This window comes from Ranitomeya variabilis, chromosome 3, assembly GCF_051348905.1.
Source record: "Ranitomeya variabilis isolate aRanVar5 chromosome 3, aRanVar5.hap1, whole genome shotgun sequence".
Taxonomy (NCBI): Eukaryota; Metazoa; Chordata; class Amphibia; order Anura; family Dendrobatidae; genus Ranitomeya; species Ranitomeya variabilis.
The window spans coordinates 398,767,700-398,839,788 of NC_135234.1; the positions used below are offsets into that span (position 1 = coordinate 398,767,700).

Below are 72,089 nucleotides of genomic sequence, written 5' to 3' on the forward strand. Positions count from 1 at the left end.
GAATGCAAATGGATAGTGACTTTAGATTCCATGTCTCCTGTGGGACTAAATGAGAAAATAAGTTTCGCCTCTTTTCTGTGAGGGGCCTTGTTCTTCTGTGTCCTCTTCTGAGCAGAATGTGATGACAAAATTCTTGTGATAATTCATTTTCCAAATTTTCTTAACAATTTTTATCATTTTTTATAGGTAGTATTTTTTCTGTCATTTATGTTTTTATTCATCTTTTGCATCCCTAGATTGGGTTTCCCATATTTGGCGTTTGTGGGCTATTATTGTACTATGAAATTGAGCAATCAAGGAAGAACACATTATTCAAGTATACCAGGGAGCTCTCCGTGAAGATGGTGTAGAATTTATTGGAAGGAGGAATGGATGGATCTATTTCCTCTTTTTCGTTTTTGTTGTTTCACATTTATATATATATTTACATTTGTTGCACGTGATATTTTGTAAATTTTCTGTGTGCCGCATATTATATCACACGGTTGTTAATTATGTTCAACACTTAGCACTTTCATATGTCACTTTCTTGTATTAGTCTTTATATATATAATGTACTACGTATACAGTGCCTAAAAGTAGTATTCAACCCCCTGCAGATTTAGCAGGTTTAATAAGATGCAAATAAGTTAGAGCCTTCAAACTTCAAACAAGAGCAGGATTTATTAACAGATGCATAAATCTTACAAACCAAAAAGTTTTGTTGCTCAGTTAAATTGTTATAAATTTTAAACATAAAAGTGTGGGTCAATTATTATTCAACCCCTAGGTTTAATATTTTGTGGAATAACCTTTGTTTGCAATTCCAGCTAATAATCGTCTTTTATAAGACCTGATCAGGCCGGCACAGGTCTCTGGAGTTATCTTGGCCCACTCCTCCATGCAGATCTTCTCCAAGTTATCTAGGTTCTTTGGGTGTCTCATGTGGACTTTAATCTTGAGCTCCTTCCACAAGTTTTCAATTGGGTTAAGGTCAGGAGACTGACTAGGCCACTGCAACACCTTGATTTTTTGCCTCTTGAACCAGGCCTTGGTTTTCTTGGCTGTGTGCTTTGGGTCGTTGTCTTGTTGGAAGATGAAATGACGACCCATCTTAAGATCCTTGATGGAGGAGCGGAGGTTCTTGGCCAAAATCTCCAGGTAGGCCGTGCTATCCATCTTCCCATGGATGCGGACCAGATGGCCAGGCCCCTTGGCTGAGAAACAGCCCCACAGCATGATGCTGCCACCACCATGCTTGACTGTAGGGATGGTATTCTTGGGGTCGTATGCAGTGCCATCCAGTCTCCAAACGTCACGTGTGTGGTTGGCACCAAAGATCTCGATCTTGGTCTCATCAGACCAGAGAACCTTGAACCAGTCAGTCTCAGAGTCCTCCAAGTGATCATGAGCAAACTGTAGACGAGCCTTGACATGACGCTTTGAAAGTAAAGGTACCTTACGGGCTCGTCTGGAACGGAGACCATTGCGGTGGAGTACGTTACTTATGGTATTGACTGAAACCAATGTCCCCACTGCCATGAGATCTTCCCGGAGCTCCTTCCTTGTTGTCCTTGGGTTAGCCTTGACTCTTCGGACAAGCCTGGCCTCGGCACGGGAGGAAACTTTCAAAGGCTGTCCAGGCCGTGGAAGGCTAACAGTAGTTCCATAAGCCTTCCACTTCCGGATGATGCCCCCAACAGTGGAGACAGGTAGGCCCAACTCCTTGGAAAGGGTTTTGTACCCCTTGCCAGCCTTGTGACCCTCCACGATCTTGTCTCTGATGGCCTTGGAATGCTCCTTTGTCTTTCCCATGTTGACCATGTTTGAGTGCTGTTCACAAGTTTGGGGAGGGTCTTAAATAGTCAGAAAAGACTGGAAAAAGAGATAATTAATCCAAACATGTGAAGCTCATTGTTCTTTGTGCCTGAACTACTTCTTAATACTTTAGGGGAACCAAACAGAATTCTGGGGGATTGAGGGGTTGAATAATAAATGACCCTCTGAAAAAACTTTTCACAATTTAAAAAAAAAATAAACAAAGAAATAACATTCTTTTTTGCTGCAGTGCATTTCACACTTCCAGGCTGATCTACAGTCCAAATGTCACAATGCCAAGTTAATTCCAAATGTGTAAACCTGCTAAATCTGCAGGGGGTTGAATACTACTTGTAGGCACTGTATATACATTTATATGGCACATTTTTATGGATTGTAATTGTGTTTGGATTTTATTGCATCATTTGCACTTTCGCACTCCTGCACTTTATTGTATAATGTCATAGTATAGTATGACATTAATTAATTACTTGCTAAATACCTTATGCACCACCTCTATGGTTCTCCTGGTTGGTACCGTGTTCAGCGCTTAGAAGGCTCTCAAGCGCATGCGCCCTACACCTGTCTGGGAGTCCTCACGTCCTCGGCTTCAGCATTCCAGGTGCGGTGCGCATGTCCTTGACGTCAGTAGGGGATTTCCCCTTGACGTGCGCTCCTGGTGAATGTCGGGGAGCGAGAATCTACTTCCGACGGGGATTGTGGTGCGCCTGCGTAGTATGGAGATGCCGGTAAATAGGCGCCACTATAAAACGCCGAGTTTGGGAGACTTTTGTATTCCCTCTTTGAGAAAGCCTACGCGAAACGTGCATTAGGGGGTTCATCCAGGGTTCCAAGCAGTCGGTCACTTCTCACCATGGGTAAGGAACTTTGCTAATCTTTGCACCTTATGCACTTCATCTGTTCTGTTTCCTTCCCGTACGGGTGACACTTTGTCAGTATGGAAAACATTGTCAGTAATTATATTGTATGGTGGCTTGCATCACATGATTATACGAATTAAGGCAGTGGTTGACACATGGGCTCACACCATACTTTGTTATATTAGGATTGGTGCTATTTAATAACCCATGGTGATATTATGAACATTCATTTCCATGCTTGGAATTTAGGTGTGTTTTACTAGGGTCTCCTTTTTCCTTGTACGCTTTTTTTTTGCATTAACTGTAAATTATTTGTGTAATTAATAAAATTCATTGGTAATTTTTACTATTTTGTATGGAACTCCATTTTTTTGTTTTCTAAATTGTGTTGGGAGTATACTTTACCGTCCTATTATTTACATGGGTGATATCAGATATTCACTGGAATTCAAATACCTGTCATATGGGACTCATGTTGTCTTTGTGAGTTTCTTTGTATTGCCAAGATGGGCATTTGTAGCTCCGCCTCGTTACCACTCTGGCACTGCCACTGTAAGGCCATGTTCACACGATCCTTTTTTTGCTGCGGATCCGCAGCTGTTTTTAGGCTGCAGATCCGCAGCCGTTTTCCATGCAGGGTACAGTACAATGTTACCCTATGGAAAACAAAAAACGCTGTGCCCACTATCCTTTTTTTCGCAGGCAAATCCGCGCGGATTTGCCTGCAGAAAAAAAGAAGGACCATGTCTATTCTTTCTGCGGATTCCGCTTCTGTTTTCAACATGCACCAATAGGAAAGTGCTGTTGAAAACCCGCAGAGGAATCCGCAGAAGAAAAAGCAGGAAAATCAGCACTGCAAAAGCACCGCGGTTTTGCACTGCGGATTTTCAAAAACAGGACCTGAAAAATCCGCAGCAAAAAAAGGATCGTGTGAACATGGCCTAAGTCTGCGACCACCAACTTCTTCTCTTGCAGAAGACCTCCTAATGCTTCTCAGAGCCCTCCATATTGTCCAATATTGCTTTATTCACAGTTTGACATGTTGACAGATGACCTCTGAGCTCAGAGACTTCCTTCTCCAGCTCATCCACTCTGCTTTCAGCCACTTGTCTCAGGACCCTTTCTCGTTCGACATGCTCTTTCACTGTCTCTTTAAGCATCTCTATTGCGTAATCCTGTTCTCTTTTGGCCCCCAATTGACGCACCATAACTTCTTTAACTATATTTTCAGATGGGCCATCTTGCCCACCCACACTCTGCCTCTTCAGAGCTCCACCTGTTCCTGCATCCGCAGGTTCAACTCTCTCTAGGTTCTTCTGTCCATCACCTTTGACCACGTCTAGGGTCTCTGCTGGGCTCTTGGCCTGGTCACCCTTAGGTACCTCTTGACTCTCTGTAACTTCAGAGAACTCCACACTCTCCAGCTCTTCAGCATCAGGCACTCTGGAGCCTTCATCATACTCAGCCATAGCGGTTGCTACTGGCAATGACAATGACACATCACCTTCCTTCCCGACCGCTTCAGTGTCTGAAAGAGTACTCACGTCTTGAATACAAGTACAAGTCACTGCTTTCTCTTTAAAAAAAATCTTAGAGAAAAAAGCAGAGATGATTACCTGCTGAAGCCTCCAAACAAATGCACTAGCAGGGCACATCGGACCCGATTAATGATGGCAAAAACACAGGTGCAAAAAATACCGATGAAACAACCACTTTCAATACAGTGTTGGCTGTTTGGCATTAGTGCACAAAAAGATAAGAGATAATAGTCTGTATGTGGCATTGTCACACAGGCAATGCAGAGCATCTGGTTTACAGCCTATTAGTAACGCACTTGCAGGCGGGCCGCCCAGTGCTACAAAATGCATGCTGTGTGAATAGAGGCCTACAGTTTACAGAGCCATCTTGGTCCGACTGCGCCCTGCAAGATAAAGTGCAAAAAAAACCACATATCAATGTATGTAAGGTATTAGTTTATATTGGAGCCTCAATACGTAAGCTGGCAACCCGCGTCAAGGGTCCTTACATTTTGCCAGTCCTAACGCTAAACATTGAGTAAAAGCTCACAGACACAAAAAGAGGACTTAAAAATCCTCCAAAAATTGAATAAATGCGCCCTGCTAGTGCATTTGTTTGGAGGCTTCAGCAGGTAATCATCTCTGCTTTTTTCTCTGTGATTTTTTTGCTTTCTCTTTAACTACATCCGCAAAGGGTGCATCTTGTTCAGCCTCTTTGCGCCCTTTATATATCCAGCTATGGGAGAACTTGCCCTCCTTGTGGGGCTTTTCTTTACTGTACTCCCTTTCTTTCGTAGAGTCACAGTAACCCCAAGAGTCTGTGTCACACCCCACAATTTGATGAACCCTCAACCCACTCTCTATCTGGGTGTCAGCTCCACTCTTTTTAACTACCAGACCACTACCAGTCATATTGTGGTACACTTCTGGTGACGTCATGTCAGTAAGTTGGGCAGACGCATCCTTTCCTAGGGTCATGCCTAACTTAGGACTGTCAACTCTAGGGGGCGCATTCTCCACATTTTTTCCTCCTAGACACATTATCTCTGCAGACACTTCCTTTTATCCACCAGACCCACAGGGCTTCCAAGTCCCGCCCTATTACCATAGTGTACAGTAAGTCCGGGACTACCCTATTTCGTGGTATGTGGACCCCTCAGTTGCGTCAATGTAGAGATAGGCTGTCAAACTTCCTTTAATGTCCCCACTGGAGCCATTCACTCTCGACCCCTTTCCAGGTGACACAGAAGTTCAGGAGGTATCCTCAACAAAGACACTCAACTCCCCAGGTCTATCAGTCCCATCACACTTTCCCCATCTAGCCAGAAGGGACACTGTCGTGACGCCTTATTGGCCGAGCAATCCACAGCATAGCATGGACCCACATAGCATGAACTACGTTGTTCCCGGCTACAGTCCGGTGGTGCATTCGCCGCTGCCTTTTTTTGACACCCCCTATTTGGGTTACCGCCCCCTTTTGAGACTCTGCCCCCTTTAGGGTCACCCCTTTTGGGACTCCACCTCGTTTTGAGCAACTACTCCCTTTTGAGATACCACCCCTTTTGGGACTCCACCCCTTTCTGGGCAACCATCCCTGTTCGGGTTACCGCGCCTTTTAGGACTCCACCCCTTTTTGGACAATCATCCCTATTTGGGCTACCACCCCCTTTTTGGGACTCCACCCCTTTTTGGGCAACCATCCCTGTTTGTGTCACCGCCCCCCTTTTGGGACTCCACCCCACTCTGGGGTACCGTGGACTCCACCACGGTACTCTTAGGCCCCAGTTCGCATAGTACACTTATGTCTCTCTGGTCTTGTACTGGCCCTTTAAGAGTTTGAACGACCTGAACCTCCAATGTCCTCTTATGACACCTCACCAACTCCTGCTGGCACTGCCACAGCTCCTGCTGCAGCCACAAACCGCCGGCATCTCCGGCTGCCGATTTGAAGCCGCTGCAGCTCCTGCTGCTGCAGAACCTCTTGCTGCAACTGCAGATCCTGCTACTGCAGAACATTTTGCTGCAACTGCAGCTCCTGCTGCTGCAGAACCTCTTGCTGCAACTGCAGCTCCTCTCCGCAAGACTCTGCACGGCTCCACACCGCAGACTTCGTGGACCCGCCGATCCACAGCAAATCTTCGTAACCCCGCCGACTTACAGCCAGAAGCTTTCAATCTTCGCAATCACTACCACACGTGCTTCCTGGACCATTGCCCGCAATCTAGCACCATATGTGAGATAGCGCTTACTGCATATGTTGGGGGACACTCGCTTAGCAATGGGATTAAGGCACATGGGCACTTTCACAAAACAGTCTATTTGGTTTATTTACACGTCATAAACCGCATAACGTAAAGTCCAGTACATTACATCCACGGAACATCATAAGTACCAACAGTCTGTTCCAATAGCAGATACTTCATAGCATACGGCGTACAGGCACCCCCCGGGAACTAGTCAGAGGAGGACTGGCGGGTGTAGTGTCTGAAAATTGAGTAAAGCCATATGCTACGAAGTATCTGCTATTAGAACAGATTGTTGGTGCTTATGATGTTCTGTGGATGTAATGTACTGGACTTTACGTTATGACGTGTAAATAAACCAAATAGACAGTTTTGTGAGAAAAAATTGCCCATGTGCCTTAATCCCGTTGCTAAGGGAGTGTCCCCCAACACATGCAGTAAGCGCCATCTCACACAACCCAGAGTCTCCTTCAGTCGAATGAGACACACATCTGGGTTTCTACTGGTTAGCTGGGTTAGAAGCCTCAACATAATTATGAGGGGTAGGGGTACTGGTCTTAGCAAGGAGATATTACCTTCCAACAGTTGTGTTAACTGAACACCTCCAACCCTTCACCCCATCTAACCAGAACTCTGCTGTGCTGAAGAGGTGAAAGGACCTCAAAACACCAGTCTAGAGTAGTGGCCAAAAGTTTTGAGACTGGATACAAATTTTATTTTCATGAAGGTTGCTGCTTCAGTGTTTTTGATCTTTTATCAGTTGTTTCTGCAGTTACTGGTGTACCGTTATAAGCATTTCATACATTTTTACACTTTTATTGACAAATACATCAAGTTTATGCCAAGACTCAATATCTAAAGTGTTCCCACTTATTTTTCAAGGCTTCTGTAGTTCACTCTGTCTGGATATCAGCTACTGGGCCAAATCTAGACTGATGCCAACCAATTCTTGCCTAATCACAGGAGCCAGGGTTGCTGCCTCAGGAGATTGGCGGTAGGAGTGGGGCAATGCTTCCGGACCCGTCCTCTCAGAAGGGTTGCTAATTTAGGAGGTTGGTGGCGGCGGCGGCAGGAGGAGTGGGGCAATGCTGTGGCCTGCGTCCTCTCTAAAGATGTCGGAGGTTTCCTCTCCTGTACATATCTCTGTGGTAGGCTTTGGGAAAAATGGTCTTCTCCTGTGTTCTCAATCTGTTCATGCACCACCTCCAGTGGCCATTTTCCCAAAGCAGAGATATGCATGGAAGAGGGGGCCACAGCTGACCAGCGTCGACATCTGCTGAGAGGATGAAGCAGCGTCGCACACTCCTCCTGACGCACCTCCCTTACCTCCCACATTTTTTGGGAAAAAAGTGTGACTTATAATTTGAAAAATACGGTACTTAACTCTCTCCATAGAGAACACAAATACTTGACCAATCCCAACTATTATGTTTATGGGGGACTCGAGAGATAGCCATAAATGTCTGAGATGCGTGTCTCACCTCTGGATCCAACATCATTCTTGATAACAGGGGCTCCATAACGTCCCATCCTGCCTGGTACTGTTGTCACTGAGTGCAAAAGGTAGGTGAACTAGTATATCCTTCATCAATGTGAGCTAGGCAATGTTAACACTGATTATGTAGTGAGTTTCATGGGTTCCATCCGAATCCCCAAAAAATGGGATTTAGTCAAACCCTGACAGTCACAGACTGACAGGATATGAGAAGAGTTGAAATTAACTTTCTTCATTCTTAAAAGTATCTGTCTCCAGCCAGGCACAAAAATATGGTTTGCTGCATTCTTATGCCCCTTTGAAAAGATGGACGCTTTCAGAAAAAAAAGCACTTGAAATATTTTCAGGTCATAATAGTATATAGCTCTGGTGCTTATCTGCCCTGGCACCCAGCAAACACCATTGACATCACCCTAGGCCTTTTTAGTACTTCTTGGGTAGTTGGATACAGCACTTTGAACAGCCAGCTTCTTTAGAAATTACCTTTTGTGACTTTCCCTCCTTGTGGAGTGTGTCAATGACTGCCTTCTGGACATCTGTCAAGTCGGCAGTCTTCTCCATGATTGTGGAGCCTACTGCAACAGACTAAGGGTACTGTCACACAGTGCCATTTTCATCGCTACGACGGCACGATCCGTGACGTCGCAGCGTCGTATGATTATCGCTCCAGCGTCGTAGACTGCGGTCACACTTTGCAATCACGGCGCTGGAGCGATGCCGAAGTCCCCGGGTAACCAGGGTAAACATCGGGTTACTAAGCGCAGGGCCGTGCTTAGTAACCCGATGTTTACCCTGGTTACCAGCGTAAACGTAAAAAAAACAAACAGTACATACTTACATTCCGGTGTCTGTCCCCCGGCGTTCTGCTTCTCTCCACTGTGTAAGCGCCATAGCCGGAAAGCACAGCGGTGACGTCAGACGTCACCGCTGTGCTCGCTTTCCGGCCGGCAGGCGCTCACAGTGCAGAGAAGCTGAGACGCCGGAGGACAGACACCGGAATGTGAGTATGTACTGTTTGGTTTTTTTACGTTTACGCTGGTAACCAGGGTAAACATCGGGTTACTAAGCGCGGCCCTGCGCTTAGTTACCCGATGTTTACCCTGGTTACAAGCTAACACATCGCTGGATCGGTGTCACACACAACGATCCAGCGATGTCAGCGGGTGATCAAGCGACGAAAGAAAGTTCCAAACGATCTGCTACGACGTACGATTCTCAGCAGGGTCCCTGATCGCTGCTGCGTGTCAGACACTGCGATATCGTAACGATATCGCTAGAACGTCACGAATCGTACCGTCGTAGCGATGAAAATGGCACTGTGTGACAGTACCCTAAGGGAACCTTTGTAAATGCTTATGAAGCCTTTGCAGATGTTTTTTGTTAATTATTCTAATTTACTGAGATAATGGCTTTTGGGTTTTCATTGGCTGTAAGCCAGAATCCTCATTAACAGAAATAAAACACTTGAAATAGATCACTCTGTTTGTAATACAGTTGTGCTCAAAAGTTTACTTACCCCAGCAGAATTTTTGCTTTCTTGGCCTTTTTTCATAAAATATGAATGATAACACCAAAACTTTTTCTCCACTCAAGGTTAGGGATTGGGTGAAGCCATTTATTGTCAAACTACTGTGTTTTCTCTTTTTAAATCATGACAACCCAAAACATCCAAATGACCCCATTTCTTATAACCGTGTATTGCCCCCTCTAACATCAATGACAGCTTGAAGTCTTTTGTGGTAGTTGTGGATGAGGTTTATTTTCTCAGATGGTAAAGCTACCCACTCTTCTTGGCAAAAAGCCTCCAGTTCCTGTAAATTCCTGGGCTATCTAGCATGAACTGCGCGCTTGAGATCTCCCCAGAGTGGCTCAATGATAATGAGGTCAGGAGACTGAGATGGCCACTCCAGAACCTTCACCTTGTTCTGCTCTAGCCAATGACAGGTCGACTTGGCCTTGTGTTTTGGATTGTTGTCATGTTGGAACGTCCAAGTACGTCCCATGTGCAGCTTCCGAGCTAATGAGTGCAAATTTGCTGATAACTTCAACTTTCCTTCAACTTTGACCAAGCGATCCACCTCCATGCTTTATAGTAGGAATAGTGTTCCTTTCATCATATGCCTTGTTGACCTCTCTCCAACTGTAGAATTTATGGTTGTGGCCAAAAAGTTCAATTTTGGTCTCATCACTCCAAATTTCCTTGTTCCAAAAGTTTTGAGGCTTGTCTCTGTGCGGTTTTCCGTATTGTAGGTGAAATACTTTGTGGCATTTGCGCAGTAATGGCTTTCTTCTGGTGACTCAACCATGCAGCCCATTTTTCTTCAAGTGTGTCCTTATTGTGCATCTTGAAACGGCCACACCACTAGTTTTCAGAGAGTCCTGTATTTCAGCTGATCCGGAACAATTTTACTGGCAGTTGTGGATGACATTTTTGTTGGTCTCCCTGACCGTGGTTTTAATGTTACAGAGACCCTGATTTTCCCTTTGTTAATCAGAGTTTGAACGCTGCTGACTGGCATTATCAATTCCTTGGATATCTTTTTGCATCCCTTTTCTGTTTTATACAGTTCAACTACCTTTTCCCATAGATCCATTGACAATTCTTTTGCTTTCCTCATGACTCACAATCCAGAAACGTCAGTGGTTGGATGCAAGACTCTGTCTGGATCCCAGAAACTCACTCAGCTTTTATGCACACACACTAATTACAAGCAAACAGGTCACAGGTGAGCATGTTACCTTTAGTAGCCAATCAAACCCATTTGTGTCAACTTCCGTGCATGTAATCAGGCCAAAATCACCAGGGTATGTGAACTTCTGATCAGGGTAATTTGGATGTTTTGGGTTGTCATTATGATTTAAAAAGAGAAAACACAGTAGCTTGACAATAAATGGCTTCACCCAACCACAAGTGGAGAAAAAGTTTGTGTTATTCATATTCACTGAAAAAAAGGCCAAAAAAGCAAAAATTCTGTCATGTTATGTAAACTTTTGAACACAACTGTAAAATATGAGTTTCACTTTTTGTATTGAAGAACTGAAAAATTAACTTTTTGGTGATCTTCTAATTTTGTGAGAAGCGCTTGTACATCTACTATTCTTGAGTGTAACTGAATTTCTGCAAGCAACTTACCAAATTGCCTATCCATCTTCCTACCATTCTTGAAAGTCCTGCTCCTCACTGATTCATGTGATAGTCGATAACCAGCTACATCATTGCCTCTAGTCTGTGCTGCTCACTTTGACCTACCGTATTTTTCGGACTATAAGACGCACCGGATTATAAGGCGCACCCAGGTTTTAGAGGTGGAAAAAAGGGAAAAAAATATTTGAAGCAAAAAAATATGGTAAAATATTTAATAACATACTATTATATGTGGTGTTATTATATATAATAGTATGTTATTATGTTGGAAGCTGCGGGACCAGTGTGGTGTCTGTGAAGTACTATATGAAGATGCTGGAGGGTGAGTATAAGAATAGGGGCACAGGGCTTATATTGAAAGCACCACTCCAGCACTGCAAAATAAAAGTGGAGTGCTGCTTAAAAATCCCATGGGAGAACTATAACTCCCAGCATGTCCTGCAGATCCTATGACATGCTGGGAGTTATAGTTCACTAAAGGAGTGGCAGAGTGCTTTATTGTGTTTTGGAAAGACTAACCTCTTAATTGTGGCAGCCAGCCTGTGGTGAGGTAAAAGCATCCCATGACTGCACACACAGAGCCCTCCCTCTTGTTGCCTTTCCACAGCACAGGTAATGGAAGCCTGCAGATTCTAGTGTTGGAGTCTGAAGGACCTGTGATGATGTCAAGAAGAGGGAGGGGTCTGTGCTGCCATGTGATGCTCCAGCCCGCCCACTTCTGACATCATCACAGGTCCTCCTTGTGCACACTGCACAGCACTCAGCTACAGCCCAGGAAGGTACCAGCGATCTCCTCTCCCCCGGACCCTGCTGCTACTGCCTCCTCCTCCCCCGGACACACGGATCTCCCCAGATGCTGCAGGAATCAGCGCTGAGGAAACCTAGTGTGCCCCTGCTTAAGTGCAGCTCACCGCTCAGCTGATAGGTGGGCGGGGAGTAGCTAATGAATATTCACTGCACTTAATCATCGGGACCACTGGTTTCCCCAGCGCTGATTCCCAGCAGTGGGGACATTTTTCTGCCTCCTGAAGTGGGATAACAGTGCGATCCCACTCACTGCTGCCCCTCCCCACATGCTACATCCCTACCATAAGACGCACCCACACTTTCCTCCCAAATTTGGAGGAAAAAAAGTGCGTCTTATGGTCAGAAAAATACGGTATATCTTAGAGATGATCTAATAGGCTCATCTGAGTCCCATTTTTAAAGATATTTAGACAAACCACATATGCACTAAATAAAATGCGGCATGAACAAGGCTTTACAAATGCAATTAAGCAGACTTGCATGCAGTAGAATTTTATTCCAGTCTCTTGTTACCCCTAAAAAAAATATATAATGGTTCATAAGTAGACATGAGTGTCAAATATGGGGATCAATTCAAGGAAAATTCTCAAATCAATGGCACAATATCACCAAATGCTTTGGGAATGTGCACAATTAAAGCAGATCTTTACTGAAAACTGCAGATAGCTCTTCCTTCTGCTTGTGTGTGATCATCTTGACCACTTCTGGTAGCAGCCAAGTCCAGGAAGTGGCAAACTGTTTTTAGGAACTCTGTAGCTATAATTATGTTACAAAATCCTCATAAGCACTTACACCCTACTCATTATATGAAGTCCCCCCATTAAGTGTCCCAATGCTAAAATACCCAGCGATCGGCTATAACACGGTTTTACAGACAAATTGGTTCAGAGGTGAAAACAGTTGAACTGAACTAATTTTGTGTTGCTGAAAATGAATGTGATTCTTAAATTTACTGATTGGCTCTAATTTTCAAGATCGAGAGGAAGTTGTAATTACTTATGACACCTTTCATGCAGGTTTTTAGAAAAATTGAATCTTCATTATTTCATCATCATTATTGCATTGTTTGTCGTTCGTCTATTACATCATCTATTCAGTCTACTGAGCCTTCAGTATTTTGTCATCTTAGCACGCTAAGATGACCAATCAAAAAATGTTAACTCCACGCTGGAGACATAATCCTAATTGCAGTTGCATCAGCTACTTTTATACAGTGCCTTGCGACAGTATTCGGCTCCCTGGAACTTTTCAACCTTTTCCCACATATCATGCTTCAAACAAAGATACCAAATGTAAATTTTTGGTGAAGAATCAACAACAAGTGGAACACAATTGTGAAGTTGAATGAAGTTTATTGGTTATTTTAAATTTTTGTGGAAATTCAAACACTGAAAGTGGGGCGTGCAATATTATTCGGCCCCTTTACTTTCAGTGCAGCAAACACTCCAGAAGTTCTAGTGTATCTAAGGGCCAAATATACATCACGTGAGGAATTATTGTGCCCTAGGAATAGCCATAACAAAAGGAAGGCTGAACAAGAAGATTTAGTAAGGTTCATTTCTACGTACAATAGTGAATGGACCACGATGAGGAATTGCCTCCAAAAACATTGGGGCGTCCTCAGAAGTGATCCATCACTTTTCAAATGCCTCAAAAGAGTATCCTTCAATGACTGCCTAATGGAGCAAAAATCTGAAGGATTTATTAGTATCCAGTCACTATGTCCCCAAGCTGTATGAGTACAATTTTGGATCTGGTGGCCCATTGAAGGGCTGTTTTCCATGCGGTAATTGCATTTCATGCCCTAATATCGGCCGTATTGCCTCTTTTGATTCAACTAACGGTGGGAGGACCTTTACTATTAACTACCACATAACCTGCAATACTACACAGGTTGTGTATTATGCTGTGTGTAGTTGCCCAAAAGTGTACATCGGGCTGACCTCCCGCCGCCTTGGTACACGTATACGTGAACATGTGCGTGATATAGTGGCTGCAATAAAGGAGACTGATATGGCAAAACTTAAGGCCATACCGCGCCATTTCAGACAATCTCATGGCTGTGATCCCAAGTCCTTTATGGCACGTGGGATTGATCATGTACAATGTGGTGTGAGAGGCGGGGATATTAAGCGTATCCTGGCACAACGAGAATGTCGTTGAATTTTGACTTTGGGAACCATGGCACCTAAAGGCCTCAATGAGGCGCATGGCTTCTCCTCATTCCTCTAACCTTTGCCTGATGGATAGATTTGTTGTTGTCCCTGCCATTGACCATGTTTTAATTTTGTGTCTCCATTCTTTTATTAATTTTTAGTGCGTTTATACTTATGTCTGCATTCATATGACATTTGACGTTGATGTGCGTTTGGGAGAAAATAGAAGATGGAAGGATCCTGTTTACCTGATAGTGATGGACGAAGAGCAGTGTCCTTTTGTGGATCACTCTACCCATAAGAAATGGATGAACAGTAATGGACTACGATCAGGACAGTTATTCTGATACATCTACAGATTTATGTGATGGGTGTTGTAACCTTGATGGGCTGTGTAATCTATATAACACTGTATTTGATAGTAATGAGTATTGTGGTTACTATATAATCCCATCGCCCCATCATGTTCTCAATGTCTTTATGTCTGTTGGGTGCGACATTGGTATATTTTAGATTAGATTGTAGCTTTTATAGTGGAATAAAGTTATTGTAATTGTCAGTACAAAGGTTAATTCACTTTGTCTATTTTGCACTTTTTGCACCAGTCACCTTACGTTCAGTTCACTGGCACATTTACATTTATATTCCGAGTGCCTGCATACACAAAGTGTATGTCGTATATACTTAGTATTTTTTTAGCATTTACACCTTATTTCATTATATTAGTATTACTAGCACTGGCACAGCATTGGTACATGTTACCTGCTGCCTTTTGTCCACTCTCTCGTCGGCGGTCCGGTGTCATGTGATGTGGGCGTGGCGCCGACCCGATCATGTGACCCGGACCTGCCTGCCGAGATTGAGGTCTGAGTCGCAATATGGACATTTACCTGCGGTTCACTGCAGCGCACTTTTTTTCACCTATACACGTGATCAGAAATAAACCCTATTTAAACCGGATGGAGATCCGGATTTTAGCCACGCCCCCTGAGGAAGCGGCAACACAGGAACGCGAAACACGCGTTGGGGTACGGTACCAGGATACAGATCGGACACTCCGTTAGATATGGGTAATTAATTCGTTCACCCTTTTTACTTAGTTTACATGCCATGATCGGCACAGATATGGTACATGGTGGTACTGTTGGTTTAGTTTGCATAGCCACATTATACTGCTATTTATTCCATGTGCCATATACCGGGCTCACTACTATTTATGGGTACGTACTGGATACCCTTTGCTATGATTGAAGGTATTAGTGTCCTTTTCTGTATACCTGGAACATTGGTTGCACCTATGGATTAGTCACTTTACACAATCTTGTGAATTACTACTTATTGTACATTATGTGTACGTTTTAGTGGTTATTGTTAAATTTTCAATAAATAATATATATATTTTTTTTATTTATTTGGGCTAATTTTGACTCGTGTTTCTCCGATCTAAATCACTCCAGAAGTTCATTGTGGATCTCTGAATGATCCAATGTTGTCCTAAATGCCTAATGATGATAAATATAATCCACCTGTGTGTAATCAAGTCTCCATATAAATGCACCTGCTCTGATAGCCTGAGACTATGTGCACACGTTGCGGATTTTGCTGCTGATCCACAGCGGATTTGACGCCGCGGATCTGCAGCTGTTTTCCATGAGTTGTATAGTACCATGTAAACGTATGGAAAACAAAATCCGCAGTGCACATGCTGCAGAAAAAAACGCGCGGAAACGCAGCAGTGTTTTTTCCACAGCATGTCAACTTTGTGCGGATTCCGCAGCGGTTTACACCTGCTCCTCAATAGGAATCCGCAAGTGTAAAACCGCAGGTGGAATCCGCACAAAAACCGCAGTAAATCCGCGGGTAATCCGCAGTGCGGTTTACCTGCAGATTTTGGAAAAATACGCACACCAATCCGCAAAGCGTGCACATAGCCTCAGGGTTCTGTTTGAAGCACAGAGAGCATCATGAAAACCAAGGAACACAACAGGCAGGTCCGTGATACTGTTGTGGAGAAGTTTAAAGCCGGATTTGGATACAAAATGATTTCCAAAACTTTAAACATCCCAAGGAGCACTGTGCAAGCGATCATATTGAAATGGAAGGAGTATCATACCACTGCAAATCTACCAAGACCCGGCCGTCCCTCTAAACTTTCATCTCAAACAAGGAGAAGACTGATCAGAGATGCAGCCAATAGGCCCATGATCACTCTGGATGAACTGCAGAGATCTACAGCTGAGGTGGGACAGTGTCCATAGGACAACAATCAGTCGTACACTGCACAAATCTGGCCTTTATGGAAGAGTGGCAAACGATTTGTTTTGCGTAAAAGCAACACAGCTCGTCACCCTGAACACACCATCCCCACTGTCAAACATGGTGGTGGCAGCATCATGGTTTGGGCCTGCTTTTCTTCAGCAGGGACAGGGAAGGTGGTTAAAATTGATGGGAAGGTTGATGGAGCCAAATAAATACAGTACCATTCTTGAAGAATATCTGTTGCAAAAGACCTGAGACTAGGACGGATATTTGTCTTCCAAAAAGACAATGATCCCAAACATAAAGCAAAATCTACAATGTAATGGTTCACAAATAAACGTATCCAGGTCTTAGAATGGCCAAGTCAAAGTCCAGACCTCAATCCAATCGAGAATCTGTGGAAAGAGCTGAAAACTGCTGTTCACAAACGATCTCCATCAAACCTCACTGAGCTCGAGCTGTTTGCCAAGGAAGAATGGGCAAAAATTTCAGTCTCTCGATGTACAAAACTCAGAAACATACCCCAAGTGACTTGCAGCTGTAATCGCAGCAAAAGGTGGCGCAACAAAATATTAAGTTAAAGGAGCCAAATAATATTGCACGCCCCACTTTTCAGTTTTTGAATTTCCGCAAATTTAAAATAACCAATATATTTCGTTCAACTTCACAATTGTGTTCCACTTGTTGTTGATTCTTCACCAATTTACATTTGGTATCTTTATGTTTGAAGCATGATGTGTGGGAATAGGTTGAAAAGTTCCAGGGAGCCGAATACTTTCGCAAGGCACTGAAAATGCTCTCTGTGTGAGGTATACAGTTTTAGGATTTCTTTGCTTAGTTTCTGAGCATATTGACAGGTTTCTTTATGTTTTTTCACATATGCCTCATTCTTGCATTAACGCGGATAATTTTTGCTACATATGCAGAGTAGTTACTTTTGCACCGCAAAGGCGAAACTTGACTACCATGATCAGGAAAGTCTACAACCTGTATTTTGGCTGCAGAATAGGAGATCAAGGTAAGAGTTAGACTCCACACATATCTTGCCATAGATGTGCATCACATCTTACCCAGTGGTTGCATGGGAAAAAGTAATCTATGCCTTTTGCAGTTTTGGAGAGACGCAACTGATCACATTATCAATTTCCATTTCTGCATGATGCGCCCCCATTAGGAAAGGAGTTTCAAGGAAGAAGGGGACTTTACACAGCATCCAAACAGTCCATCTGCAATATGCCCAGTACCACATACAGAAGAACTGCCAGTTCCAAAAGCACCAGAATCATTTTAATTCGAGTTAAGTAAGGACGAAGAGTGTTTCATAAAACCTCTTCCTCTCACAACCCAGGCTTTTTGTAAGCGACCTCAACTGAATCACACCTTATAATAAACACAAAGAGAACTGAACGATCTTGATAGAGATTTGGATCTGCGCTAGAGTAATTCTGAGCTCTTAGGTTTCAGGCTACAGCAGTGTAATCTCCTAGCCAGCGATGTTCTGATCTCTTTGTTCCACAACCATGTTAAAGATGTTGTCCAATACTTCTTCATGGAGGGCGATCTTGTAGCATGCAACAATATCAACCATTTAATGGAAGCTCTGAAAATAAGTCATAATCCAGAGGAATGGTGGCTCTTCATCAATTCATCAAAAACAAGCCTAAACGCAGTCTTGCTGCATAATGGTAATGAGCCACCTTCAATTCCAGTTGGTTATGCAGTCCACATGAAAAATCTATGAGAACATGAAATGGCTATTGAGGTGTCTGAATCAGAGGCAGGGGTTTGGTTTGGGGGATGGGATGACTTCTGAGTGGTTCCCTAACCATGTAACTTTGATTACAACTATGGTGGCACACCCCAATAGTGGACGTAGGAGAACCTCAGCAGAAGACTGAGCTGTTCCTAGAAAAAAAAAAAAAATCTCTATACAAAGACCAACACTGATATTACTGCCACATGGTGACCATATGGTGGTAGATACCAATGTTGCACAATATTTAAGATTACTGTTATTGATGGTGACTTTCTGGTGAAATCGTTCCATTTTCTCTCTGGCCAAGACCAACATTGCAACTTCTTCCAACCTCAACTCAGCTGTAGAGATTAAAACAAAGACACACATGACCTCATTTCAGGCACCATCTCAATCTATTCTTAACCTGCTGATTCCTCAATGCTGAGCCACTGCTGGCGCAGTATGTGTCCCTATTATAGCACCTTCTGTGTGGTACTGTAATTTTCCTCCTACTGGAGCCCTAGATTCCCCTTTCATTGCACTCAAAAAGTATGATGTCAACAAAAGTTCCCCACAAAGACTAAAGATACCCCTACAACGAATTCCTCCACATGCACAGTATGATGACCCTACTGTACCACACCATTCAACTGCCCTGGAAACTGTGAACCTCACATGCACACCTCTCTATGAAGTATAATGGGCCTACATACAATATAATGGCCCCCACACAAACCTTTACACTGAATAATTGTTTGCATATAGTTTAAAAGGCTCCCATATAAAAGCCTCCAAATATTATAATAGCCCCCACATAGTCCTCCATACAGCATAATGCATCCCATAGCCCATACAGTACAATGTAGCCCATACAGTATAATGCATCCCCCCATGGTCCTCAATACGGTTTTGTGGCCACTACAATGTTCTTAAAAAAAAAATAACTAAATACTCACCTCTCTTCTTCATTCCCGCTGCTCTGGTCTCTGCAGCGATGAACATATCAGCATGGAGGATGCCAGCATTTGTGACCCTCTTACTTGGTCTCCAGGGTGGATACACAACCGCCGCTTTCTGTGTGAGTGGGAAATTTGTGCAAGAGAATATCACTCCAAAAAAACAAACAAAAAAAAAAAGAAAATACTGGCCTCTCCGACATTCAATTCAGGCAGGGAGTAAAGTAAAAATGTCCTGCATCCAGCACTTATTGACCCACATAAGATTTTGTTACCAAAATCTCATATTTTGCCTCATTAAGAACTTTGTAAAAGCAATGGATAAACATGCAAAAGCATTCAAGTATCTCATTGATATATTTCCTAGGTTGAGTGAAGCGTAGATAAATGGAGTCTTCATTGGACCTCAGATTTGTAAGCTTCTTCAAGATGAGGAATTTCTTGTTTTTTTGCAGGGCATGGGAAAGGCTACATGGGTAGCATTCGCATTAGTGGTAACTAATTTTTTGGGAAACAAAAGCAGATAACTATGAATATTTGGTGGAAAGTTTCCTCAAAACATTTAACCCCTTCACCCCGAAGCCTGTTTTCACCTAAGTGACAGGGCCAATTTTTACAATTCTGACCACTGTCACTTTATGAGGTCATAACTCTGAAACGCTTCAACGGATCCTGGTGATTCTGACATTGTTTTCTCGTGACATATTGTACTTCATGATAGTGGTAAAACTTCTTCGATATGACTTGTATCTATTTGTGAAAAAAACAAAAATTTGTCAAATTATGAAAATTTAGCAATTTTCAAACTTTTAGTTTTTATGCCCTTAAATTATAGAGTTATATCACATAATATAGTTAATAAACATTTCCCACATGTCTGCTTTACATCAGCACAATTTTGGAAACATAATTTTTTTTTGTTAGGGAGTTATAAGGGTTAGAAGTTGACCAGCGATTTCTCATTTTTGCAACAAAATTTGCAAAACCATTTTTTTTACGGACCACCTCACACTTGAAGTGACTTTGAGGGGTCTATATGACAGAAAATGCCCAAAAGTGACACCATTCTAAAAACTGCACCCCTCAAGGTACTCAAAACCACATTCAAAAAGTTTATTAACCCCTCAGGTGCTTCACAGGAATTTTTGGAATGTTTAAAAAAAATTGAACATTTAACTTTTTTTTCACACAATTTTTACTTCAGATCCAATTTGTTTTATTTTACCAAGGGTAACAGGAGAAATTGGACGACAAAAGTCGTTGTACAATTTGTCCTGAGTACGCCGATACCCCACATGTTGGGGTATACCATTGATTGGGCACATGGCAGAGCTCGGAAGGGAAGGAGCGCCATTTGACTTTTCAATGCAAGATTTGCTGGAATTGAGATCGGAACCCATGGCTCGATTGGAGCGCCCCTGACGTGCCTAAACAGTGGAAACCCCCACAAGTGACACCATTTTGGAAAGTAGACCCTCTAAGGAACTAATCTAGATGTGTGGTGAGCACTTTGAACCTCCAAGTGCTTCACAGAAGTTTATAATGTAGAGCCGTAAAAAAAAATTCATATTAATTTTCACAAAAAATGATTTTTGCCCCAAATTTTTTATTTTCCCAAGGGTAACAGGATAAATTGGCCACCAAAAGTTGTTGTGCAATTTGTTCTGAGTACGTTGATACTTCATATATGGGGATAAACCACTGTTTGAGCACATGGCAGAGCTCAGAAGGGAAGGAGCGCCGTTTGACTTTTCAATGCAAAATTGGCTGGAATTGAGATCGGAACCCATGTCGCGTTTGGAGAGCCCCTGACATGCCTAAACAGTGGAAACCCCCCACAATGGACCCCATTTTGGAAAGAAGACCCCCTAAGGAACTTATCTAGATGTGTGGTGAGCACTTTTATCCCCAATTGTTTCATTAAAGTTTAGAATGTAGCGCTGTGAAAATTAAAAAAATCATTTTTTCTTTCCACAAAATGATGTTTCAGCCCGCAATTTTTTTTTTTCCCAAGGGTAACAGGAGAAATTGTACCACAAAAGTTATTGTCCAATTTGTCCTGAGTACGCTGATATCCCATACATGGGGGGGAACCACTGTTTGGGCGCACGGCAGAGCTCGGAAGGGAAGGAGCGCCGTTTGAAATGCAGACTTAGATGGATTGGTCTGCAGGTGTCATGTTGCATTTGCAGAGCTCCTGATGTACCTAAACAGTAGAAACACCCCACAAGTGACCCCATATTGGAAACTAGACCCCCCAAGGAACTTATCTAGATGTGTTGTGAGAACTTTGAACCAACAAGTGTTTCACTACAGTTTATAACGCAGAGCCGTGAAAATAAAAATATTTTTTTTCCACGAAAATGATATTTTAGCCCCCACGTTTTTATTTTCCCAAGGGTAACAGGACAAATTGGACCCCAAAAGTTGTTGTCCAACTTGTCCTGAGAACGCTGATACCCCATATGTTGGGGGGGACCACTGTTTGGGCGCACAGGAGAACTCGGAAGGGAAGGAGCACTGTTTTAGTTTTTCAAAGCAGAATTGGCTGGAATTGAGATCGGACGCCATGTCGCGTTGGGAGAGCCCCTGATGTGCCTAAACAGTGGAAACCCCCAATTATAACTGAAACCCTAACCCCAGCCCTAACCCTAGCCCTAACCCCAACCTTAACCCCAGCCCTAACCCTAGCCCTAACCCCAACCCCAACCCTAGCCCTAACCCTAATGGGAAAATGGAAATACATACATTTTTTAAAATTTTATTATTTTTCCCTAACTAAGGGGGTGATGAAGGGGGGTTTGATTTACTTTTATAGCGTTTTTTTGGCGGATTTTTATGGTTGGCAGCCATCATACACTAAAAGACGCTTTTTATTACAAAAAATAGTTTTTTCATCACCACATTTTGAGAGCTATAATTTATACATATTTTGGCCAACAGAGTCATGTGAGATCTTGTTTTTTGCGGGACGAGTTGACGTTTTTATTGGTACCATTTTCGGGCACATGACATTTTTTGATCGCTTTTTATTCCGATTTTTGGGAGGCGGAATGACCAAAAACCAGCAATTCCTGAAATTCTTTTAGGGGGGCGTTTATACCGTTCCATGTGTGGTAAAATTGATAAAGCAGCTTTATTCTTCAGGTCAGTACGATTACAGCGATACCTCATTTAAGTAATTTTTTTTATGTTTTGGCGCTTTTACACAATAAAAACTATTTTATATAAAAAAATAATTGTTTTTGCATCGCTTTATTCTGATAGCTATAACTTTTTTATTTTTCTGTTGATGATGCTGTATGGTGGCTTTTTTTTGTGGGACAAGATGACGTTTTCAACGGTACCATGGTTATTTATATCCGTCTTTTTGATAGCGTGTTATTCCACTTTTTGTTCGCCTGTATGATAATAAAGCGTTGTTTTTTGCCTTTTTTTTTTTTGCGGTGTTCACTGAAGGGGTTAACTAGTGGGATAGTTTTATAGAGCGGGTCGTTACAGACACGGTGATACCAAATATGTGTACTTTTATTGTTTTTTTTTTTATTTACAAAAATAAATGGATTTACTGGGAAATGTTTCTTTTTTTTCTTTATTTGGGGATTTTTTTATTTTATTTTTTATACATTGTATTTTTTTTTTTTTTACTTTTTACCTTTGTCCCAGGGTGGGACATCACTGTATTAGATCAGATCGTTGATCTGACAGTGTGCATAGCACTCTGTCAGATCAACGATATGACAGGCAACTTACAGAGGCTTGCCGGCGCCTGCTATTAGGAACTCTCAGCAGGCGCCGGCAAGCCAGGTCAGTAAATGACCCGGAAGGAGTCCCGCAGCCATCTTGGATCCGGGGACTCCTTCCGGATCACCGGAGCAGCGCGATCTTATCGCGTTGCTCCGGTGAGAGAGCGCAGGGAGACCACATCCCTGCGTGATCCACCTCTATGCCGCTGTCACTACTGACAGCGGAAGAGGGCTAAAATGCCCGCGATCGGCGCTAGCGCCGATCGTGGGCATTGCTGCGGGGTGTCAGCTGTCATATACAGCTGACACCCGCACCCGATCACCGCGGCGCTCAGCGCGAGACCGCGGTGATCGATCCGCCGTACTAGTACTGCGGCTGGCACAAATGCAGTGGTGCCGGCAGCGCCGATGGTGCGAAGGGGTTAAGGATCTTGACTGTAACATGTGCTTAAAGATTCATTTCCTACATTTGAATCTAGACTTTTTTTCTACCAAACAGCGGAGCAGTGAGGGACGAGCACTGTGAGAGATTTCACCAAGATATTGCAGTGATTGGGAACGGATAAAGGAAAATGGAATCCATCTATGCTTGCAGAATACTGTTGGACAATTGTTAGAGATGTTCGGATGCAGGAGTACAAGAGACAAGCAAAATACAGTGGTCACTAAATGAGGACCATATCTTGTAGTGAAATTTCTGAAACTGTTTAGATGTTTACTTGTTAATTTGATTTGTTGCCAAGTCTCTTCTAAATAAATATCAGAAATCTGGCATAACAAAATATTGTGCTTTTTTTACATTTGAAAAAAAAAAATAAAGATTTCAAAGTACTGAAACTTGTATACATTAGTTATATGTAGCACTAAAAGGAAAAAAACTGATATAGAAACAAAAGCCATAAAGTTAAATTTTCATTGTCCGCTTTTACTTCAGGAGGTCAAAAACTTTAAGAAATGACTAATTTCATAGCTGAACCTGACAACTTTTGAAAATACATAGAACAGTGCAATCTGTGAGGATCATGGAAGGTTTTTAGAGTGATACTTTTTTTTTGCAGCTGCTCTACACTGACTATTAGAAGAAAATCCTGAACAGAGGCCCCCCTCTCAGAACTCCCCAATAGGGTATATGCTGACACATTCCAAGCCATTATATTAGAAATAGCCTAATAAATGGGTTTATCTGGCATAGATGGTATACACCAGTCAGAAACATTTTCAAATATAGTTTAGATTTATTTCAAAATTACAGAACAATCGCAGTTTAACATTTTCATGGTCTGTGAGAGCCAAATTCACACACTGTTTAAAATCCATTCCATCGAGCTGGTACATATGTACAATACAGAATATATTCATTCACTTAATGCATTCACTTTGAGACATCAACCATAAGTTACCACATTAAAAAATACATTAACAATATGTATAGGATGGGCACAGTTATACAATTGCAGTATAAAGGGATAATAGAAAAAACAATTTGAAGGATACACATCCTATAAAAAGGGATACATTCCCGTAATGGTCATATAAAAGTTGTCAATAGCCCTTATAAGATTATTAAAACATTTCTTCCATACCTGAAAACTACCGTAAGTATTACAGCTGTACTATGCACACAAGACAACTGCATGCTCTAGTAGTTATTGGTTCTCTAGTATTTTATAGTGTCACAGTAATGGTCCTCCAGAGTACAGAAGTGCAAAAGACCACTGGACAGGTACTTAAGATTGTATGTATAGGAGACAGTAACTTGTCTATGAGGCTGAGGCTATACAGTGACTTTGGCCACAGCACAAATCGAGTGGCCAAAGATCGGTATGTACCGCAGCTACAACACAGCATAATGCAATTTGGCCCCATTCACCTGCAACTCCTAGGGTATCATGAGTGACAAGCGTGTTGTAAAAAGCAGGACCCAGCCAGGTTTATTGTGACTCTCGTCTCGGAATCCTAAGGGTCACAATGCAGACCCACTTGCTTGCAATGTAGCAGTGGCACAGACTTTCGGCCACGTGACCTGTGTTGCAGCCAAAGTATCTGTGTAGCCTTATGGTAATGATCCTGTTCCGTGAGAGATCCCTGGACAAGATTGGAAATAACAGAAAACAAAACATTTATAACCTGTTTTCTACTACCAAGGAACAGGAGGATTTTTTTTTTTTTTTTTTTAATATAGTATTGAGGAGCAGATTTTTTTCTGAAAATTTTCCATTGCAATTATCCTTTATACCCCCAAATGAAAAAAATGTTCCCTCACAGTAGTGCCAAAGTTGTCTATGAGTTGTGTCTGGCACTGCATTTATGGATATGGCAGACCAATAAGATCAGTCACAGCCCAAGGGCAAACACTAGTGCAGTTATGGGGTAAAAAGAAGGAGGCCCTAATTTTGTAATCCCCCGACAACTCCTTTAATTTAGCAAGCACAAAGCACTTTTGTAGCATAGTGTCAGGAATATTATAATGGGAGCATCACGGCTCGATATAATCCACTAGATGAAAATTTTCAGTTGCTTATGAGAAATGGACCAGGACAATGAGCTTATGTTTTACACAATCTCAAACAATTCAGTATAAATGTAATACAATTGTAACATGGTATCCACAGATGGGCGATTAACAGGAGCTGCGCGGCATTTAGAGAACTTCGAGGGTGTTTATAATGGGGAGGCACACTCTCCAGAGTTATACATTTCGAGAAACAGTTTCACAAGAAGAAACGCAATCAGCTCTACATGCACTGTACAGCACACACTTAAGGTCTACATTTTTTCTTACCAAAGTCAACGAGTTAAAACATCAGTAGTGACAAAGCATTGGGCGGTTCTTCCATATAGCATCTAGCTGCCGATGCGTCCCATTATGAAATCTGCACCCGTCATCCGCCATACAAATGCCTTTAGCCGTTCTTCAGTATCATTTTAAGTAACCCTTATTTTGTGAGCACTGTTAAGCCTCTTTATTAAGCAGGACTAATCTATTGTACTACAAATCATTGACTGAATACACTGATTTGCACTCTAAGGCCGGAGACACACTGGTGCGAGATACGGCCGAGTCTCGCTGGTTAAAAGCAAGCTGTGGCACCTGCACTCCGGAGCGGAGCGTGCAGCTGCATAGCAATACATGGAGCCGCACGCTCCGCTCCGGAGTGCAGGTGCCACAGCTTGCTTTTAACCAGCGAGACTCGGCCGTATCTCGCACCAGTGTGTCTCCGGCCTAACGCTCCCCCTGCACAAATTTCACATTTAACAGGTGAAATGAATGGCATGATCACAATCGGTAAGCAGCTTTTCAATACAACACACATCCCTGTGTCTTCTAAAATACTGTTGTATAAAAATCGCCAAACGGGAATACAAAAACAATGCACATCTGTAGTACCAGTCAATAGAAACGTTTCTATAGCTTTACAAAAGTCAATCATTCTGAAGTGCTTTTTAGATGTTGAAATAACAGGAAATGAGCACTTCCTTCTTGTGCCATTGCTTTTTGTACTTGAGAGGGTTAACAAAATTGTACAAAAGACAAACCCAGTTTATTCTGTAACCTGGAATATAAATGCACAGCTCCGTGGACTACTAAATACGGAATTCAAGTAGAATCAGCAAAGTGAATTACTCTTTGTTTTCAAGCTCTATAAAATGTACTACAATAGGGATGACGGGAAGACTGATGGTCATGCTCCTTGGTTAGTGTCTCCAAAATAAGCTAACCATTTTACTTCCTTGAATACTGTTAAAGGCTTCTGGATATAAAAGTTCCCTGTTTCTACATGGAGGTCCCATCGGGTGTGCTCTGGTACACATACTCTTGGCAGCACTCCCCATTAAGGCAGACGAGCAGAAGGAGCTCCGATATCCACAATCAAAGCTGTAGCCGGGATTATATTTTCCTCCAAGGCCATTGTGCTACCCAAGTACCAAAGTTAATTAAATCTTGTGCAACACACACATGCATGCTTTAAAACCTGGCACAATTTGGCCATTCATGGTCCAGCTCTGGTAGAAATAATCATTGCATTTTGTGGCCAAATGACAATTTTGGCAATATTTTTTTTCCCCCCATTTAAATAAATGTAAGAATGTATAAAAGTCCATGTGCATGATGCTGACCTCTTCATAGGATAACTTTGAATCATGTCTCCTCATAAATAAGCCATATTAGGTCTACAGGACAATACGATTTGGTTGGATATACATTACTCACATCTTTGTACATGGCAACAGAAACATAAAACATATACAGCATTATATACATTTATTAGGAGCACAAACGACAATATTTATGTACAGTACATACATTACTGAATCTCAGGAATTGGCGTTTAGCAGGCATCCACTACCTGCTAAGATAATATAATTTAGGGGTCAATATAATATAACAGAAATAATTACTTTATCTATTCCCCACATGTCTGTGAAGTCCATATATACAAAACCATTTTGCAAATTTACAGTTAATACATTTACCCTATGTTAGTGCAATTTTCAGCAGGATTGCAGCATTCAGTGTGTGCCAAGCACAGATAGCACCAGGGAGCAGGGTCATGCCCCCAAAAGATGACAGTTCTTAACTCCACAGTGCAGAAATGTCATTCATGGGCTATTACCTACCCCCATAGGGGTAAACTGAACGTCTCTAGAGCTAAACGTTGGCAAGGCACTGCCTGGGTCATACGTGGCTTGCAATCTCTATGGAGTCAGAATCAGAGTCCCGGTCAGAATCTCTGTAGACCAAAAAGAAAGAATTGTCACTTGTTAATATAAGTACTCCTATATACAAAGACAGACAGGTCCGTACACATTAGAAGCATAAGTCACAGAACAAAACCAAATCCTCAATATGATAGCTAGCCATGCCTTACATAAATATGTAAAATCCTGGGTATGCATATAAAAAGACCTCACCTCATGAGCTGCAGAGCTTTCTTGTTTTCTTTCCTCTTTTCTTCATCAATGGGGTATAGTTTAAAGAGTAAAAGCCCAATAAGTATCATTAATATGGGGGCAGCACACACGAGCAATTTCAGAGTTACATCCACTGAGCCTGGCTGATCACAGCTAGCAGTCTTATAGCCTGCAAAACTGGAGTGAAGAATGGACATGGTTAAAAAAAAATCTATTCAACATAAGAAAAGTTAAGAAAGTAACTGGGAAATGCTAAACTGGATACTGAACTTTAACTTCAGAACAATAAGAAACTGGAATTACAAAAAATGCCTCTTTAGTTAATAAATTCACAGCTTTTACAGAAGTCACGTAAAAAAGACAAAACCAACTTTATAATCATTTTGTGGTTCTATTACAATGGAAAGGCCATGAAGTCATGACAAAATTCTTTACAAGTCTTGGTCCATTCCATTTTTATAAGGCACTGATGAACATGCACCAATCAAAACAATGAAATGTGCCCAGTCACGTGGAGTCGAAACGTCCCAGTTGGCTATTAAATAGCATTTTTTCTACTTGACATGGTGTGCCGTTTCCAATTTTTTCACTATATTTAAAAGGACTGGTATGTACCTGGGAGGCTTTGCATCCTATGTTGCTGGTGCTGCTTTTGTCTTTCTTAATATATTTTATATGGCACCCTTGGAAACGTGTGTGCTCATATAACTTTGACCAAGGTTTTTAATTAGCCTGTTAGGGTTATGGCTTGTTCACCATCATCGTTAAAAAAGGCCAGGTGATGCAAATTTCCCTGCTTTATAAAAGCCAGCCTCCTCTAACCTTGTGCCAAAAAAAGGCACACAAAGCAGGAGAAGGGTATAAGAAGATAGCAAAGCAATTTCGAGTTGCCCTTTCCTTAGTTAGAAATTCAATTAAGAAATGGCAGTTAACAGGAACAGTAGCGGTCAAGATAATTTCTGGAAGACCAAGCAAAATTTCAGAGAGAAGCTCATAGGATTGCTAGGGAGGCAAATCCGAAACCCCGCTTGACTGCAAAAGACCTTCAGAAAGATTTAGCAGACTCTGGAGTTGTGGTAAATTGTTCTACTGTTCAGAGACACTTGCACAAATATGGCCTTCATGGAAGAGTCATCAGAAGAAAGCCTCTCCTGCGTCCTCACCATAAAATTCAGCATCAGAAGTATGTAAAAGAACATCTAATCAAGCCTGATGCATTTTGGAAACAAGTCCTGTGAACAAATGAGGTTAAAATAGAACTCTTTCGCCACAATGATCAAAAAGTATGTGTAGAGAAATACGGACACAATTTCAGGAAAAGAATATCTCGCCAATCATTAAGCATGGGGGTGGATCAATCATGCTTTGGGGTTGTGTTGCAGCCAACAACACGGGGGATATTTCATGGGTAGAGGGAAGAATGGATTCAATGAAATTTCAACAAATTATTGATGCAACATATCACCATCTGTAAAAAAAAAGCTGAAGTTGAAAAGAGGATGGCTTCTACAAATGGACAATGATCCTAAACACACATCAAAATCCACAATGGACTACCTCAAAAGGCGCAAACTGAAGGTTCTGCACTGGCCCTCAAAGTCCCCTGATCTGAACATCATTTAAAATCTGTGGCTAGACATCAAAATAGCAGCGCATGCAAGATGACTCACAGGAGTCTCATAGAACTGAAAGAATTTTCCAAGGAAGAATGGATGAAAATCCCTCACACAAGAATTGAAGTACTCTTGGTTAGTTACAAAAAAAAGTGTTTACAGCTGTGATACTTTTAAAAGGGGGTGCTCCTAGGTACTAACCATGCAGGGTGCCCAAACCTTAGCATCAGCTCATTTTCCTTTTTGTAATTTTTAAAATTTAAAAAATAAAAATATATATACACATTGCCTAAAATACAAAGGAAATGTGTCATCTTTAACTTTAGGCCTTTTAGAGATCATTTCATACACAATTTGCTTAACTTTTCACAATTACAGTAATTTTGACCAGGGGTGCCCAAACTTTTAGATGCAACTATAGGGATTGTTTTCTCTCTCAAGAGAGAGCGAAAACAATTTGTTATAGGATATTCCCATAAACCATCAATGCAAGATGCTCTAACTTAGTTGATGATCAACCGATGTTAAAATGTAATATAAAGGTTGTACAGAGTACAAACCTGTATTTACTATATGTTGCCTGTGTTACAAAAGCTTATGCTACAGAATATGTGCAAGTACATTATAGAAAGAAATATATCACCGCAATGTACAGGCACATGGTCAGTTCATATTAATCATATGTCATTGAGTTTTGCTCCAGTAAATGGACCCCATAACTGCCTTTATGGAGCAAGTCAAGATGTCAAAAGTCAAGTTAGTAGATTTAAATACTTTTAAATAATTTTAAATAATTCATCTGAAGCCGCAATGAATGGAGTGAGCTGCTGGTAAACAGAAGATACAAAGTTAAAGGGGTTATCTGGGCATGCAGCATTGATACCTATCTGCAGAATAGTTATTCAATACTTATATTGTCCCACCGATCAGCTAGTTTTGTTCTAACTGGATGTAAACACTGCGGTGAGCAGTTCCATTCAAAGTGTAAAGTGTCTACATCCGGCTGGCCCCAGAGCAAAATACAGCTAATATAGTATTGATGACCTGCAGATAGGTCATAATTACAGTATGCCCGGACAACCCCTTTAGCAGCTTCACAACTGGGCACTTTTCATTCCCCTCCCCCCTCTTTTTCTAAGAGCCATAACTTTTTTATTTTTCCATCCACATAGCTGCATGAAAGCATGTTTTATTCAGGATGAGTTGTTCTTTTGAATGACACCATTCATTATATCATGTGATGCACTAGAGAATTTACCATGTCCACTATATTTTAGAACGGACCTGGCAAAATGATTCTTCATGCCAGTTTGAACATGCAGAGCTGTTTTTTTTAAGTGTGTGTGTGTGGGGGGGGGGGGGGGGGGGGAGAAAGCAAAAAATTGTTGCCATTTTCAGAGACTAGTGAAACTATCAATTTTCGGGATATGGGGCTGTGTGTGGGCTTATTTTTTGCTCCCTGAGCGGACGTTTTTACTGATACCATGTTGGGGGTGGATGTTTTGTTCGTCTTTTATTGCAATGTTTCAGTGTCCAAAACACCGTAATTCTGACGCCTCGATTTTTCTTGTTATGCCGTTTTCCGATCGGATTCACTTATTTTATATTGGACTTTTATGAACGCAGCGATCGCGATATGTGATTTTTTATTTTCGTTAATTGTTTAATTTTTAATGGGGGAAAGGAGTGATGGCTTGAATATTTATTTTTTTCATATTTTTAAAAACGTTTATAATATTTTTATTTACTGCACTTAACAGTCCAATTAGGGGACTTAAAGCTGCGATCGTTTGTACTATACAATGACAAACATTTTTTGGGTGGCTTTGCATCACCACCGCAGTTTATTGTGTACCTATTCCAATAACCCTTCATTGTGAGACCAAAAACTGCACATACTTACTCCAAGCTTAGCGTGGAAATCCCCAATGATACCCCAGAGGCAAATTTGGTGAAGAAAACGTAAAATGAGAAGAAAATGGCTTCATGTCCAGGTGACTCCGGGTTCTTCAAGACAAAGTCATCTATTACATCTGGAAGCATGGACCTGACAGACAGGGAAAAAAAAAATCGAATTATGTCATAAATTAAAATAAAAAGTAGCAAATAGCTGACATGAACAGGTAAAAGGACTTCCTTCAGTTGTATGTTATGCATCCTGCCAATAGAATACCTTATATTGCATGAAATACACAGCAAACATAAGCTTGTCAGAAACATATTGCAGAAGTTTTATACAAGTGCTGGATTTATCTTTCCTTTACCATAAAGGGAATGTTCACAAGTTTCGCAGTTGCTGTGGAAGTTTCTTGTGAACTTTAGTATGTAAAATCCTCAGTACTACGGTACCAGCAACTAGTTTATTTTTCAAGTGTCTGCAGAAAATTTCAGGATGGAACTTGTTATGCGTTGCTTACTTTAGAGTCTGCAGCATGTCAATTTTTTGTGGGAAATTCATCCATAGCAAAGTGGGAGTAGGCGGCAACACAGGAAAAAAAAAGTGCCAAAGAGTGGATTTTGCTGCAGACAGGCTGTGGAAAATTTTCAACAGATCTGCTACATATGAACATACCCTTATGGTTCACTAGCATGCGGATACTCCCTTTACATTCATAAAATCAGCTGTATATTTGCAATATTGGCATTTAAGACTCAGGAGGTTTGTCTTTGCACATCCATTTGGGAAACACACAGCATATCCAACTCTCTAAAAGCATATGTTAAGTAAGGAAATGATGTGAAAATACTACATTTCTGTGCAAGCATAGGAGTCCTCAATGGTGGATAGCTTATAATGGCTAACTGAAAAAAATGGTAACAAATAGCAGCTTTCGAGCTAATTATCACCATCTTTTCTTTTAGCCATTAAAATGGTATCAACCACTTAGGAATCTCAAATTGTAATAGCCAGTAGATAAAATAATAACTAATATGGTACAAAGATATACTTTTCCTGTGTCAGTGCAAGCATGTGAATTTAGCGCTACAATATATCCAGAATATGAGGAAAAACAAGGTAAAACAACCAATTCTCACCATGGCAGGAGAAACGCAGCAGCTACGCTGAGTCCAGCAGCTACGGCAACAATGTAGGTTACTATGAGATTGATCTTCACCACACCAGCAACAATAAGGAACGGGACAACAGACTAGAATTGAATAAGAAAATAAATTGCTATGTAAAAAAAAACAAATAGATTTGCTGTAAAGTAAAGGGATTATGAAAGAGTGCCTGCACATCACACAGCTCACCCACATTTCAAAAAGTAATTGCAGGACGTGGAAGACCCCTGATTATTTCAGCAATGTATATTCTGCATATGAGCATATGATAATAATGTTGAATGCAGGTTTGCCTTGTTTTCTAACTTTCTACCAGTAGGTGGCGACAAAAGCTCAGTCATGACTTTCCATCAAGTCTCTGCCAAGTATAGTCTCACTTCTTCCATACTTCTGCTGGTTAGATTACATTACTCTACTTTTACTCACCGATATCCCAAAATAGACAGCAGTTTTCTTTCCAAACCGAGTCAGAAACCACTGCCAGAATGGCACTGTCAGCGTAGCAGAAATCTAGGCGCAAAGGAAAACCAAAATACCCAAATCAATGAAATAATGAATGAAATACAATACAAAGCAATTCTATTTTTTTGAGAGGTAAGAAAGCCAGAGAGATGTTAGGAAGTACTATCAGTTTACTGTGTACCCACAGATCATCCAGGAAAAGAAAGGAGGAGAGACACAGGAATAAATATGTTCTCCGGCTCACAATAGCCTTCTATCTTGGCATTGCCAGGACAAAAGAAGCAGTGTGTGCGTGGCCGTTCTACCAGCCATCAGCAGTAACAACCATCGCTAACACGTTCGAAATGCCGAGACTGTAACCTACATGGCAAGAAGGATTGTGGTCAAACGAGATTCTGCAACAGTTATATAATGTGTCCCATGTACTCACCATTATGACAAGCAGAATATTCTGGAAGTGCTGGCGGTGTTGCAGTGTACATTTCAAAAAGAGTGCAAAGTTCCCTTCCAGAAGCTAAAATACAGAAAGGAACAGAAACATGTTACCTGGGATGCCACCCACTATTCCCGAGCACTATTCCCAGGCACTATTCCCACTATATCTGGTGCTTTGCCATAACAGACATTCCAGAATATAAACGGATCGTCCGTGCCGGAGGCTGGAAGGAGATGGTATGGGCATAGTCTGGATCTATGATGTGCGGCCATACAGTCATCAGCAATGACAGTCGGTATGTAAACTAACACTGCAGTCTAGATCAGCACATGGTTTATATTATGTACCATCAGCAACTTACATTCACTTCCTTAGGTTCCTAAATAGAGCTCGATTAAATCCACAGATTTATAATGGTCCAGAACTGAATACATTCTACCTACAGGTCGCCAGAATACAGATATTACGTAAAAACAGGAAATCATATTTTTAAAATCGAAGATCCAATCAAAGAATATATAAAAAGTCAGAAATTATTCTATATGGTGTGATCTATGAATAATGAGGAGTTTCTATGGGTTTGCAGGAAAACTTAAAGAAAACAACATATTACCAGAGCATTCAACGGAATGGGGCTGAGCTGCATAACCGGAAAGAGCCCATGGATGGACATGCAGTAAATAAAAAAACTTTTCTTCCCCCTAAACCTGGACAATGCTTTTGATCATTGTTTCATGAAGGGCTATGCATGTGTCACACTGAAGGGAGCTGCCCGGAAAACTTCATCCCATGCCTGGATCTGACCTGAAACACTGCAGTGCTGAAGACTAAAGTGTAATTCTTTGTAATGAGAGAGCTGGAGTGATTCATGTCAGCCATGGTTTGGGCTGCAGGAAACTAATATAAAAGTTCTCTTTATTAAGCAAAGTTAGGTTAGTGAAAAAGGAACTGAAAAAGTAGGACAGACACCGAGATAGCAGAAGCTGTGGAAATGAAACGTAATGTACGCATGAAAGGACTATGTACACATGACATATCCATATAATGCATGGACTTACCATAAAAGCCAATGAAGTGAAAAGAAAGCCGGTGATCAGTTTAATGTAGGGCCCATGACTCATTACTAGCTTCAAGCCCTGCCAGAAGGATATGGGCTGGTCGGTCAAGAGCTCACACGAATCTGCAGAAGAAACAAAAGGCCGAAGTGATACTAGCAATGGTAAACTCAAATATACGTGCAGGACTGCGATCAAATAGATGGGAAATCTGATCTAGCACTAAAATGTACGTACCTCGCCGCTCCTGCACTCCCAATGACAGAACGATGGCACATAGCACATAAATGGCACAGATGACCCCGGCAGCAATCATGTAGGCATTTCTCTGTAGGCATAAATGATTCAATGTGAATTTTTGAAAGGAAGAGAGTGAAGAATTTTACAAATACATTACCACATATATTAACCTAGTATTTAGGAATCACGCTGGTTGACAAATCCAAGCCTCTCCTTTCAGCATGACATGTGCCAGATTAGTCAGATCTCTCCCCAAGGATTCTGTCTGGTTTTTCAAACTATGTGTTCTCTAAAACAGCACAGCATTTCAGAGAGGAACATAGCTGGGTGCAGTCATGCAGCCCGTGCCTGATACATGCTGCCTGGGGTTTGGGCACTATGAATCTAGTGACAGATTCCCTTTAAACATATGCACTGATCAATCTCAGTACATCATCTTGATGGGAGTGATAGCATCAATTGTACACTTAAAGACTTACGATAAAGATGTTTTTCCCTCCTTAATTTAAATTACACAGGTATTACAAGTAAAAGAAATCAGATTATAAAAACTGGACAAATAAAGGAAAGCTCCAAGATTTTTTTATTTATTTTTTGAAACAAATGATCTTGAGGAGCGATGATTGTTTGGAGACATAGTCCATGTAAGACAATGAGGCTCACCATGTTGGTAAGAGACTCTGGTTCTTGAGAAGCAGTAACACTTTCCAGTGACAGGTTTTGGAAGGCGTTGGTCACACATGGGTCTTCTACTTTACCCACAATCTGTCCTTGAATTGCTGTGCCAAGGACAGTTCCCAATACTTCCACTGTCATACCTAAAAGAAAGAATAGCAATGAAAAAGAGCTTTCCAGCAGAAGATTCACAAGGGCTTGCCAGCTGGCTATACAAAGAAGATACGTACGGTATCCTGTAGCAGAGTCCCGGTCACTTTGCTCCTTACTGATAAACATGGTAAGAGCTGAATAAGGCACATGGAAACACTGAAAAGTACAAACAACAGTATGAGAATACAAAACGTATGTCCTGCAATGATGATACAGTAGTAAGCTGAAGTTCATCATACTAAAGTTCTTATTAAAAAGACCGCACTGTGGCCATATTTTCTCATCCGTGATAGGGTCATAATTCCCATCCTGACTATGGGTCTCATGATCAGAACTAACAGCATCAAATATGTCTATGATATTGTTCACTTGCGATATGAATGTGTTCGTGAATAGCAGCTGTATTTTGGATGAGAAAATCCAGCTGCACTACAGTTATGTGAATGAACCCTAAATGCCACATGGCTATACTTTTATTCTATGTATAAAAGCAGTGCTTCCCACCAGAGGGAAGTTTTGAAAAAGTTTTCCTACTGTCCTCTGATGGGGGTCCAGCCCTGTTTATGTCAAGAAATATAGAAATGCAAATACAACTATAAGACCATGCAGATGCAACATTACATTGGGGCAAGGAACATCATTCTGCCACCATTGACACTTCATTATTCTATAGTTAGAAAACAAATCTGCCATAAATAGTGGGGAAAATAATTATTTGATACACTGCCGATTTTGCAAGTTTTCCCACCTACAAAGAATGGAGAGGTCTGTAATTTTTATCATAGGTACACTTCAACTGTGAGAGACAGAATCTGAAAACAAAAAACAGAAAATCACATTGTATGATTTTTACATAATTAAATTGCATTTTATTGAATGAAATAAGGATTTAATCACCTTCCAACCAGCAAGAATTCTGTCTCTCACAGACCTGTTAGTTTTCCTTTAAGAAGCCCTCACACTGTGCACCCCTTACCTGTATTACTTGCACCTGCTTGAACTCGTTACTTGCATAAAACACACCTGTCCTCACAATCATGCTTCAACCTCTTCACCATGGCCAAGACCAAAGAGCTGTCTAAGGACCTCACAGACTAAACTGTGGACATGCACAAGGCTGGGATGGACTACAGGACAATAGGCAAGCAGCTTGGTGAGAAGGTAACAACTGTTGGCACAATTATTAGAAAATGGAGGAAACACACGAGGACTATCAATCTTCATTAGCCTGTGACTCCATGCAAGTTGTCGCTTCGTATCTCAAGGATGATTCAGTGGAAGGCCAGGAATCAGCCCAGAACTACACAGGAGGACCTGGTCAATGACCTGAAGAGAGCTGGGACCACAGTCTTAACATTACCATTAGTAAAACACTATGCCGTCTTGGATTAAAATCCTGCAGGGCACACAAGGTCCCACTGCACACGCCAGCATATGTCCAAGTCCATTTGAAGTTCGCCAATGACCATCTGGATGATCCAGAGGAGGAATGGGAGAAGGTCATGTGGTCAAATGATACCAAAATATAACTTTTTGGTATCTATTCCACTCACTGTGTTTGGAGGAAGAAGAATGATGAGTTACAAGCCCAATAACATGGTCCCAACTGTAAAGCATGGTGGTGGGGAATCATCATACTTTGGGGTGCTTTTCTGCAAAGGGGACAGGACAACTGCACCGTATTGAAAGGAGGATGGATGGGGTCATGTATCGCGAGATATTTGCCAACAACCTCCTTTCCTCAGTAAGAGTATTGAAGATTATTATTAAATTATTATTATTATTATGGGTTGTGGCTGGGTCTTCCAGCATGACAATGACCCGAAACACACAGTCAGGGCAACTAAGCAGTGGCTCAGAAGCATTTCAAGGTGCTGGAGTGGCCTAGCCAGTCTCCAGACATGAACCCAATAGAAAATCTTTGGAGGGAGCTGAAACTCAATGTTACCCAGCGATGGCCCCAAAACCTGAAAGATCTGGAGAAGAACTGAATAGAGGAGTGGGCCAAAATTCCTGCTGCAGTGTGTGCAAACTTGGTCAAGAACTACAGGAAAGGTCTGACCTCTGTAATTGCAAACAAAGGTTTCTGTACCAAATATTAAGTTCTGTTTAATAAAATGCAAATTATTTATGTAAAAATCATATGTGATTTTCAGGATTTTTAATTTTTAGATTCTGTCTCTCACAGTTGAAGTGATCCTATGATAAAAATTACAGACCTCTCCATTCTTTATAGATGGGAAAACTTGCAAAATCGTCAATGTATCAAATAATTCTAAGAACAGTGGGGACCATAAGTAAGTCATGATCCTTACCGTTACAAGAGTCTGGAAGAGGCAGTAGAAGGTAAGGTACCACAAGACCTGACCACTGGTGAATCCAGGCACAAACCAGATGAGGAAATAAGTGATCACTGCAAAGGGTGTAGACAATAAAATCCTGAGGGAGAAGAAAGGAGAACATGAGTAAGGAAAGACATTGCATACTGTAATATTGCCATGATTACCTTTCATCTGTGAATAGGAAACTAACACAACCAGTGTGTCTATGCAAACTAGATGACGCTGACTGGAGGTGGTTTTCATATTTTTATTATGTCTTCCTCTTCCCACAGTATTATTTTACAAAATACTGAACCAGCAGTCAACCCAACCAGTGAGGAGTGAAGGCATTATCCCAGCATGCTCGTGTGCTAACAGAGTGACTTTGGGAACGCTCTAATATGTTCGAGACCCCGAAGCTGCATGTCTCGCGGCTGATTGTTAGGCAATCTCTGCATGTGATGCGGCTGTCTAGCACGCCGAAGACACTCTGTTAGCACCTGAGGGTGCTCGGATAAGACCTTATCTGAGGAAGTTCCTGCATCACTAAACCCAACAACACTGGAACCTGAAGCCACCAATACAGGTACACAAGTGACTGACACCAATGAACCAATCTGCATGTTTATAACTCAGTCTTGGCAACATGCGCTTTCCTTCATGGGATACAATGTATAATATAAGCTTACATGTGACAACCCCAATCTGATGCGTATAGTACAACACTCATTTTAACACCCCACAATATATGCACATTAATTCCAATAATGCCAGCAGTGCTTAAAATCTGAGTTACAAAAAAGACCAGAATGACCAGGTACTATAATATTAATTCATCCAGTTTTACTGGGAGTCACCCATTATTTAGATTTAAATCCTTCCTAACCCAGTCACCCAACCAGTTATAGTGCTGGTGAACACTATCGACATCTAATTCAAAATAACTTTAAAAGGGGTTGTCCCTTCCAAATCTCTACATGTTTCCCCTGGATGGCAATTATGTCCGTAGGAAAGTAGAGTGAAGCAAATGCTAATTTGATGAAGGGATCGCATGATAGCCATTACCGCTGGAACAGCACCGGAGGTGAGAATGTGTTAATATTTTACTAGAAAGAAACCTAGGGATTCAGAAGGGGCTGTTGAGTAGTGGACATCGCCTCTAAGTCAGCACATATTAAGAGTTGTAGTCACATTGGCACTCACTGGCTGACCTCAACTCACAAATATAGAAACGGCTTTGACACTAGAATTGGGCTACCAAAAAATGAATAATTTCCGTGTAATATTGCAGTATATGTCAAGTCGTTTGCACGCAATATATTGACTAGTCACAATTATGAGAAAGTCACAATGATGGGGATATAAAGAGCAACCACAATTCTATATTTGTGTCTAAGCTGGGGAAAGCTGAATACATTTAGACAAAGACCCCTCATGTCTTTGCCACAACCTGCTGCTCAGTTATCACTAAGGTTGACATATCTGTAGATAATAATGGTGGGAATTTACTAACAGATTTAAAACAGTTTTCTGATGAACAAAAAGGGGGGAAAAAAAGTGTGACATTTTTGCATAAGACACATTTGTGATAACATTTGCTTCTTTTTGCCATTTAACACTTCTTTTCAAAAGTGCCAAGAAAATAAGACAATTGGGCGTGGTTGGGTGGGAGGTACACTAATCTACAGACTTAGAGTTCTATTTCTGCCACAGACAGCCCAAGGTGCACCACAATTATTATGAGGTGTGCGACCTTTAATAAAATTTGTTGCATCTTTTTGTAAGAAATTCTCCCTAATAGGACAGGATATTTGGGCTCATGGCATACGGTCACATTACCCAGCCCTTGGTGTGGACATTGTGTGCTGTTAGAGACAGGAAATCCTGTTATGTCACACAGTGAAATCATGCAGGATAACCATCACAGGCGGACCGTCAATGACAAGCCCTGATATAACACAAACACCGCTTTCATAGATTTCAACTTGGAATGAATCACAAGAAGAAGAGCTGACTGACCATATTCTACAGCACAAAGCCATATAATAGCCTATACGAACATTCATACAAGATACAGGTTTCTTTGGGAGAAAATGCTTTATACTTTAATGCAGGTCTGTGGAGTCGGAGTCCGGGAAATTGAGGTGTCGGAGGTTTGGCTTATCAACCCCACAGCCTTGCTTTAATGTTTAAGCACATTTATAGAACAGAGACATTTCAATAGTAAACAGCAGAGCTCGAGTGCATTAATTCACTAATATACACATTAGCCATAAAGGTCCATTTACACTGCAAGATTATCATGAACGAACGTCCTAGGAAGCCGCACTTCCCAATAACCTAGCGGTCTAAATCTGCCACAAACGAGTAGCTGATCGGCGGCCGCTGGTCATCAGATGTCAGAGCACCTTTAGGCTAACGCTACACGTTTCCTGTATATTTGCAGCAAATGCAGATGTAGTAAGATATTTGCAGTGGTTTTCATATTTTGCAATACAATAAAAAACAATGGCGCAACAGAATGCTGCAGATGTGAACAGTTGCAGATTATCCCAGTTTTTCTTTTTTATTTTATTTAAGTATACGTTTCTGAAACCCCATCCGCATGCATTGTACTTTAATTTGTGGCTGGTTTGTTGTTGGAATCTATGACGGAGGTACAACATATCCACCAAGTCTGAACAAGAATGAAATGTACTGTCAGAAAGCAGCAATTAAGCCTAATGACTTCTACAGAAGAACTGTGCAAACAGAATTGCAATCTAAAGAAAAAAATAAAAATCTGAAGAACCCCCCTCCCCCCCAAAACCCCTGTCTATTTATTGCATGCTATTCCTTGTAGCAGCAGCATGCAGTACAGCGTACAGTGAGTGCAGCACACGGGCTCCTGCAGTAAATAATCAGCATCCATCTGCTGTAGGTAACAGCCACTATTATCCTGTGCCCTGTAGTAACCTCAGTCTCAGCTGTCAGTGAATGGCTAAACACTCCCTGCCCTCTGATTGGGTGGGCTGAGCCCCGGCTGTACACACCCAACGTTTTCATTGGCTAAAACAGGTGGTGTGTTGTGCTTATAATCAAGTTACCGCCTTTTTCCATTTTTATACGTTAACTCACTCTTGAACCATGCCTTTGTATGTGATCAGGCGAGGGCCACGTCACAGGCAAAAAAGCGCCCGCGTGCTCTCAGGAGTCACAGAGCACCACGTCTCCCCTAAGATTAACACTTACATGACGACACTTGCACTCATAAAGGGGGAATAATCAGTAATAGCATCATTTTGACTTTAGCATTTACAACAGTATAACATGTGAATGACAGGACTGGGGGAATTATCCCAATCCAGATATGGTCCTCTTAAAACAAATTTAAATTTAGTTCCTGTATAAAGGAAATCAGAATCTCTGGCCTACTTAGGAGTATTCCAGTAAAAGGCGAATGCACAAGTGCACCTTCATGATGTGTATGCGATTCCATATGGAAAGGGTTCTGAATGTTAGCTAGTGGATATATTATATAAATATTATATATATGACCGCTCACAACCTTCCATAGGGTAGATATACAGAGTATTCCATATTGTATGTGTATATTTACCCTATGGAAGATAGATAGATAGATAGATAGATAGATAGATAGATAGATAGATAGATAGATAGATAGATAGATAGATAGATAGATAGATAGATAGATAGATCACACTCAATCTTTCATAGGATTCCAGAACCATTTAAAACACACGCATGGGGTTTGGGCACTTGACCTTTTTGTGACTGTCACATATGTCATACTGATAAAACCCAAAAGAACCCCTGCACTACGGGCTGCCTCCAAGGCTACAAGTTAAACAAACTGTTAATGTACAGTGTAATGTTATGTAAATATAACTTACACCTCTGCCCTCAAGTGATCTCCTTCTGTAGATAAGAGAACCAAACACAGTGACCTGATAACAAGCAGTGACTTTACTACTACACTACCTATTACTCCTGAGTGCCAAGCTTATTTATTGCAAGATCCTGCTAAGTAAGTGATAATGTCCTACCAACAGTTTGACCTACTTTTTATAATTATCTGATGTTCCCAATTCAAATCCTGTAGAGCTTTACTCCATAATTCTTGACTTTTGAAAAAAGAAAGACAAGTCATGCTTATGCCACCAAACACTGATGTCAGGGCCGACCCTCGGGTCCCCCCAGATTTTATTTCCTACTGCTGCCTGGGATCTGTTGGTTATCATTTATACTCAGTGCAAATAGAAAAAAAAACGCTAACTCAACCCACAAAGTACGTCCTGACGCTGGCAATGGTGTGAGGACATAATCTTTTATTGCACGCGCCTCGGCTGCTAGTAGTGTACACTGCGTGTGCACGCTCAGAACAAGAAGAAACTAAAAGGCTGGCAGCAATAAAAATACAGCAGCCGGCCCAAGCATTGCGGACCCCAGGAATCAGCCCGGGGGCCAGAAAACATGTCTCAGCCTACGTGCCTGGGAAACTGTCAGCACAGAATGACTGTTCAATCTGAGTCCCGCTGCTTGGTGCTTCAAGGTGGGGCCAATCATTTATATACATCTCCACTACCCCCACTTCCTTGATTGACAGCTCTGGCTTCATAGACTCAGAGAAGGGAGGAGATAGATGGAAACCAAGCAGGTGGGAATGTGTATAAAAATGTTTGGCCCCTGCACTTGGTTTGAACAGTCATTCTGTGCTGACAGCGTCCCTTTAAACCACTGCTGCTGTAAAATGTCATTGATTACAGATCGCTGTCCTGCAGGCCATTTGAAGCTGACAGCAGACATTAGACAGCTGTCGGCCTAACATCGTTGAACCTACCGCCATCTCTCGCGACTATCCATATACAGGAACGATAAGTCTAGCATTCCAGTATTGTCTATGAGAGTCAATGCCAAAGTCATCAAGTAGTTCAGCTTAGATCCTTGACGAAAATAATAGAAACGGCAGGATCCTTCTCTCCCTCAACAGGACAGAGATGCAATCAGTGTACTGTCCGTTTTGTAATGGGTAAGGAAACCTTCACAAATTTTATTTTTTTGCATCCGTGATGAAACACTGATAGCAAACACTGATCAAATGCCGATTAAATCACACTCATAACACTGTTAAACCCCCCTCCCCCCAAAAAAAGGTCAGTTTAATAACATACATGAAAAAAGGTTAACAACTGAACAAGACCTTAGTTGTGTGTTCCACTAGTTGAAGAAAAATCACCCCACTGCATGGAAGAATTCCAAATTACGCAAGGATACAAATAATTTGCTTTCACGTTACATAATCTTTCTTCTGCATTTACATCCAATGACATATTCAGAATTTTGATGGCTTCCCATTATTTCACAGCAAACATACTGACAGTGTAACTCCAATGGGAACCAACAGAATTCTGAACGCTCATTTAGATGCGAATGTAATGGAAAATCAGTATAAAATATAGTTTTCACAATGTCACTTACCAAGGCATCAATCGGCCAAATCCTGTCCAATTGCTTTTACTGACAAAGAATCCCACCAATGGGTCTGTGATAGCATCCCACACCCGTCCAGTAAAAAGAATGATGGAGGCATGGAAAGGCGTCATCTAGAGTTAAAGGAAGAAGGTGTGAAAGTCTGTAAAGCGCAGAGGAATTAATGGTGCTATATAAGGGAGTAGAATAAATAAATAAATAAATAAATAAATAAATGACCGCAGAGGCGATAGGTCTATATTACAGTATAACTGAGCACGTACCTGTACCACTTCCAAGAGGTAGATTTGCAGGAAGAATCCCAGGGCACAGCCGGTAATTTGATATGGCGCACCACCAATGGCATAACATATTTTACTGCATATGGACAGCTTGTGCTTCCCTTGTCGGCCCTGTAGTATATAAAAGAGAAAGGTGTGAAAGATTTGTTTTTTACCCGCATATGACAATGTAGAACCATAACATACAAATCAAAGGGGATGAAGAGCTCTCGGCTAACAAGTATGTTAAAGCCTTATTCTCCTGCAAAGGAGCAGCACATGCCAATGACAGAATATAAAGAGTCACAAATAACCAGACTGCATTGAATAAAATATACTGTACGTAACATATCTGGGACATATAAAGGGAGACTGCCTCTGTTTAATTCATTTAGGATCCACCGCATGCAATGAAATGGAGCAAGATGCCATATTCTGCAGAAGATACCAGAGGAAGTTGTTGCATAGACTGTGGTGAAAACTTCCGCTACCGTGCAGGACGTATATGCAGCACACGGCGAAAATGTCACAGAACTACCTTACACACGGGAACCTGTAGATTTATACTAGACAATAATACAAGTATAACCGAAAATTATTTATTTCTATATTTCCCACATAAAGGGCCGCCTGTGCATACATCCTTAGATAATAGGTATATTTCCAGGAGCTCACATGGACTGGCCACATTTTAGCTTTGAATTCTGGATACAACATCCGGTACCCCGTGGTTCTTCAGTAGGATGAACAGTACCCCTCCTCACATGTAAAGCGCCATGGAATAAATGGCGCTATAATAATAAACAATAATAATATCAACCCTTTGTCTGCTTAGGATCCCTCTTAGGGTATGTGCACATGATGTTTTTTAAGGCCATTTCCACCTGGAATACACCTGAAAAAGTACAGCAAAACATGGACATAATGCACAGCAATGTCAGAACAATATCGCGGTGCACATCTCTTATTATGTCGCTCCTATTAACCACTTCAGGTTTCGAAAACTCTGGAACGGTTAAAAGTAGTAACTTGTTCGTTATTCCACATACCCCTTATTTGGCAAAGTGGTGTGCTAGCACAAAGAGCTGCTCCCATATTTTAACATGGTCGCCCATTGACTTCCCTTGTGTTGTTATAGGTCAGTGTGACAGTTTCTGGCTGACAGACCCCCCACCCCCCCATCATCAGCTGTCCTGTGAGCGGCAACTAGAAAGGGAGTTGTTCAAGCAGGACATCCCCCTTCATATATGTATGGATATATGCCATATACTATTGTGCAATAGTCAAGCTTGCTGAAATGACAAAATGTGAATCTTAATTTATGTAAATATTGAACATGACAAATTTTGCATGTCACATGGATATTATGTGACAGACACACTGCATTGATATTGTGTGCATTTTCCAATCATTTTCACTAAAACTTGACTCTTAACATGTGGACATCCCAGCAGTAGTGAGCGCAGCTAAAATCCCTTTATAGTCTTGCCACGGAGCGGCAGATTTGTGGGCGCAGCCCTGTCAGGCTGGTACGAGTCCTCCTTATATCACTCTGAATGGTATGCCCTCTAATAACCTCCGCTGGAGGGAGGGGGATCATATCTTACCATTCTGGAGCTACAGCTATGTTTTACTATTCTTTACCTGGCTCATATAATTGAATGGAATGTTATTATAGTTTCCTACATTTTATTTCTGTATTTTATATATATTTGTAATAAACATGAGATGACAAATATAGGCAGATCTTTTATTCTGTGTCTTTATCAGATGAACATCCATCATATATAGAGGATGCAATCTACACAGTATAGCAAGTACGTGTCGTTACTGATCGCAGGCACGTCTGCCACTCCAGGACGTATATATACACAGAGATAAGTGTAGCGGCTGCCCGTAGCAACCAGAAACCCCAGTTGGGTGCCAGCGTCAATGTCCCAGTTGTCACCCATCTATACACTTCCCTATAACTCTCCTTTGCCCCACAGGGTCACCGCCGTGATATGTTACTGGGGACAATTCCTGGCTACGGTTGCTATAGTGACCGTCCGGGAATTGCGCCAGGAAGAGACTTGACACTTTTAGAATAAAACAGCATCATTGTTCTGCCACGCTGGGATAATGAACAATAGGGAGGGATGTAGAGGAATGCCGTGCCCTCACTGATACCCACTGGGACAATGCCCTTATGTTCCCACAGGTCGCCACCGACAGGTCCCGCCGTCCACGTCAGACACCTCCTGACAGACCGGCCATAGGAAACTAGTGCATCCCTGGAAAGTACGGCGTGTCCCTGACAGGCAGCCATAGGAAAGAACTTGACCTGCTTCAATGACAGGGCGCAGTCACATGTAGCGCAGGCTGCACCGTGTACCGGGCGGAATCACTGCCACTGCCGCCGCCCTCCTGCTCCCGGTGCTGGGAGCCCCGCTGTCTGTACTGGGTGCAAAGACATTGGGGAATCCCGAACGTACCTTCTCCGTGGATTTCGGCTGCTCCGGCCCCAATAAGCCGGCACAGGACGTGCTTTCAGATTGCTTCTCCATCCCGGGCACGCTCCGGCGGTGTCCGCAGATGGCAATAGTCGGTGTACTAGTCCGGTCTGGGGATGTGGCCGCTCCTCACCTCCGGGACACGCCGCCGCCCGCTGTCCTCGGCTCACTGATTCTGGCACATGAATGAAACGCTGCCGGCAGTCACGCCCACCCGAGAGCTGAGAGCTCTCCTAACTCACACCCCTCCGTGTCAGCGAGTCTGTGTGGGAGATAGGAGCCAGCGTGTATGGGAGGTATCATAGAGCTAGGTGTGAGGCATCATGGAAACATCCCTGGTAGTCTGGTGTGAGGTTATAATAGAACATCCCTGGTAGTCTGGTGTGGGGATTATAATAGAACATCCCTGGTAGTCTGGTGTGGGGGTTATAATAGAACATCCCTGGTAGTCTGGTGTGGGGGTTATAACAGAACATCCCTGGTAGTCTGGTGTGGGGGTTATAATAGAACATCCCTGGTAGTCTGGTGTGGGGATTATAATAGAACATCCCTGGTAGTCTGGTGTGGGGATTATAATAGAACATCCCTGGTAGTCTGGTGTGGGGGTTATAATAGAACATCCCTGGTAGTCTGGTGTGGGGTTATAATAGAACATCCCTGGTAGTCTGGTGTGGGGGTTATAATAGAACATCCCTGGTAGTCTGGTGTGGGGGTTATAATAGAACATCCCTGGTAGTCTGGTGTGGGGGTTATAATAGAACATCCCTGGTAGTCTGGTGTGGGGGTTATAATAGAACATCCCTGGTAGTCTGGTGTGGGGGTTATAATAGAACATCCCTGGTAGTCTGGTGTGGGGGTTATAATAGAACATCCCTGGTAGTCTGGTGTGGGGGTTATAATAGAACATCCCTGGTAGTCTGGTGTGGGGGTTATAATAGAACATCCCTGGTAGTCTGGTGTGGGGGTTATAATAGAACATCCCTGGTAGTCTGGTGTGGGGGTTATAATAGAACATCCCTGGTAGTCTGGTGTGGGGTTATAATAGAACATCCCTGGTAGTCTGGTGAGGGGTTATAATAGAACATCCCTGGTAGTCTGGTGTGGGGTTATAATAGAACATCCCTGGTAGTCTGGTGTGGGGATTATAATAGAACATCCCTGGTAGTCTGGTGATGGGTTATAATAGAACATCCCTGGTAGTCTGGTGAGGGGGTTATAATAGAACATCCCTGGTAGTCTGGTGAGGGGTTATAATAGAACATCCCTGGTAGTCTGGTGTGGGGTTATAATAGAACATCCCTGGTAGTCTGGTGTGGGGGTTATAATAGAACATCCCTGATAGTCTGGTGTGGGGGTTATAATAGAACATCCCTGGTAGTCTGGTGAGGGGATTATAATAGAACATCCCTGGTAGTCTGGTGTGGGGGTTATAATAGAACATCCCTGGTAGTCTGGTGTGGGGGTTATAATAGAACATCCCTGGTAGTCTGGTGTGGGGGTTATAATAGAACATCCCTGGTAGTCTGGTGTGAGGCATCATGGAAACATCCCTGGTAGTCTGGTGTGGGGGTTATAATAGAACATCCCTGGTAGTCTGGTGTGGGGGTTATAACAGAACATCCCTGGTAGTCTGGTGTGGGGGTTATAATAGAACATCCCTGGTAGTCTGGTGTGAGGCATCATGGAAACATCCCTGGTAGTCTGGTGTGGGGGTTATAATAGAACATCCCTGGTAGTCTGGTGTGGGGGTTATAATAGAACATCCCTGGTAGTCTGGTGTGGGGGTTATAATAGAACATCCCTGGTAGTCTGGTGTGGGGTTATAATAGAACATCCCTGGTAGTCTGGTGTGGGGATTATAATAGAACATCCCTGGTAGTCTGGTGAGGGGTTATAATAGAACATCCCTGGTAGTCTGGTGTGGGGTTATAATAGAACATCCCTGGTAGTCTGGTGTGGGGATTATAATAGAACATCCCTGGTAGTCTGGTGATGGGTTATAATAGAACATCCCTGGTAGTCTGGTGTGGGGATTATAATAGAACATCCCTGGTAGTCTGGTGAGGGGGTTATAATAGAACATCCCTGGTAGTCTGGTGAGGGGTTATAATAGAACATCCCTGGTAGTCTGGTGTGGGGTTATAATAGAACATCCCTGGTAGTCTGGTGTGGGGGTTATAATAGAACATCCCTGGTAGTCTGGTGTGGGGGTTATAACAGAACATCCCTGGTAGTCTGGTGTGGGGGTTATAATAGAACATCCCTGGTAGTCTGGTGTGAGGCATCATGGAAACATCCCTGGTAGTCTGGTGTGGGGGTTATAATAGAACATCCCTGGTAGTCTGGTGTGGGGGTTATAATAGAACATCCCTGGTAGTCTGGTGTGGGGGTTATAATAGAACATCCCTGGTAGTCTGGTGTGGGGGTTATAATAGAACATCCCTGGTAGTCTGGTGTGGGGGTTATAATAGAACATCCCTGGTAGTCTGGTGTGGGGATTATAATAGAACATCCCTGGTAGTCTGGTGATGGGTTATAATAGAACATCCCTGGTAGTCTGGTGAGGGGGTTATAATAGAACATCCCTGGTAGTCTGGTGAGGGGTTATAATAGAACATCCCTGGTAGTCTGGTGTGGGGTTATAATAGAACATCCCTGGTAGTCTGGTGTGGGGGTTATAATAGAACATCCCTGATAGTCTGGTGTGGGGGTTATAATAGAACATCCCTGGTAGTCTGGTGAGGGGATTATAATAGAACATCCCTGGTAGTCTGGTGTGGGGGTTATAATAGAACATCCCTGGTAGTCTGGTGTGGGGGTTATAATAGAACATCCCTGGTAGTCTGGTGTGAGGCATCATGGAAACATCCCTGGTAGTCTGGTGTGGGGGTTATAATAGAACATCCCTGATAGTCTGGTGTGGGGGTTATAATAGAACATCCCTGGTAGTCTGGTGTGGGGGTTATAATAGAACATCCCTGGTAGTCTGGTGTGGGGTTATAATAGAACATCCCTGGTAGTCTGGTGTGGGGATTATAATAGAACATCCCTGGTAGTCTGGTGAGGGGTTATAATAGAACATCCCTGGTAGTCTGGTGTGGGGTTATAATAGAACATCCCTGGTAGTCTGGTGTGGGGATTATAATAGAACATCCCTGGTAGTCTGGTGATGGGTTATAATAGAACATCCCTGGTAGTCTGGTGAGGGGGTTATAATAGAACATCCCTGGTAGTCTGGTGAGGGGTTATAATAGAACATCCCTGGTAGTCTGGTGTGGGGTTATAATAGAACATCCCTGGTAGTCTGGTGTGGGGGTTATAATAGAACATCCCTGGTAGTCTGGTGTGGGGGTTATAACAGAACATCCCTGGTAGTCTGGTGTGGGGGTTATAATAGAACATCCCTGGTAGTCTGGTGTGAGGCATCATGGAAACATCCCTGGTAGTCTGGTGTGGGGGTTATAATAGAACATCCCTGGTAGTCTGGTGTGGGGGTTATAATAGAACATCCCTGGTAGTCTGGTGTGGGGGTTATAATAGAACATCCCTGGTAGTCTGGTGTGGGGGTTATAATAGAACATCCCTGGTAGTCTGGTGTGGGGGTTATAATAGAACATCCCTGGTAGTCTGGTGTGGGGGTTATAATAGAACATCCCTGGTAGTCTGGTGTGGGGATTATAATAGAACATCCCTGGTAGTCTGGTGATGGTTTATAATAGAACATCCCTGGTAGTCTGGTGAGGGGGTTATAATAGAACATCCCTGGTAGTCTGGTGAGGGGTTATAATAGAACATCCCTGGTAGTCTGGTGTGGGGTTATAATAGAACATCCCTGGTAGTCTGGTGTGGGGGTTATAATAGAACATCCCTGATAGTCTGGTGTGGGGGTTATAATAGAACATCCCTGGTAGTCTGGTGAGGGGATTATAATAGAACATCCCTGGTAGTCTGGTGTGGGGGTTATAATAGAACATCCCTGGTAGTCTGGTGTGGGGGTTATAATAGAACATCCCTGGTAGTCTGGTGTGGGGGTTATAATAGAACATCCCTGGTAGTCTGGTGTGAGGCATCATGGAAACATCCCTGGTAGTCTGGTGTGGGGGTTATAATAGAACATCCCTGGTAGTCTGGTGTGGGGGTTATAACAGAACATCCCTGGTAGTCTGGTGTGGGGGTTATAATAGAACATCCCTGGTAGTCTGGTGTGAGGCATCATGGAAACATCCCTGGTAGTCTGGTGTGGGGGTTATAATAGAACATCCCTGGTAGTCTGGTGTGGGGGTTATAATAGAACATCCCTGGTAGTCTGGTGTGGGGGTTATAATAGAACATCCCTGGTAGTCTGGTGTGGGGTTATAATAGAACATCCCTGGTAGTCTGGTGTGGGGATTATAATAGAACATCCCTGGTAGTCTGGTGAGGGGTTATAATAGAACATCCCTGGTAGTCTGGTGTGGGGTTATAATAGAACATCCCTGGTAGTCTGGTGTGGGGATTATAATAGAACATCCCTGGTAGTCTGGTGATGGGTTATAATAGAACATCCCTGGTAGTCTGGTGAGGGGGTTATAATAGAACATCCCTGGTAGTCTGGTGAGGGGTTATAATAGAACATCCCTGGTAGTCTGGTGTGGGGTTATAATAGAACATCCCTGGTAGTCTGGTGTGGGGATTATAATAGAACATCCCTGGTAGTCTGGTGTGAGGCATCATGGAAACATCCCTGGTAGTCTGGTGTGGGGGTTATAATAGAACATCCCTGGTAGTCTGGTGTGGGGGTTATAACAGAACATCCCTGGTAGTCTGGTGTGGGGGTTATAATAGAACATCCCTGGTAGTCTGGTGTGAGGCATCATGGAAACATCCCTGGTAGTCTGGTGTGGGGGTTATAATAGAACATCCCTGGTAGTCTGGTGTGGGGGTTATAATAGAACATCCCTGGTAGTCTGGTGTGGGGGTTATAATAGAACATCCCTGGTAGTCTGGTGTGGGGGTTATAATAGAACATCCCTGGTAGTCTGGTGTGGGGGTTATAATAGAACATCCCTGGTAGTCTGGTGTGGGGATTATAATAGAACATCCCTGGTAGTCTGGTGTGGGGTTATAATAGAACATCCCTGGTAGTCTGGTGTGGGGTTATAATAGAACATCCCTGGTAGTCTGGTGTGGGGGTTATAATAGAACATCCCTGGTAGTCTGGTGTGGGGATTATAATAGAACATCCCTGGTAGTCTGGTGAGGGGTTATAATAGAACATCCCTGGTAGTCTGGTGATGGGTTATAATAGAACATCCCTGGTAGTCTGGTGAGGGGTTATAATAGAACATCCCTGGTAGTCTGGTGTGGGGGTTATAATAGAACATCCCTGGTAGTCTGGTGAGGGGTTATAATAGCACATCCCTGGTAGTCTGGTGTGGGGGTTATAATAGAACATCCCTGGTAGTCTGGTGTGGGGGTTATAACAGAACATCCCTGGTAGTCTGGTGTGGGGGTTATAATAGAACATCCCTGGTAGTCTGGTGTGGGGATTATAATAGAACATCCCTGGTAGTCTGGTGTGGGGGTTATAATAGAACATCCCTGGTAGTCTGGTGTGGGGGTTATAATAGAACATCCCTGGTAGTCTGGGTGGGGGTTATAATAGAACATCCCTGGTAGTCTGGTGTGGGGGTTATAATAGAACATCCCTGGTAGTCTGGTGTGGGGGTTATAATAGAACATCCCTGGTAGTCTGGTGTGAGGCATCATGGAAACATCCCTGATAGTCTGGTGTGGGGATTATAATAGAACATCCCTGGTAGTCTGGTGTGGGGGTTATAATAGAACATCCCTGGTAGTCTGGTGTGGGGATTATAATAGAACATCCCTGGTAGTCTGGTGTGGGGGTTATAATAGAACATCCCTGGTAGTCTGGTGTGGGGATTATAATAGAACATCCCTGGTAGTCTGGTGTGGGGGTTATAATAGAACATCCCTGGTAGTCTGGTGATGGGTTATAATAGAACATCCCTGGTAGTCTGGTGTGGGGGTTATAATAGAACATCCCTGGTAGTCTGGTGTGGGGATTGTAATAGAACATCCCTGGTAGTCTGGTGTGGGGGTTATAATAGAACATCCCTGGTAGTCTGGTGTGGGGATTATAATAGAACATCCCTGGTAGTCTGGTGTGGGGGTTATAATAGAACATCCCTGGTAGTCTGGTGATGGGTTATAATAGAACATCCCTGGTAGTCTGGTGTGGGGGTTATAATAGAACATCCCTGGTAGTCTGGTGTGGGGTTATAATAGAACATCCCTGGTAGTCTGGTGTGGGGGTTATAATAGAACATCCCTGGTAGTCTGGTGAGGGGTTATAATAGAACATCCCTGGTAGTCTGGTGATGGGTTATAATAGAACATCCCTGGTAGTCTGGTGAGGGGGTTATAATAGAACATCCCTGGTAGTCTGGTGTGGGGTTATAATAGAACATCCCTGGTAGTCTGGTGTGGGGGTTATAATAGAACATCCCTGATAGTCTGGTGTGGGGGTTATAATAGAACATCCCTGGTAGTCTGGTGAGGGGATTATAATAGAACATCCCTGGTAGTCTGGTGTGGGGGTTATAATAGAACATCCCTGGTAGTCTGGTGTGGGGGTTATAATAGAACATCCCTGGTAGTCTGGTGTGGGGGTTATAATAGAACATCCCTGGTAGTCTGGTGTGAGGCATCATGGAAACATCCCTGGTAGTCTGGTGTGGGGGTTATAATAGAACATCCCTGGTAGTCTGGTGTGGGGGTTATAATAGAACATCCCTGGTAGTCTGGTGTGGGGGTTATAATAGAACATCCCTGGTAGTCTGGTGTGGGGGTTATAATAGAACATCCCTGGTAGTCTGGTGTGGGGGTTATAATAGAACATCCCTGGTAGTCTGGTGTGGGGGTTATAATAGAACATCCCTGGTAGTCTGGTGTGGGGATTATAATAGAACATCCCTGGTAGTCTGGTGTGGGGTTATAATAGAACATCCCTGGTAGTCTGGTGTGGGGTTATAATAGAACATCCCTGGTAGTCTGGTGTGGGGGTTATAATAGAACATCCCTGGTAGTCTGGTGTGGGGATTATAATAGAACATCCCTGGTAGTCTGGTGAGGGGTTATAATAGAACATCCCTGGTAGTCTGGTGATGGGTTATAATAGAACATCCCTGGTAGTCTGGTGAGGGGTTATAATAGAACATCCCTGGTAGTCTGGTGTGGGGGTTATAACAGAACATCCCTGGTAGTCTGGTGTGGGGGTTATAATAGAACATCCCTGGTAGTCTGGTGTGGGGATTATAATAGAACATCCCTGGTAGTCTGGTGTGGGGGTTATAATAGAACATCCCTGGTAGTCTGGTGTGGGGGTTATAATAGAACATCCCTGGTAGTCTGGTGTGGGGGTTATAATAGAACATCCCTGGTAGTCTGGTGTGGGGGTTATAATAGAACATCCCTGGTAGTCTGGTGTGGGGGTTATAATAGAACATCCCTGGTAGTCTGGTGTGAGGCATCATGGAAACATCCCTGGTAGTCTGGTGTGGGGATTATAATAGAACATCCCTGGTAGTCTGGTGTGGGGGTTATAATAGAACATCCCTGGTAGTCTGGTGTGGGGATTATAATAGAACATCCCTGGTAGTCTGGTGTGGGGGTTATAATAGAACATCCCTGGTTGTCTGGTGTGGGGGTTATAATAGAACATCCCTGGTAGTCTGGTGTGGGGGTTATAATAGAACATCCCTGGTAGTCTGGTGTGGGGGTTATAATAGAACATCCCTGGTAGTCTGGTGTGGGGTTATAATAGAACATCCCTGGTAGTCTGGTGATGGGTTATAATAGAACATCCCTGGTAGTCTGGTGTGGGGATTATAATAGAACATCCCTGGTAGTCTGGTGAGGGGTTATAATAGAACATCCCTGGTAGTCTGGTGATGGGTTATAATAGAACATCCCTGGTAGTCTGGTGAGGGGTTATAATAGAACATCCCTGGTAGTCTGGTGTGGGGGTTATAATAGAACATCCCTGATAGTCTGGTGTGGGGATTATAATAGAACATCCCTGGTAGTCTGGTGTGGGGGTTATAATAGAACATCCCTGGTAGTCTGGTGTGGGGGTTATAATAGAACATCCCTGGTAGTCTGGTGTGGGGGTTATAATAGAACATCCCTGGTAGTCTGGTGTGAGGCATCATGGAAACATCCCTGGTAGTCTGGTGTGGGGGTTATAATAGAACATCCCTGGTAGTCTGGTGTGGGGGTTATAACAGAACATCCCTGGTAGTCTGGTGTGGGGGTTATAATAGAACATCCCTGGTAGTCTGGTGTGAGGCATCATGGAAACATCCCTGGTAGTCTGGTGTGGGGGTTATAATAGAACATCCCTGGTAGTCTGGTGTGGGGGTTATAATAGAACATCCCTGGTAGTCTGGTGTGGGGGTTATAATAGAACATCCCTGGTAGTCTGGTGTGGGGGTTATAATAGAACATCCCTGGTAGTCTGGTGTGGGGGTTATAATAGAACATCCCTGGTAGTCTGGTGTGGGGATTATAATAGAACATCCCTGGTAGTCTGGTGTGGGGGTTATAATAGAACATCCCTGGTAGTCTGGTGTGGGGATTATAATAGAACATCCCTGGTAGTCTGGTGTGGGGGTTATAATAGAACATCCCTGGTAGTCTGGTGATGGGTTATAATAGAACATCCCTGGTAGTCTGGTGTGGGGGTTATAATAGAACATCCCTGGTAGTCTGGTGTGGGGTTATAATAGAACATCCCTGGTAGTCTGGTGTGGGGATTATAATAGAACATCCCTGGTAGTCTGGTGAGGGGTTATAATAGAACATCCCTGGTAGTCTGGTGATGGGTTATAATAGAACATCCCTGGTAGTCTGGTGAGGGGGTTATAATAGAACATCCCTGGTAGTCTGGTGTGGGGTTATAATAGAACATCCCTGGTAGTCTGGTGTGGGGGTTATAATAGAACATCCCTGATAGTCTGGTGTGGGGGTTATAATAGAACATCCCTGGTAGTCTGGTGAGGGGATTATAATAGAACATCCCTGGTAGTCTGGTGTGGGGGTTATAATAGAACATCCCTGGTAGTCTGGTGTGGGGGTTATAATAGAACATCCCTGGTAGTCTGGTGTGGGGGTTATAATAGAACATCCCTGGTAGTCTGGTGTGAGGCATCATGGAAACATCCCTGGTAGTCTGGTGTGGGGGTTATAATAGAACATCCCTGGTAGTCTGGTGTGGGGGTTATAACAGAACATCCCTGGTAGTCTGGTGTGGGGGTTATAATAGAACATCCCTGGTAGTCTGGTGTGAGGCATCATGGAAACATCCCTGGTAGTCTGGTGTGGGGGTTATAATAGAACATCCCTGGTAGTCTGGTGTGGGGGTTATAATAGAACATCCCTGGTAGTCTGGTGTGGGGGTTATAATAGAACATCCCTGGTAGTCTGGTGTGGGGGTTATAATAGAACATCCCTGGTAGTCTGGTGTGGGGGTTATAATAGAACATCCCTGGTAGTCTGGTGTGGGGATTATAATAGAACATCCCTGGTAGTCTGGTGTGGGGTTATAATAGAACATCCCTGGTAGTCTGGTGTGGGGTTATAATAGAACATCCCTGGTAGTCTGGTGTGGGGGTTATAATAGAACATCCCTGGTAGTCTGGTGTGGGGATTATAATAGAACATCCCTGGTAGTCTGGTGAGGGGTTATAATAGAACATCCCTGGTAGTCTGGTGATGGGTTATAATAGAACATCCCTGGTAGTCTGGTGAGGGGTTATAATAGAACATCCCTGGTAGTCTGGTGTGGGGGTTATAATAGAACATCCCTGGTAGTCTGGTGAGGGGTTATAATAGAACATCCCTGGTAGTCTGGTGTGGGGGTTATAATAGAACATCCCTGGTAGTCTGGTGTGGGGGTTATAACAGAACATCCCTGGTAGTCTGGTGTGGGGGTTATAATAGAACATCCCTGGTAGTCTGGTGTGGGGATTATAATAGAACATCCCTGGTAGTCTGGTGTGGGGGTTATAATAGAACATCCCTGGTAGTCTGGTGTGGGGGTTATAATAGAACATCCCTGGTAGTCTGGTGTGGGGGTTATAATAGAACATCCCTGGTAGTCTGGTGTGGGGGTTATAATAGAACATCCCTGGTAGTCTGGTGTGGGGGTTATAATAGAACATCCCTGGTAGTCTGGTGTGAGGCATCATGGAAACATCCCTGGTAGTCTGGTGTGGGGATTATAATAGAACATCCCTGGTAGTCTGGTGTGGGGGTTATAATAGAACATCCCTGGTAGTCTGGTGTGGGGATTATAATAGAACATCCCTGGTAGTCTGGTGTGGGGGTTATAATAGAACATCCCTGGTAGTCTGGTGTGGGGGTTATAATAGAACATCCCTGGTAGTCTGGTGTGGGGGTTATAATAGAACATCCCTGGTAGTCTGGTGTGGGGGTTATAATAGAACATCCCTGGTAGTCTGGTGTGGGGTTATAATAGAACATCCCTGGTAGTCTGGTGATGGGTTATAATAGAACATCCCTGGTAGTCTGGTGTGGGGGTTATAATAGAACATCCCTGATAGTCTGGTGTGGGGATTATAATAGAACATCCCTGGTAGTCTGGTGTGGGGGTTATAATAGAACATCCCTGGTAGTCTGGTGTGGGGGTTATAATAGAACATCCCTGGTAGTCTGGTGTGGGGGTTATAATAGAACATCCCTGGTAGTCTGGTGTGAGGCATCATGGAAACATCCCTGGTAGTCTGGTGTGGGGGTTATAATAGAACATCCCTGGTAGTCTGGTGTGGGGGTTATAATAGAACATCCCTGGTAGTCTGGTGTGGGGGTTATAATAGAACATCCCTGGTAGTCTGGTGTGAGGCATCATGGAAACATCCCTGGTAGTCTGGTGTGGGGATTATAATAGAACATCCCTGGTAGTCTGGTGTGGGGGTTATAATAGAACATCCCTGGTAGTCTGGTGTGGGGATTATAATAGAACATCCCTGGTAGTCTGGTGTGGGGGTTATAATAGAACATCCCTGGTAGTCTGGTGTGGGGGTTATAATAGAACATCCCTGGTAGTCTGGTGTGGGGGTTATAATAGAACATCCCTGGTAGTCTGGTGTGGGGGTTATAATAGAACATCCCTGGTAGTCTGGTGTGGGGTTATAATAGAACATCCCTGGTAGTCTGGTGATGGGTTATAATAGAACATCCCTGGTAGTCTGGTGTGGGGATTATAATAGAACATCCCTGGTAGTCTGGTGAGGGGTTATAATAGAACATCCCTGGTAGTCTGGTGATGGGTTATAATAGAACATCCCTGGTAGTCTGGTGAGGGGTTATAATAGAACATCCCTGGTAGTCTGGTGTGGGGGTTATAATAGAACATCCCTGATAGTCTGGTGTGGGGATTATAATAGAACATCCCTGGTAGTCTGGTGTGGGGGTTATAATAGAACATCCCTGGTAGTCTGGTGTGGGGGTTATAATAGAACATCCCTGGTAGTCTGGTGTGGGGGTTATAATAGAACATCCCTGGTAGTCTGGTGTGAGGCATCATGGAAACATCCCTGGTAGTCTGGTGTGGGGGTTATAATAGAACATCCCTGGTAGTCTGGTGTGGGGGTTATAACAGAACATCCCTGGTAGTCTGGTGTGGGGGTTATAATAGAACATCCCTGGTAGTCTGGTGTGAGGCATCATGGAAACATCCCTGGTAGTCTGGTGTGGGGGTTATAATAGAACATCCCTGGTAGTCTGGTGTGGGGGTTATAACAGAACATCCCTGGTAGTCTGGTGTGGGGGTTATAATAGAACATCCCTGGTAGTCTGGTGTGGGGGTTATAATAGAACATCCCTGGTAGTCTGGTGTGGGGGTTATAATAGAACATCCCTGGTAGTCTGGTGTGGGGGTTATAATAGAACATCCCTGGTAGTCTGGTGTGGGGATTATAATAGAACATCCCTGGTAGTCTGGTGTGGGGGTTATAATAGAACATCCCTGGTAGTCTGGTGTGGGGATTATAATAGAACATCCCTGGTAGTCTGGTGTGGGGGTTATAATAGAACATCCCTGGTAGTCTGGTGATGGGTTATAATAGAACATCCCTGGTAGTCTGGTGTGGGGGTTATAATAGAACATCCCTGGTAGTCTGGTGTGGGGTTATAATAGAACATCCCTGGTAGTCTGGTGTGGGGATTATAATAGAACATCCCTGGTAGTCTGGTGAGGGGTTATAATAGAACATCCCTGGTAGTCTGGTGATGGGTTATAATAGAACATCCCTGGTAGTCTGGTGAGGGGGTTATAATAGAACATCCCTGGTAGTCTGGTGTGGGGTTATAATAGAACATCCCTGGTAGTCGGGTGTGGGGGTTATAATAGAACATCCCTGATAGTCTGGTGTGGGGGTTATAATAGAACATCCCTGGTAGTCTGGTGAGGGGATTATAATAGAACATCCCTGGTAGTCTGGTGTGGGGGTTATAATAGAACATCCCTGGTAGTCTGGTGTGGGGGTTATAATAGAACATCCCTGGTAGTCTGGTGTGGGGGTTATAATAGAACATCCCTGGTAGTCTGGTGTGGGGGTTATAATAGAACATCCCTGGTAGTCTGGTGTGGGGGTTATAACAGAACATCCCTGGTAGTCTGGTGTGGGGGTTATAATAGAACATCCCTGGTAGTCTGGTGTGGGGGTTATAATAGAACATCCCTGGTAGTCTGGTGTGGGGGTTATAATAGAACATCCCTGGTAGTCTGGTGTGGGGGTTATAATAGAACATCCCTGGTAGTCTGGTGTGGGGGTTATAATAGAACATCCCTGGTAGTCTGGTGTGGGGGTTATAATAGAACATCCCTGGTAGTCTGGTGTGGGGATTATAATAGAACATCCCTGGTAGTCTGGTGTGGGGTTATAATAGAACATCCCTGGTAGTCTGGTGTGGGGTTATAATAGAACATCCCTGGTAGTCTGGTGTGGGGGTTATAATAGAACATCCCTGGTAGTCTGGTGTGGGGATTATAATAGAACATCCCTGGTAGTCTGGTGAGGGGTTATAATAGAACATCCCTGGTAGTCTGGTGATGGGTTATAATAGAACATCCCTGGTAGTCTGGTGAGGGGTTATAATAGAACATCCCTGGTAGTCTGGTGTGGGGGTTATAATAGAACATCCCTGGTAGTCTGGTGAGGGGTTATAACAGAACATCCCTGGTAGTCTGGTGTGGGGGTTATAATAGAACATCCCTGGTAGTCTGGTGTGGGGATTATAATAGAACATCCCTGGTAGTCTCGTGTGGGGGTTATAATAGAACATCCCTGGTAGTCTGGTGTGGGGGTTATAATAGAACATCCCTGGTAGTCTGGTGTGGGGGTTATAATAGAACATCCCTGGTAGTCTGGTGTGGGGGTTATAATAGAACATCCCTGGTAGTCTGGTGTGGGGGTTATAATAGAACATCCCTGGTAGTCTGGTGTGAGGCATCATGGAAACATCCCTGGTAGTCTGGTGTGGGGATTATAATAGAACATCCCTGGTAGTCTGGTGTGGGGGTTATAATAGAACATCCCTGGTAGTCTGGTGTGGGGATTATAATAGAACATCCCTGGTAGTCTGGTGTGGGGGTTATAATAGAACATCCCTGGTAGTCTGGTGTGGGGGTTATAATAGAACATCCCTGGTAGTCTGGTGTGGGGGTTATAATAGAACATCCCTGGTAGTCTGGTGTGGGGGATATAATAGATCATCCCTGGTAGTCTGGTGTGGGGTTATAATAGAACATCCCTGGTAGTCTGGTGATGGGTTATAATAGAACATCCCTGGTAGTCTGGTGTGGGGATTATAATAGAACATCCCTGGTAGTCTGGTGAGGGGTTATAATAGAACATCCCTGGTAGTCTGGTGAGGGGTTATAATAGAACATCCCTGGTAGTCTGGTGTGGGGGTTATAATAGAACATCCCTGATAGTCTGGTGTGGGGATTATAATAGAACATCCCTGGTAGTCTGGTGTGGGGGTTATAATAGAACATCCCTGGTAGTCTGGTGTGGGGGTTATAATAGAACATCCCTGGTAGTCTGGTGTGGGGGTTATAATAGAACATCCCTGGTAGTCTGCTGTGAGGCATCATGGAAACATCCCTGGTAGTCTGGTGTGGGGGTTATAATAGAACATCCCTGGTAGTCTGGTGTGGGGGTTATAACAGAACATCCCTGGTAGTCTGGTGTGGGGGTTATAATAGAACATCCCTGGTAGTCTGGTGTGAGGCATCATGGAAACATCCCTGGTAGTCTGGTGTGGGGGTTATAATAGAACATCCCTGGTAGTCTGGTGTGGGGGTTATAATAGAACATCCCTGGTAGTCTGGTGTGGGGGTTATAATAGAACATCCCTGGTAGTCTGGTGTGGGGGTTATAATAGAACATCCCTGGTAGTCTGGTGTGGGGGTTATAATAGAACATCCCTGGTAGTCTGGTGTGGGGATTATAATAGAACATCCCTGGTAGTCTGGTGTGGGGGTTATAATAGAACATCCCTGGTAGTCTGGTGTGGGGATTATAATAGAACATCCCTGGTAGTCTGGTGTGGGGGTTATAATAGAACATCCCTGGTAGTCTGGTGATGGGTTATAATAGAACATCCCTGGTAGTCTGGTGTGGGGGTTATAATAGAACATCCCTGGTAGTCTGGTGTGGGGTTATAATAGAACATCCCTGGTAGTCTGGTGTGGGGATTATAATAGAACATCCCTGGTAGTCTGGTGAGGGGTTATAATAGAACATCCCTGGTAGTCTGGTGATGGGTTATAATAGAACATCCCTGGTAGTCTGGTGAGGGGGTTATAATAGAACATCCCTGGTAGTCTGGTGTGGGGTTATAATAGAACATCCCTGGTAGTCTGGTGTGGGGGTTATAATAGAACATCCCTGATAGTCTGGTGTGGGGGTTATAATAGAACATCCCTGGTAGTCTGGTGAGGGGATTATAATAGAACATCCCTGGTAGTCTGGTGTGGGGGTTATAATAGAACATCCCTGGTAGTCTGGTGTGGGGGTTATAATAGAACATCCCTGGTAGTCTGGTGTGGGGGTTATAATAGAACATCCCTGGTAGTCTGGTGTGAGGCATCATGGAAACATCCCTGGTAGTCTGGTGTGGGGGTTATAATAGAACATCCCTGGTAGTCTGGTGTGGGGGTTATAACAGAACATCCCTGGTAGTCTGGTGTGGGGGTTATAATAGAACATCCCTGGTAGTCTGGTGTGAGGCATCATGGAAACATCCCTGGTAGTCTGGTGTGGGGGTTATAATAGAACATCCCTGGTAGTCTGGTGTGGGGGTTATAATAGAACATCCCTGGTAGTCTGGTGTGGGGGTTATAATAGAACATCCCTGGTAGTCTGGTGTGGGGGTTATAATAGAACATCCCTGGTAGTCTGGTGTGGGGGTTATAATAGAACATCCCTGGTAGTCTGGTGTGGGGGTTATAATAGAACATCCCTGGTAGTCTGGTGTGGGGATTATAATAGAACATCCCTGGTAGTCTGGTGTGGGGTTATAATAGAACATCCCTGGTAGTCTGGTGTGGGGTTATAATAGAACATCCCTGGTAGTCTGGTGTGGGGGTTATAATAGAACATCCCTGGTAGTCTGGTGTGGGGATTATAATAGAACATCCCTGGTAGTCTGGTGAGGGGTTATAATAGAACATCCCTGGTAGTCTGGTGATGGGTTATAATAGAACATCCCTGGTAGTCTGGTGAGGGGTTATAATAGAACATCCCTGGTAGTCTGGTGTGGGGGTTATAATAGAACATCCCTGGTAGTCTGGTGAGGGGTTATAATAGAACATCCCTGGTAGTCTGGTGTGGGGGTTATAATAGAACATCCCTGGTAGTCTGGTGTGGGGGTTATAACAGAACATCCCTGGTAGTCTGGTGTGGGGGTTATAATAGAACATCCCTGGTAGTCTGGTGTGGGGATTATAATAGAACATCCCTGGTAGTCTGGTGTGGGGGTTATAATAGAACATCCCTGGTAGTCTGGTGTGGGGGTTATAATAGAACATCCCTGGTAGTCTGGTGTGGGGGTTATAATAGAACATCCCTGGTAGTCTGGTGTGGGGGTTATAATAGAACATCCCTGGTAGTCTGGTGTGAGGCATCATGGAAACATCCCTGGTAGTCTGGTGATGGGTTATAATAGAACATCCCTGGTAGTCTGGTGAGGGATTATAATAGAACATCCCTGGTAGTCTGGTGTGGGGGTTATAATAGAACATCCCTGGTAGTCTGGTGAGGGGTTATAATAGCACATCCCTGGTAGTCTGGTGTGGGGGTTATAATAGAACATCCCTGGTAGTCTGGTGTGGGGGTTATAACAGAACATCCCTGGTAGTCTGGTGTGGGGGTTATAATAGAACATCCCTGGTAGTCTGGTGTGGGGATTATAATAGAACATCCCTGGTAGTCTGGTGTGGGGGTTATAATAGAACATCCCTGGTAGTCTGGTGTGGGGGTTATAATAGAACATCCCTGGTAGTCTGGGTGGGGGTTATAATAGAACATCCCTGGTAGTCTGGTGTGGGGGTTATAATAGAACATCCCTGGTAGTCTGGTGTGGGGGTTATAATAGAACATCCCTGGTAGTCTGGTGTGAGGCATCATGGAAACATCCCTGATAGTCTGGTGTGGGGATTATAATAGAACATCCCTGGTAGTCTGGTGTGGGGGTTATAATAGAACATCCCTGGTAGTCTGGTGTGGGGATTATAATAGAACATCCCTGGTAGTCTGGTGTGGGGGTTATAATAGAACATCCCTGGTAGTCTGGTGTGGGGATTATAATAGAACATCCCTGGTAGTCTGGTGTGGGGGTTATAATAGAACATCCCTGGTAGTCTGGTGATGGGTTATAATAGAACATCCCTGGTAGTCTGGTGTGGGGGTTATAATAGAACATCCCTGGTAGTCTGGTGTGGGGATTGTAATAGAACATCCCTGGTAGTCTGGTGTGGGGGTTATAATAGAACATCCCTGGTAGTCTGGTGTGGGGATTATAATAGAACATCCCTGGTAGTCTGGTGTGGGGGTTATAATAGAACATCCCTGGTAGTCTGGTGATGGGTTATAATAGAACATCCCTGGTAGTCTGGTGTGGGGGTTATAATAGAACATCCCTGGTAGTCTGGTGTGGGGTTATAATAGAACATCCCTGGTAGTCTGGTGTGGGGGTTATAATAGAACATCCCTGGTAGTCTGGTGAGGGGTTATAATAGAACATCCCTGGTAGTCTGGTGATGGGTTATAATAGAACATCCCTGGTAGTCTGGTGAGGGGGTTATAATAGAACATCCCTGGTAGTCTGGTGTGGGGTTATAATAGAACATCCCTGGTAGTCTGGTGTGGGGGTTATAATAGAACATCCCTGATAGTCTGGTGTGGGGGTTATAATAGAACATCCCTGGTAGTCTGGTGAGGGGATTATAATAGAACATCCCTGGTAGTCTGGTGTGGGGGTTATAATAGAACATCCCTGGTAGTCTGGTGTGGGGGTTATAATAGAACATCCCTGGTAGTCTGGTGTGGGGGTTATAATAGAACATCCCTGGTAGTCTGGTGTGAGGCATCATGGAAACATCCCTGGTAGTCTGGTGTGGGGGTTATAATAGAACATCCCTGGTAGTCTGGTGTGGGGGTTATAATAGAACATCCCTGGTAGTCTGGTGTGGGGGTTATAATAGAACATCCCTGGTAGTCTGGTGTGGGGGTTATAATAGAACATCCCTGGTAGTCTGGTGTGGGGGTTATAATAGAACATCCCTGGTAGTCTGGTGTGGGGGTTATAATAGAACATCCCTGGTAGTCTGGTGTGGGGATTATAATAGAACATCCCTGGTAGTCTGGTGTGGGGTTATAATAGAACATCCCTGGTAGTCTGGTGTGGGGTTATAATAGAACATCCCTGGTAGTCTGGTGTGGGGGTTATAATAGAACATCCCTGGTAGTCTGGTGTGGGGATTATAATAGAACATCCCTGGTAGTCTGGTGAGGGGTTATAATAGAACATCCCTGGTAGTCTGGTGATGGGTTATAATAGAACATCCCTGGTAGTCTGGTGAGGGGTTATAATAGAACATCCCTGGTAGTCTGGTGTGGGGGTTATAACAGAACATCCCTGGTAGTCTGGTGTGGGGGTTATAATAGAACATCCCTGGTAGTCTGGTGTGGGGATTATAATAGAACATCCCTGGTAGTCTGGTGTGGGGGTTATAATAGAACATCCCTGGTAGTCTGGTGTGGGGGTTATAATAGAACATCCCTGGTAGTCTGGTGTGGGGGTTATAATAGAACATCCCTGGTAGTCTGGTGTGGGGGTTATAATAGAACATCCCTGGTAGTCTGGTGTGGGGGTTATAATAGAACATCCCTGGTAGTCTGGTGTGAGGCATCATGGAAACATCCCTGGTAGTCTGGTGTGGGGATTATAATAGAACATCCCTGGTAGTCTGGTGTGGGGGTTATAATAGAACATCCCTGGTAGTCTGGTGTGGGGATTATAATAGAACATCCCTGGTAGTCTGGTGTGGGGGTTATAATAGAACATCCCTGGTAGTCTGGTGTGGGGGTTATAATAGAACATCCCTGGTAGTCTGGTGTGGGGGTTATAATAGAACATCCCTGGTAGTCTGGTGTGGGGGTTATAATAGAACATCCCTGGTAGTCTGGTGTGGGGGTTATAATAGAACATCCCTGGTAGTCTGGTGTGGGGATTATAATAGAACATCCCTGGTAGTCTGGTGTGGGGGTTATAATAGAACATCCCTGGTAGTCTGGTGTGGGGATTATAATAGAACATCCCTGGTAGTCTGGTGTGGGGGTTATAATAGAACATCCCTGGTAGTCTGGTGATGGGTTATAATAGAACATCCCTGGTAGTCTGGTGTGGGGGTTATAATAGAACATCCCTGGTAGTCTGGTGTGGGGTTATAATAGAACATCCCTGGTAGTCTGGTGTGGGGATTATAATAGAACATCCCTGGTAGTCTGGTGAGGGGTTATAATAGAACATCCCTGGTAGTCTGGTGATGGGTTATAATAGAACATCCCTGGTAGTCTGGTGAGGGGGTTATAATAGAACATCCCTGGTAGTCTGGTGTGGGGTTATAATAGAACATCCCTGGTAGTCTGGTGTGGGGGTTATAATAGAACATCCCTGATAGTCTGGTGTGGGGGTTATAATAGAACATCCCTGGTAGTCTGGTGAGGGGATTATAATAGAACATCCCTGGTAGTCTGGTGTGGGGGTTATAATAGAACATCCCTGGTAGTCTGGTGTGGGGGTTATAATAGAACATCCCTGGTAGTCTGGTGTGGGGGTTATAATAGAACATCCCTGGTAGTCTGGTGTGAGGCATCATGGAAACATCCCTGGTAGTCTGGTGTGGGGGTTATAATAGAACATCCCTGGTAGTCTGGTGTGGGGGTTATAACAGAACATCCCTGGTAGTCTGGTGTGGGGGTTATAATAGAACATCCCTGGTAGTCTGGTGTGAGGCATCATGGAAACATCCCTGGTAGTCTGGTGTGGGGGTTATAATAGAACATCCCTGGTAGTCTGGTGTGGGGGTTATAATAGAACATCCCTGGTAGTCTGGTGTGGGGGTTATAATAGAACATCCCTGGTAGTCTGGTGTGGGGGTTATAATAGAACATCCCTGGTAGTCTGGTGTGGGGGTTATAATAGAACATCCCTGGTAGTCTGGTGTGGGGATTATAATAGAACATCCCTGGTAGTCTGGTGTGGGGTTATAATAGAACATCCCTGGTAGTCTGGTGTGGGGTTATAATAGAACATCCCTGGTAGTCTGGTGTGGGGGTTATAATAGAACATCCCTGGTAGTCTGGTGTGGGGATTATAATAGAACATCCCTGGTAGTCTGGTGAGGGGTTATAATAGAACATCCCTGGTAGTCTGGTGATGGGTTATAATAGAACATCCCTGGTAGTCTGGTGAGGGGTTATAATAGAACATCCCTGGTAGTCTGGTGTGGGGGTTATAATAGAACATCCCTGGTAGTCTGGTGAGGGGTTATAATAGAACATCCCTGGTAGTCTGGTGTGGGGGTTATAATAGAACATCCCTGGTAGTCTGGTGTGGGGGTTATAACAGAACATCCCTGGTAGTCTGGTGTGGGGGTTATAATAGAACATCCCTGGTAGTCTGGTGTGGGGATTATAATAGAACATCCCTGGTAGTCTGGTGTGGGGGTTATAATAGAACATCCCTGGTAGTCTGGTGTGGGGGTTATAATAGAACATCCCTGGTAGTCTGGTGTGGGGGTTATAATAGAACATCCCTGGTAGTCTGGTGATGGGTTATAATAGAACATCCCTGGTAGTCTGGTGTGGGGGTTATAATAGAACATCCCTGGTAGTCTGGTGTGGGGTTATAATAGAACATCCCTGGTAGTCTGGTGTGGGGATTATAATAGAACATCCCTGGTAGTCTGGTGAGGGGTTATAATAGAACATCCCTGGTAGTCTGGTGATGGGTTATAATAGAACATCCCTGGTAGTCTGGTGAGGGGGTTATAATAGAACATCCCTGGTAGTCTGGTGTGGGGTTATAATAGAACATCCCTGGTAGTCTGGTGTGGGGGTTATAATAGAACATCCCTGATAGTCTGGTGTGGGGGTTATAATAGAACATCCCTGGTAGTCTGGTGAGGGGATTATAATAGAACATCCCTGGTAGTCTGGTGTGGGGGTTATAATAGAACATCCCTGGTAGTCTGGTGTGGGGGTTATAATAGAACATCCCTGGTAGTCTGGTGTGGGGGTTATAATAGAACATCCCTGGTAGTCTGGTGTGAGGCATCATGGAAACATCCCTGGTAGTCTGGTGTGGGGGTTATAATAGAACATCCCTGGTAGTCTGGTGTGGGGGTTATAACAGAACATCCCTGGTAGTCTGGTGTGGGGGTTATAATAGAACATCCCTGGTAGTCTGGTGTGAGGCATCATGGAAACATCCCTGGTAGTCTGGTGTGGGGGTTATAATAGAACATCCCTGGTAGTCTGGTGTGGGGGTTATAATAGAACATCCCTGGTAGTCTGGTGTGGGGGTTATAATAGAACATCCCTGGTAGTCTGGTGTGGGGGTTATAATAGAACATCCCTGGTAGTCTGGTGTGGGGGTTATAATAGAACATCCCTGGTAGTCTGGTGTGGGGATTATAATAGAACATCCCTGGTAGTCTGGTGTGGGGTTATAATAGAACATCCCTGGTAGTCTGGTGTGGGGTTATAATAGAACATCCCTGGTAGTCTGGTGTGGGGGTTATAATAGAACATCCCTGGTAGTCTGGTGTGGGGATTATAATAGAACATCCCTGGTAGTCTGGTGAGGGGTTATAATAGAACATCCCTGGTAGTCTGGTGATGGGTTATAATAGAACATCCCTGGTAGTCTGGTGAGGGGTTATAATAGAACATCCCTGGTAGTCTGGTGTGGGGGTTATAATAGAACATCCCTGGTAGTCTGGTGAGGGGTTATAATAGAACATCCCTGGTAGTCTGGTGTGGGGGTTATAATAGAACATCCCTGGTAGTCTGGTGTGGGGGTTATAACAGAACATCCCTGGTAGTCTGGTGTGGGGGTTATAATAGAACATCCCTGGTAGTCTGGTGTGGGGATTATAATAGAACATCCCTGGTAGTCTGGTGTGGGGGTTATAATAGAACATCCCTGGTAGTCTGGTGTGGGGGTTATAATAGAACATCCCTGGTAGTCTGGTGTGGGGGTTATAATAGAACATCCCTGGTAGTCTGGTGTGGGGGTTATAATAGAACATCCCTGGTAGTCTGGTGTGGGGGTTATAATAGAACATCCCTGGTAGTCTGGTGTGAGGCATCATGGAAACATCCCTGGTAGTCTGGTGTGGGGATTATAATAGAACATCCCTGGTAGTCTGGTGTGGGGGTTATAATAGAACATCCCTGGTAGTCTGGTGTGGGGATTATAATAGAACATCCCTGGTAGTCTGGTGTGGGGGTTATAATAGAACATCCCTGGTAGTCTGGTGTGGGGGTTATAATAGAACATCCCTGGTAGTCTGGTGTGGGGGTTATAATAGAACATCCCTGGTAGTCTGGTGTGGGGGTTATAATAGAACATCCCTGGTAGTCTGGTGTGGGGTTATAATAGAACATCCCTGGTAGTCTGGTGATGGGTTATAATAGAACATCCCTGGTAGTCTGGTGTGGGGATTATAATAGAACATCCCTGGTAGTCTGGTGAGGGGTTATAATAGAACATCCCTGGTAGTCTGGTGATGGGTTATAATAGAACATCCCTGGTAGTCTGGTGAGGGGTTATAATAGAACATCCCTGGTAGTCTGGTGTGGGGGTTATAATAGAACATCCCTGATAGTCTGGTGTGGGGATTATAATAGAACATCCCTGGTAGTCTGGTGTGGGGGTTATAATAGAACATCCCTGGTAGTCTGGTGTGGGGGTTATAATAGAACATCCCTGGTAGTCTGGTGTGGGGGTTATAATAGAACATCCCTGGTAGTCTGGTGTGAGGCATCATGGAAACATCCCTGGTAGTCTGGTGTGGGGGTTATAATAGAACATCCCTGGTAGTCTGGTGTGGGGGTTATAATAGAACATCCCTGGTAGTCTGGTGTGGGGGTTATAATAGAACATCCCTGGTAGTCTGGTGTGAGGCATCATGGAAACATCCCTGGTAGTCTGGTGTGGGGATTATAATAGAACATCCCTGGTAGTCTGGTGTGGGGGTTATAATAGAACATCCCTGGTAGTCTGGTGTGGGGATTATAATAGAACATCCCTGGTAGTCTGGTGTGGGGGTTATAATAGAACATCCCTGGTAGTCTGGTGTGGGGGTTATAATAGAACATCCCTGGTAGTCTGGTGTGGGGGTTATAATAGAACATCCCTGGTAGTCTGGTGTGGGGGTTATAATAGAACATCCCTGGTAGTCTGGTGTGGGGTTATAATAGAACATCCCTGGTAGTCTGGTGATGGGTTATAATAGAACATCCCTGGTAGTCTGGTGTGGGGATTATAATAGAACATCCCTGGTAGTCTGGTGAGGGGTTATAATAGAACATCCCTGGTAGTCTGGTGATGGGTTATAATAGAACATCCCTGGTAGTCTGGTGAGGGGTTATAATAGAACATCCCTGGTAGTCTGGTGTGGGGGTTATAATAGAACATCCCTGATAGTCTGGTGTGGGGATTATAATAGAACATCCCTGGTAGTCTGGTGTGGGGGTTATAATAGAACATCCCTGGTAGTCTGGTGTGGGGGTTATAATAGAACATCCCTGGTAGTCTGGTGTGAGGCATCATGGAAACATCCCTGGTAGTCTGGTGTGGGGGTTATAATAGAACATCCCTGGTAGTCTGGTGTGGGGGTTATAACAGAACATCCCTGGTAGTCTGGTGTGGGGGTTATAATAGAACATCCCTGGTAGTCTGGTGTGAGGCATCATGGAAACATCCCTGGTAGTCTGGTGTGGGGGTTATAATAGAACATCCCTGGTAGTCTGGTGTGGGGGTTATAACAGAACATCCCTGGTAGTCTGGTGTGGGGGTTATAATAGAACATCCCTGGTAGTCTGGTGTGGGGGTTATAATAGAACATCCCTGGTAGTCTGGTGTGGGGGTTATAATAGAACATCCCTGGTAGTCTGGTGTGGGGGTTATAATAGAACATCCCTGGTAGTCTGGTGTGGGGATTATAATAGAACATCCCTGGTAGTCTGGTGTGGGGGTTATAATAGAACATCCCTGGTAGTCTGGTGTGGGGATTATAATAGAACATCCCTGGTAGTCTGGTGTGGGGGTTATAATAGAACATCCCTGGTAGTCTGGTGATGGGTTATAATAGAACATCCCTGGTAGTCTGGTGTGGGGGTTATAATAGAACATCCCTGGTAGTCTGGTGTGGGGTTATAATAGAACATCCCTGGTAGTCTGGTGTGGGGATTATAATAGAACATCCCTGGTAGTCTGGTGAGGGGTTATAATAGAACATCCCTGGTAGTCTGGTGATGGGTTATAATAGAACATCCCTGGTAGTCTGGTGAGGGGGTTATAATAGAACATCCCTGGTAGTCTGGTGTGGGGTTATAATAGAACATCCCTGGTAGTCTGGTGAGGGGGTTATAATAGAACATCCCTGATAGTCTGGTGTGGGGGTTATAATAGAACATCCCTGGTAGTCTGGTGAGGGGATTATAATAGAACATCCCTGGTAGTCTGGTGTGGGGGTTATAATAGAACATCCCTGGTAGTCTGGTGTGGGGGTTATAATAGAACATCCCTGGTAGTCTGGTGTGGGGGTTATAATAGAACATCCCTGGTAGTCTGGTGTGGGGGTTATAATAGAACATCCCTGGTAGTCTGGTGTGGGGGTTATAACAGAACATCCCTGGTAGTCTGGTGTGGGGGTTATAATAGAACATCCCTGGTAGTCTGGTGTGAGGCATCATGGAAACATCCCTGGTAGTCTGGTGTGGGGGTTATAATAGAACATCCCTGGTAGTCTGGTGTGGGGGTTATAATAGAACATCCCTGGTAGTCTGGTGTGGGGGTTATAATAGAACATCCCTGGTAGTCTGGTGTGGGGGTTATAATAGAACATCCCTGGTAGTCTGGTGTGGGGGTTATAATAGAACATCCCTGGTAGTCTGGTGTGGGGGTTATAATAGAACATCCCTGGTAGTCTGGTGTGGGGATTATAATAGAACATCCCTGGTAGTCTGGTGTGGGGTTATAATAGAACATCCCTGGTAGTCTGGTGTGGGGTTATAATAGAACATCCCTGGTAGTCTGGTGTGGGGGTTATAATAGAACATCCCTGGTAGTCTGGTGTGGGGATTATAATAGAACATCCCTGGTAGTCTGGTGAGGGGTTATAATAGAACATCCCTGGTAGTCTGGTGATGGGTTATAATAGAACATCCCTGGTAGTCTGGTGAGGGGTTATAATAGAACATCCCTGGTAGTCTGGTGTGGGGGTTATAATAGAACATCCCTGGTAGTCTGGTGAGGGGTTATAACAGAACATCCCTGGTAGTCTGGTGTGGGGGTTATAATAGAACATCCCTGGTAGTCTGGTGTGGGGATTATAATAGAACATCCCTGGTAGTCTCGTGTGGGGGTTATAATAGAACATCCCTGGTAGTCTGGTGTGGGGGTTATAATAGAACATCCCTGGTAGTCTGGTGTGGGGGTTATAATAGAACATCCCTGGTAGTCTGGTGTGGGGGTTATAATAGAACATCCCTGGTAGTCTGGTGTGGGGGTTATAATAGAACATCCCTGGTAGTCTGGTGTGAGGCATCATGGAAACATCCCTGGTAGTCTGGTGTGGGGATTATAATAGAACATCCCTGGTAGTCTGGTGTGGGGGTTATAATAGAACATCCCTGGTAGTCTGGTGTGGGGATTATAATAGAACATCCCTGGTAGTCTGGTGTGGGGGTTATAATAGAACATCCCTGGTAGTCTGGTGTGGGGGTTATAATAGAACATCCCTGGTAGTCTGGTGTGGGGGTTATAATAGAACATCCCTGGTAGTCTGGTGTGGGGGATATAATAGAACATCCCTGGTAGTCTGGTGTGGGGTTATAATAGAACATCCCTGGTAGTCTGGTGATGGGTTATAATAGAACATCCCTGGTAGTCTAGTGTGGGGATTATAATAGAACATCCCTGGTAGTCTGGTGAGGGGTTATAATAGAACATCCCTGGTAGTCTGGTGAGGGGTTATAATAGAACATCCCTGGTAGTCTGGTGTGGGGGTTATAATAGAACATCCCTGATAGTCTGGTGTGGGGATTATAATAGAACATCCCTGGTAGTCTGGTGTGGGGGTTATAATAGAACATCCCTGGTAGTCTGGTGTGGGGGTTATAATAGAACATCCCTGGTAGTCTGGTGTGGGGGTTATAATAGAACATCCCTGGTAGTCTGGTGTGAGGCATCATGGAAACATCCCTGGTAGTCTGGTGTGGGGGTTATAATAGAACATCCCTGGTAGTCTGGTGTGGGGGTTATAACAGAACATCCCTGGTAGTCTGGTGT

At 43.5% G+C, this 72,089-nt stretch overlaps 1 protein-coding gene across 1 annotated transcript; it reads right to left on the reverse strand.

The window, feature by feature from the left end:
* Positions 1-26,987: 26,987 nt before the first annotated feature.
* On the reverse strand, positions 26,988-46,229 carry MFSD2A (MFSD2 lysolipid transporter A, lysophospholipid). The gene is made up of 14 exons (XM_077296160.1): positions 45,897-46,229; positions 43,426-43,554; positions 43,151-43,275; positions 37,667-37,790; positions 35,429-35,507; positions 35,187-35,341; positions 34,521-34,611; positions 34,287-34,408; positions 33,223-33,306; positions 32,757-32,840; positions 32,304-32,416; positions 31,171-31,314; positions 27,655-27,831; positions 26,988-27,473 (listed from the first exon to the last, which is right to left on the reverse strand). The coding sequence occupies exons 1-14, from the start codon at positions 45,966-45,968 to the stop codon at positions 27,419-27,421; spliced, it is 1,554 nt and encodes a 517-aa protein (XP_077152275.1). The 5' UTR covers positions 45,969-46,229; the 3' UTR covers positions 26,988-27,418.
* Positions 46,230-72,089: the final 25,860 nt, after the last annotated feature.

What these genes read in the sequence shown, in the direction of transcription:
- MFSD2A (XM_077296160.1), bottom strand. Translation starts at nt 45,968, where the DNA reads ATGGAGAAGCAATCTGAAAGCACGTCCTGTGCCGGCTTATTGGGGCCG. An exon ending in GGGAGTGCAGGAGCGGCGAG is followed by an intron (nt 34,409 to 34,520) that starts GTACGTACATTT and finishes TTTCTTCTGCAG; the next exon opens with ATTCGTGTGAGCTCTTGACC. An exon ending in ATTTCCACGCTAAGCTTGGA is followed by an intron (nt 27,832 to 31,170) that starts GTAAGTATGTGC and finishes TCTTCACTCCAG; the next exon opens with TTTTGCAGGCTATAAGACTG.